The 72,089-nt window shown below is 39.2% G+C and overlaps 1 protein-coding gene across 1 annotated transcript; it reads left to right on the top strand.

Moving 5' to 3' along the window:
* Window positions 1–12,030: 12,030 nt before the first annotated feature.
* On the top strand, window positions 12,031–46,539 carry LOC308678644 (vomeronasal type-2 receptor 26-like; the record flags this gene model as incomplete). Its single annotated transcript, XM_081345872.1, has 9 exons — window positions 12,031–12,112; window positions 13,261–13,447; window positions 14,416–14,701; window positions 15,244–15,789; window positions 17,972–18,098; window positions 37,138–37,340; window positions 44,694–44,921; window positions 45,427–45,553; window positions 45,641–46,539. The coding sequence occupies 9 exons, from the start codon at window positions 12,031–12,033 to the stop codon at window positions 46,537–46,539; spliced, it is 2,685 nt and encodes an 894-aa protein (XP_081201998.1).
* Window positions 46,540–72,089: the final 25,550 nt, after the last annotated feature.

The following is a 72,089-nucleotide window of genomic DNA, read 5'->3' as shown; positions in this document are numbered from 1 at the left end:
AATTATGAACAATTCCAAATATCAGTCAATTTTTGCACAAAAATTTCAGGCTTCTGCTAAAATGCTGAAGACAAAGAGAATTTTCACCTTTCTATATGATAACGACCCAAAACATACCTCAAAATCAGCAAAAGAATGGATTTACCAGAAGAAGAATAAAGTTTTGAAATGGGCAGACACCCCCAGATCAGAATCTAATTAAAAATCTGTGGGCCCTGAAGAGAGCAATGCACAGGAAATGCCCTGGCAAAATGAGAGATTTGGACTGCTTTGGCATGAAAAAATAGGCATAGATTGCAAAGATAAGATATGCCACGCTCAACAAAATATTAGTTTAATAGTGTGCACATTTATACAACCACATTATTATTTATTTCTCCCCCCAAAGTTTTTAGTTTCAGTTCAAGTGAAAAACAATAAACTAAATTGTACAGTTTATATATTATATTAAAGATGGAAAATATTCTGAAGTGATTTATCTTGGTCTGATATTTTTATATCTTTAGAACAGGGGTGTCAAACTCAATTTCACTGAGGGCTGCATCAGCATTGCAGTTGCTCTCAGCGGGCTGGGTGGGTATGGCCAGGGTGGGCGTGGCCTACTGGGTGGGCGTGGCTAGAGTGCGTATGGCCTACTGGGTGGGCGTGGCCAGCTCTACATCGTTCGCATCAAGGGTGCCTATGGGGGCCTGGGCAGGAGTGGGACAGATCTGAGGGTCTCTGGCAGGAGGAGGGTCTCTGGGCCAGGGCCAAGGCAGTGGGAGCCATTCCCTCACTGTTTCCAGGATGGCTTTGCGGGCTTCATGAAACCACTTCACGGGCCAGATCTGGCCCCCGGGCCTTGTGTTTGACATGTCTGCTTTAGAACCTGGCATTTTAACAGGGTATATAGCAGTGTGGTGGTTCATGAGGTTGGGATGATGGTTGACAATCAGCACATCCATGTTAGAGACTAAGGTAAAGTTAGGTAAAGTTTCCCCCGCACATGCGTGCTAGTCGTTTCTGACTCTAGGGGCCGGTGCTCATCTCCGTTTCAAAACCAAAGAGCCAGCGCTTGTCTGAGGACGTCTCCGTGGTCATGTGGCCAGCATGACTAGACACCAAAGGTGCATGGAATGCTGTTACCTTCCCTCTGTAGTGGTCCCTATTTTTCTACTTGCATTTTTATGTGCTTTCGAACTGCTAGGTTGGCAGAAGCTGGGACGAGTAACAGGCGCTCACTCTGTTACACGGCACTCGGGATTTGACCCGCCAAACTGCCGACCTTCTGATCGATTGAGCCACTGCATAGTTAGAGACTACAAAACATAATTTATTTGCCTTTTTATATTGCAATTCTATGCTAATTTTATTTCAGTGATCTGATAGTTTACCTTTAGTTCTGTTTTGGAATGACTGTCATGTTATTTGTTTGGTATTGGCCTACAACTAAAAAAATGACATATATACTGTGTGTGTGTGTGTGTGTGTATATATATATATATATATATATATATATATATATATATATATATATATATATATATATATATATATATATATATATATATATATATATAACATATGAATTATTTTTGCCTCCCTCTGTCTTGTTCTCTCTTTGTCCCTCTCTCCCTTTTGATGTATTTCAGGTCCATTCCTTTCTGAAAAGTGTCAGATTCAATAACAGTGTTGGTGAAAAGATCTCCTTTGATAAAAATGGACAATTCATTGGTGGATATGATATTATCAACTGGATCACATTCCCAAACCAGTCTTTTCTTAGGGTCAAAGTAGGAATGGTAGATCCCACAGCTCCAGCAGACAAGTTCTTCAAGATTTCTGTAGATTCCATCACGTGGCCAGTAGGCTTTAATCAGGTTAGCTGTTTGAATCTGGATTGATCTGTCTTCATTTATATACTATAAAAATGCTATTATTAATGAAAGCCTCAGAGCATCATCTCTGAATAAAGTTTGTACTAAGTGGAAATGTCCTGGAGAAAGAAAATATTATCTGTAGGAATGTTTACTTTTCTAATAGTTGGTATAGAATATTATACCCTTTATTTTGGCCCCCTCTTAATTATGAACAAAGGTTTTCATGGTTTAGAAGTAAAAGCTGCCAGTTTTCATTGGTTTGTTTACTTCAAATTCAGAAGCGGAGAAAATCATCTTTAACTAACCAGCACAGAGAATTGTCTTCAGAGAATGGAGATGATGGTTATGAAAGGCCACAGATGCCAATAAAGATAAATATTTAATGAATTATTATTTCAGACCCATTCCATCTCAAAATGGTGTCATTATATCACTTCTGCATCAGTCTATTTTTTTTCTGATGATTCCACCGTGTATCTCTACAAGCACTTCCTTTCCTCTCTGTATCATATAATCATCATCACCATCACCATCATCATCATCATCATCATCATCATCATCATCAGCCTTGGTGGAGCAGTGGGCTAATGCCTCCTTAAGTAACACCAGCTGCCTGCAATTAGTGTAGGTTCGCATCCCACCAGGCTCAAGGTTGACTCAGCCTTCCATCCTTCCGAGGTAGGTAAAATGAGGACCCAGATTGTTGGGGGCAATTAAGCTGACTTTGTAATAATGCCGCTTGGGGGTGTGTGAAAGCCCTAATAAGCAGGCATATACATAGAATGAAGGCTACTGCTAAGCTTGTAAGCCGCCCTGAATCTTCGGAGAAGGGCGGGATATAAATGGAATTAAAAATAATAATAAAAAAATCATCATCATCATCATCTTAAGGTGGCAGCATGTTGCTTGGCTGCAGCTGCTTCAGCTCTCAAAAGCCAGTGTTTTAATAGTGGTCCCATTGTGTTTTAAGATGGCCATCATTTTGCCAGGGCCAAAAAAGTCCACAATTACAGGCCTCAGCGATTATTGTACAGTTGCACTGACACCCATCATTATGAAATGCTTTGAGAAGCTGATAAAGGACATTATTGTATCTAGCCTCCCGCCATCATTTGACCCACTTCAGTTCACTCTACAGAGGATGCTATTTCTTCTGTTCTCCATCTGAGCTTCAAGCATTTAGATGAAAGAAACACTCGTGCATTTGTTGTTTGTCGACTTAGTTCAGCATTTAACACAATCATTCCCCAGCATCTAGTAGACAAACTGGGCCTTTTAGGCTTAAACACTCCTTTGAGCAACTGGATTCTTGATTTTCTTATTAACACGCTGCAATGTGTGTGAACTGGAACAAATATTTCTAACACCATTTTCTTGAGCACAGGTTCTCCTCAGAGCTGTGTCCTAAGTCTGCTCCTGTTCACCTTGCTGACCCATGACTGTTGTGCTAGCTTTGCCACGAACTATATTGTGACGTTCGCAGATGATACAACAGTAGTGGTCTTATTCATGATGACAATGAGGGTACTTACCGCAATGAAGTTGAGGGTTTGATGAACTGGTGTAAGGAAAACAGCCTAGTTTTAAATACTGGAAAAACCAGAGATCATTGTCAATTTCAGAAAAGGCAGGAACAGCCACACTCCTTAATAACAACAACAATAATAATAATAACAACAATAATAATAATTTGAAAGGGAGTTGCAGTTCCATTGAGGACCATATGTTGAGTACAGGCAGTCAGCCAGCTATGAATCCATCTGGTGGTGATGCTGTCTAACCCTAACTTCTTCATTCATTGATAGGCACTGCCTCTGTCTTTGTGTAATGATCCTTGTGAGACAGGATACAGCAAGGCCAAGAAAGAAGGGGAGTCCTTTTGCTGCTATGATTGCCATCTGTGTCCAGAGGGGAAAATTTCAAAAGAGAAGGGTAGGAAATTTCCAAATTTAATGGGACTAAGCCCCATTATACCCAAGGTATATGAGTGTACAACACTATCTATAATCAATTGTACCTATTCCACTGTGTTCTTTTTCAGACAAGGATGATTGTTCTCCATGTCCCAAAGATCAATATCCCAATTCTGAGAAAAATATGTGCCTTCCAAAGCGGATCACCTTTTTGTCTTATGAAGAACCCTTGGGGATCAGTCTGACTGCTCTTTCTCTTTGCTTTACTTTAATGACAATTTTGGTAATAATAATCTTCATAAAACATAAAGACACACCTATTGTCAAAGCCAACAACCGGAATCTGACATACACTCTCTTAGTTTCCCTTCTCCATTCCTTCCTTTGTGTCTTTCTATTCATTGGGAGACCTGAAAAGATTGTGTGTCTGCTTCGACAACCAGCTTTTGGCCTCATCTTTTCTCTGGCAGTTTCTTGTGTATTGGCCAAAACCTTTGTTGTGGTTCTAGCATTCATGGCCACCAAACCTGGTTCCAAATTGAGGAAATGGGTGGGTGGAAGAATGGTCAGTTTCATTCTTCTATCCTGCTTCCTTGTTCAAATTTGTTTTTGTGCTGCATGGCTGATAACCTCTCCACCATACCCAGATACTGATATGCAGTCAATGTCTGAAGAAGTCATCATGGAGTGCAATGAGGAATCGGTTATGCTCTACTGTGTTTTGGGTTTTATGGGTTTTCTTGCTCTGGTTAGCTTCTCTGCTGCTTTTCTAGCTAGGAAGTTGCCTGACAGTTTCAATGAAGCTAAATTCATCACCTTCAGCATGTTGGTCTTCTGCAGTGTTTGGCTGTGCTTTATTACAACCTATCTAAGCACAAGGGGAAAATATATGCTGGCCGTGGAGATCTTCTCCATGATCTCCTCCAGTGCTGGATTATTGGTATGCATTTTTTCCCCCAAGTGCTTTATCATTGTGATGAGACCTGAACTGAACAATAAACATCAGCTCATGAAAAGAAAGTTTTAAGAAATCTGTTTCCCTCATATTTTTTATATCTACATGTTGAAGAACATGGAAATTTAACCCCTAAAGCAATGTGCAGATAGATTGGTATTCCGTGTTGCCTCTCCCCTGAGATTTTGATATCTCACAACAAATTGTATAAATAAACCAACAATAGCAGAACTTTACTTATTGACATATATCAGTATACTGTATAGTGGGGCTAAGGATTACAAGAATTCTTACTTCACTTTACAGAACAATGGGAATTGTTCCTCCTTATTTGATTTGTTACAATTTTGTTATGAATAAAAGTCTACCACTAAATATATAGATTTCATGTGAATTATTAAATTGTCTTTATTGGTCATCTTACATGCAGAATAGAATGTGTAAAAAGAAATTGAGATTAAATACAAATGAGCCTTTGGTTAAACAGGGAGGTCCTATGAATTGTCTCTGAAGCAATCAAAACTTACAGATCCTCTGGTACACATCATATGTAGTGGTCCAGTCCCCCAATCATCTTTGTTGCTCTTCTCTGTACCCTTTCTAGAGTCTCAACATCTTTTTTACATTGTGGTGACCAAACCTGGATGCAGTATTCCAGGTGTGGCCTTACCAAGGCATTGTAAAGTGGTATTAGTACAAATATTATTATAATGCCAAAATGGACAACAAGACCAATTCAGCTACAATAGTCCTAGCAGCTGACTATGCATAATTATCAAATGGAGCAATCCTGGTTAAGGCCAGGTTTTTCTATTGTGGATCAGTGAATCACTCTGCACCACTCTCTGCAAAGTATATAAACCTTCTTGAAGGTGCTCTCTGTGCTGTTTTCATAGATCCAAAAATGACGTATAGAATAGAATAGAATAGAATAGAATAGAATAGAATAGAATAGAATAGAATAGAATAGAATAGAATAGAATAGAATAGAATAGAACTGGAAGGGACCCTGGGGGTCTTGTAGTCCAGCCCACTGCTCAAGCAGGAGAATCTACGCCATCTCAAACAGGTGATTGTCTAGTCTTTTCTTAAAAATCTCCAGAGATGGAGCACCCAGATTTCTTAGGGTAAGTGTTCCACTGGTTGATTGTCCTCACTGTCAGGAAGTTTCTCTTTAATTCTCCTTGATCAGTTTCCAACCAGTGTTTCTTGTCCTTCCCTCTGGTGCTCTCATGAACAACCTGACCCCCTTCTGCCTTGCGGTAGCCCCTCAATACTGGGATCAAAATATTGTGGCAAATGGTTGTTTCCTTTATTACCACTAGCTCCTGCAATTATAGGTAGTTCCTGAGTTACAATGCGTTGCTAAGTGACAGGTGAAAGATAACAGGGGCATCGCCATGGTCACAACCTGGACTCAGAGTTCTGATGGTCAGAGAGCCCCTCCCATTCATATGACTGAACAGATCATATTTTGTGTGCTTGGCAATTGACCTGCACTTATAGCTGTTTGCAGCACCTAGCAGTCAGGTGACCTTATTATTTTATTTTATTATTTTAGTCTAGTCCAGTCTATTCTAGTCTGACGCCAATATTATTCAGTTTTTAAATTAAAAATATGGTTCGAGTACCAAACTATCCCTCTGTTCTGTGGCTAGTAAACCCATTTCCACTCAGCTGTGTCATGTAGTTGTCTGTTTCACAATGCAGTTTTCATGAATTAGCATCATACGACAAAATAGGCCAATCTGAAACAGTCAACCACATGACAACCAAGAAGTGCAATAAACCTATTCATTTCTGGAAGAATGCATAATCTTACTGGAATGGAATGGAGTAGAGAGTGAGGAATGTGTAGTGTAGTGTAGTGTAGTGTAGTGTAGTGTAGTGTAGTGTAGTGGAGTGGAGTGGAGTGGAGTGGAGTGGAGCGGAGCGGAGCAGAGAGGAGAGGAGAGGAACAGGCATCCAGTTGTTTCTTCTCAAAGTCAAAAATGGAGGAGTCTGAGAAAAAATATACCAGGCAGGAGAGGCTTGAGACCCTTCCCACATCTGTGTTTGAAACACACCTGTGTGGCCAGAGTTACAATATTTAGAATGCAGTCCATGTTGTCGGGTATGTACAGTGGTGGGATTCAGTCAGTTCGCACCACTTCAGCAGAACCAGTAGCTAATTTTTTGTTGCACAGGCCCAGAATGGATTTCTGGAAGAGACATCTATACAGACAACCGGTTGTTCACCTATTTGAATCCCACCACTGGGAATGTAGATTTTAGGGTTCTTTGTCTTTCTAATCTCATCAGCTTCTAGCTTCCTGGCTCCAACCTTTCTGAATAGGATTATTAAATCTGCATTTCTACAGAGCTGGCCTCTGCCTGGGGGAGAGGGGCTGGGGCTGGTTTCTGTCTTTTAAGATTTTCTTTCTCTATTATTGTACTCCTTTGGGAAATATAATATTCTGCTTTTTAATATTCCCCAAAGTATTTCCTTCTCTAGGAGGGTCAGTGGATGCTGATTTCCAACAGTATGCTGATATTAAAATTGTAAATGGCATTGTTCAAAAGTTTAACCACATATCTTCTGTCTGGGAAATTAACTGCCTGTCAATCCCAGAACCAAGAGTGACACATGGTGATTCTTCCATGCTGATTTCTTATTGTTTTACAATTATAAACTCTTGCCAATCTGAGCACAAGGCTATCAGTATGTACAATATACTCTGTGAATTATTAGGGAGGGGCTATCTTCATTTTCTTTCTCTCAGACATAATATCCATACTAAATTTCCTTTTACTTATCTGAAATGCATCCCTTTCATCCTGGGAATCCACTTCCTTATTACATTCCATCACTCTGCCATAAATCCAGTCTATAGATAAATGGAAGGAGGTGATCTACTCCCTCCACAAGATATGCTGAAGCAATTTTTTCCCCTTAGATGTTTTATTTGGAATAATTGCATTTAGTCAGACAAAGTTCTTTGATTGATGAAAGTACAATTATGTTCATATTTTTTGGCATTTGATGAGGATCTTCCCATACAATCCATGTGTGGAAGAAGGACTAATAGTTATTGTTATGTTCTGGGCTCATGAGTAATACCACGTGGGTTGCTGGAGCAACTAACGGCTCTCCAGCAACCCAGACTACAAGTCTCCAGTGCTACTATATTGGCTATCCCTAGGCGGCAATGGTTGCTTCAAACCTATTGGCTGCCACCTAGGGGTTAGACTATATATTGAGGCTAGTTGCAGCCATTTCCCCAGTTCTGACTCTGCACGAAATAAACCATGAGTTTTCCTGTACTCAGTTGCCTCGTCTTCCTTCCTGCACCACAACAGTTATATTGTGACATGCTTATTCAAAAAAAGATTCAGACTACTGTACTCCCTTTTCATCTGGCATATAGTTCCCATATCTTAATAGAGCATTTGAAAGTCACCTGCATTTCTACACAGAGATATTCACAACAACGCATGCATAGTTTTCGAGCAAATGCATGGAGAAGAACGAGAACAGTCTTATATGCTTCCAGGACAAGGCTCTAGGAGTCAATGTGTTTTTAACATCTCAGGCATTTAACAGAATAGGACCAAGGCAGCCAAGGGATGAAACAATATGTCACAAAATGAGAGTTCAAAATAACATATTGCCTTGGTTCTCTTTTATTAAGGGATGAAAGAATTACAAATTTAAAATGGATATTTAAGCCATCAAATCCAACCTGCATTTACTGCACTATTTCAAGTGAAGCTCCAGCAGATGTTGATTCAGCCTCTTTTTGAACCCATCCAATTGATCATCAGTTCCCACTTCCTAACCTCTTTTACTCAGACTTTATTTCTTACAGTAAATAAAAGGTTTACATACCTCTGTTAAGAAACTCAAATCCTTTGGCCACCTAATGAGAAGGAAGGACTCACTGGAGAAGAGCTTCATGCTGGGAAAGATTGAGGGCAAGAGAAGGAGGGGACGACAGAGAATGAGGTGGCTTGATGGAGTCACTGAAGCAGTAGGCGTGAGCTTAAATGGACTCCAGAAGATGGTAGAGGACAGGAAGCCCTGGAGGAATGTTGTCCATGGGGTCGCGATGGGTCGGACATAACTTCGCAACTAACAACAACAACCCCTGTAAAAATGCCAGGTTTTGAGATGCAAAAATGTCAGATCAAGATAAATCACTTCAGAATTTTTAATCTATCTTTAATCTTAATCCACTTTTAATCTAATCTTAATCCATCTTTAATCTAACACCTAAGGTGTGCACCTCACCTAAGGAGGGTATCCCAAAGTGTACACTTCAAATTAAATTGAATTGAAATTAAATCTTAGGTGTACACCCTAAGTTGTACAATTCAATTGAAAAAGAAACTGAAATCTTTTGTGGGGGGAAAATAACAATAAACATGTACAATAATTTGGTTGCCTAAATGTGCACATCCTATTATAGGTAGGGATGCGGCTGTATTCAGAATTAACCACTCACATTTAAACTGATGGTAAATAAGAACTGCCCATGTAACAATTCAAAAGCATGCAAATATGAGTAGATAAATAGATACCACTTCAGTGAGAAGATAAGTGTTCTATATGTCATGCCAGCTAGATCACCATGGAAGTGTCTTCAGACAATGCTGACTCCCTTGGTTAAGAGCCTTGGTGGAGCAGTAGGCTAATGCCTCCTTAAGTAACATCAGCTGCCTGCAATTAGTGTAGGTTCGCATCCCACCAGGCTCAAGGTTGACTCAGCCTTCCATCCTTCCGAGGTAGGTAAAATGAGGACCCAGATTGTTGGGGACAATTAAGCTGACTTTGTAATAATGCCACTTGGGGTGTGTGTGAAAGCCCTAACAAGCAGGCGTATACATAGAATGAAGGCTACTGCTAAGCTTGTAAGCCGCCCTGAGTCTTCGGAGAAGGGCGGGATATAAATGTAATAAAAATAAAAAATAAAAATAAAAAAAATAAAAAAGAAGAAGAGATGAGCACTGCCCCTAGGGTCAGTCTCAATTGGACAGAGGAAACCTTTACCTGTACCTTCATAGTAACAGAATCCTACAAGACTAAATATGTTTAACTCTCTCTCGTATTCTCTTTCTTTGATGTGGGCTTCTATGAAATGACTCCTCCAAGGGAAATGATCCTGAGCAGATCTAGGTTGACATAACTTGATATCCCTTATGATCATTTTTCTCTATCTTTCGAATATAAGATTATATATTCAAATATATAAGACAAGAGCAGGATAAAAAATAATGTAGCAGAAAAATATGTCTTACTGTGTATGTGGTGTGCATACATACTGTACATATATACATATACCTATACCTATTCCTTTTCATTTACATTTTCTTTTATTTTGTTATTATCTTGCTTCTAGTTTGTTGGATTGTAACTGCAATAGTTCAAATCAAACTTTAGCAAGGCAATAGTAAGTATAAGGCCATTTAGAAGTAAGAATAGTATTAAACTTTTGTAGCCTTATGCATCCTTGTATTTCTTGTATATTTATCAGAAGTCATCTAGTTTAAAGTAGCTTTCTCAATTAAACTAAGTGTAATTTTTTTTGCTTTTTATTTTGCAATTCTATGCTAATTTTATTTCATTAATCTGAAATAATCTACTCCTATTTTGGAATAACTGTTATTTGTTTAGTATTGGCCTACAACTGAAAAAAGTGTTTATAATTTCTTTAAAAAGTCCTACATTTATGTTTTTGACTATATAAATTATTTCTCCTACTCTCTATCCTTTTCTCTCGTCATCCCTCTCTGTGTATTGCTGTATATCAGGTTCATTCATTTCTGAGAAATGTCAGATTCAACAACAGTGTGGGTGAAAAGAGAATTCATTGGTGGATATGATATTATCAATTGTAACACAGTCCCAAACCAGTCCTTTCTTAGGGTAAAAGTTGAAGTGGTAGATCCCAAAGCTCCAGCAGACAAGTTCTTCAATATTTTTTTTTAATTTTTAATTTTAATTTTTATTTCTGTAGATTCCATCATGTGGGCAGTAGGCTTTAATCAGGTTAGCTTTTCGAATCGAGAATGATCTGTCTTCATTTATATACTATAAAAATATGATTATTAATGAAAGTCGCAGAGCATCATCTCTGAATAAAGTCTGTACTAAGTAGAAATGTCCTGGGGAAAGAAATCATTATCTGTAAGAATGTTTACTTTTCTAATAATTGGTATAGAATATTGTACCCTTCACTTTGGCCCTCTATTAATTATGGACAATGGTTCTCATGGTTTTGAATTCAGAAGCTACAAAAACCATCTTTAACTAACCAGCATAGAAATTGTCTTTGGAGAATAGGGATTATGTTTATGAAAGGCCATGGATAATTGCATCTCAAAAAGATGCCATCACACTATTTCTACTTATTAATCTAATTTCATGCTATTGATTCCACAGTAACAATATCACTCCAAGCACTTCCTTTCCCCTCTGTATCCTAAAATATTCTTCTTCATTAATTAATAGGCATTATCTGTATCTCTATGTAATGATCCTTGTGAGAGAGGATACAGCAAGGCAAAGAAAGAAGGAGAGTCATTTTGCTACTATGATTACCATCTGTGTCCAGAGTGGAAAATTTCAAAGGAGAAGGGTAGGGAATTTCCAAATATAATGGGACTAAGCCATTAGAATATAACATTATCTGTAATCAACTATATCAATTCCACTGTGTTCTTTTTCAGACATGGATAACTGCTCTCCATGTGCAGAAGATCACTATCCAAATCCTGACCTTTTTGTCATATGAAGAATCCTTGGGGATCAATCTAACTGTTCTTTCTCTTTGTTTTGCTTTAATGACAATTTTTTTGGTAATAATAACCTTCATGAAACAAAAATTATTACAGCTGTAACCCCAGTTGGGCCTGTTCCCCAATTGCCCATCATGCTCTCTCCCATTTACTTTCAGAAGCTCTCTGGACCTCATGTTGTGGAAGGAAGCCAGGTTTTTTTTTTGCCTCCAGGCCATATGGCAATGATCCAAATTTTGTCCTGTCCATTTGTGAGTGGGACAAAATGGCAGCCACCAGACTGTGGAGACCTTGTTAAGGCAGGTGAACAAAGTAGTTTATCTCTGGACTGTGCAGCAGTCTGAATATGGCCGCCATTTTGTACCCACCTATAAATAGGCAGGGGACAAAATGGTGGCCACCAGACAAGGTGCTTCATTCATTTGCCTTAAAGTGCTGCAGAAATTTCTGAATGCTGCAGAGTGCAGAGTTTGTTCAGGCAGCAAAATGAATGAGTTTATCCCTGGACCATGTAGCAATGGCCTGAATGCGACAAAATGTGCTACCATGCCATGCAGCCACAAAAAAGGAAGTGCAGTCCTCTGAAAGTTCTCAGAGTTCTTCAAAAGGTGAGGAGAAAAAGTGTTTGGTAGGAATTAGGCCTAAGGCCTCAGAGAAACTGATGGGAGCGGGAGAAGGCCTGAATGGACTCAAGGGGTGGGAAGTAGAGCATGGGTTATTTCAGGGGTGGAGAGGCCTTCAGAGGGCCAGGGCAGGTGGACCTGAACCTGTAGTAGGTTTCTAACAGCCTCCACCACCCAGGAGGCAACCTACACTTCACTTAATGATCCACACATTCATTTTATGTTTCATTGGAGTGAGCAGAGATGGGGGAGGGTGTTAAGTGACATGTGTCATCTAATAACAGCCATGACATGTGACTATAATGGATAAGGCCCATTGCAGTTGTATCTTGATGACTACCTGTAATTATAATGGAATGGAGTATAATAGAGAGTGGAATAGTTTAGTTTAGTGTAATGGGAGAACAAAACAGAAAAGAACGAATCTATATCAATGCCTATACTTTGCTATAAGGTTTTAATGATTTTATTTCTGTCTTGTGGCTCCTGGGTTCCTCTTCTGGAGGCCCTAAATGTTTTGAAGGTGTTCACATATGTGACTGTCTCATGATCATTATCGAATTAACCAGTATGTCTCTTGCAAATCCTATGAGACTCCATGGAAAAAGGAGGAACTGACTGACCTTGAAGGATGCTGTTATGTACTGGGCTTGTGGTGTTACACAACATGCATTGCTGGAGTGGCTAACAGCTCCCCAGTAACCTAGACTAGCCGTCTCCGGTCCTGTAATTGGCTAGCCCCAGGCGGCAAGAGTGGGTTCAAACCTATTGGCTGCCGCCTAAGGGCTAGACTATATATTGTGGATGGTTGCAGCCCAAGCTTCAGTACAGTTCTAGCAAGAATAAAGAATGAGTTATCTTGTACTCAGCCTCGTGTCTTCCTTCCTGCACCTAAGAGCTCACGACTTAACAGATGCTATTTATTGTCCCCAGTCCAACCCATGGCTGGGAGCTCCAAAACTCTCTGAGTGAATTTGATAGTATGATTCCTTCTCTAGTTCTGCCTGAAAAACATCTTAAGAAGAGAAGTCATTTTGATTTACTTCAAAGATCTTCTTGCAGACAGAGGCATTGGTTCACAGAAAGAAGACATTCATGCAAGATCTTGGTATTTATGGAGTTACTGTTAATAGGATTGTCTGAAGTGGTGTGCAAGGATCTTAGTCCTCACTGTGACTTCGATGAGCCTCTTCCTATTCAGCACACATATCATCAGCTTGGAGACATTAATGTTGCTGGTATTATTTCTGCATTCTTTACATTTTCTAATCCCATCGATTTCAGTCAACATCCTTTTCAGGGATTTCTAAATGACGTTGTGTAAGTACATCATCAATTTACTGTCATGCTCTGGACATTGTAGTTAAAGCACAGTATGCTTGAAATGTTCTCCTCTACTGACAAAACCTCCAGAAAGAAACACCTTTATAAGACACACAGACACACAGACACATTCATAGATTTTCACGGGTACAGGTATGTACAGGTATGGCATATTCGGGTCTTTTCCTGTGTAAGATTGAGGTTGTCTTGGCGACGTTTCTATGAGGTCCCACTCGTCATCTTCAGGCTGGTGTCTTCAGCTTCGTGCTTTGCACAAGCACGAAGCTGAAAACACCAGCCTGAAGATGACGAGTGGGACCTGGTCGAAATGTCGCCAAGACACCCTCAATCTTACACGGGAAAACACCTGAATACACCAAGACCTATATCTATATCTATATCTACAGTATATCTATATCTATATCTATATCTATATCTATATCTATATCTATATCTATATCTATATCTATATCTATATCTATATCTATGTCTGTCTGTCTGTCTGTCTGTCTGTCTATCTATCTATCTATCTATCTATCTATCTATCTATCTATCTATCTATCTATCTATCTATCTATCTATAATGTATACCATAATTTATGAAGATGCAACTACCAATAAGAAAGGGGGGATATTTCCCATGATAATTTTTTAAATTTGATATTTCTGCAATTCAGCAATTTATAAACTATTAAACATTGGGGTTGGATATTGGACATTTTTCATGTTTTCAGAAATAGTGCTTCCAATTTCAGCATAGGTTTGCTTTAAAAAATAATCTACATATATACCTGTAGAGGTATATATGTACTAGTATTATGCTTTGCATCTTCCTGGATCTGAATTAAACAGTAAAGATATAACACTAAAACTCATTCCGTAAAGTGTATTGTACTGAAGGGTTGGAAGTACCATAAGATGAAGCAGACATTTCTACATGCATTTTTGTCTTTATTTTTTTACAGAGTAATTTTTCAGAATTACCAACATATCCTGGCCTTAGTTTTTACTCTAAAAGAGATCAATGAAAATCTCCAGATTCTACCCAATGTCACACTGGGCTTCCAAATCTTTAATAACAATTTTAGTCCAAGCTTGACATACTTCGCCTCAATGCTTCTGCCTTTCACTCAGGGTAAATTCATCCCTAACTACAAATGTGGAGTCCCAAAAACGCTGGCTGCAGTCATTGGGGCACCTGACATCTCCCTTCACATGGCAACTATATTGTGCATCTACAAATTTCCTCAGGTAAAGATGAGTTGAAGATATAACTTATCATTTTGTCTGTATTTTCTCTTTCTAAAAAGGAGAGAACATTCATATCTCTTGCTATATATATATATTTTGCTTGCTAGGATCAGTATAGCAACATCAATAATTGTAACTCTGAACAGATAGTGGTGATGTTTGCCACAGAAAAACACACCCCAATTTCAGACTCTGAATTAAGTTTCAAATTTCAATTATTCATAATGAGACTATTTCCAGAGAAAGGCATTTATGGATACCCTAAGAAGAATATCTTGGTTGATATTCCTAAATAAATGTTTTACTCTATAAGAACAAGGGCACCCAAAGACTCAAATGTTTTCAGAGACTCACACAGACCTTTGGAATTCCATATGTTTGTCTTCCTCTAGTTGACCTATGGCCCTGCTCCTGTCATGGATAAAGAGACTCAAGCAGCTTTCTTCCAACAAATGTTTCCAGATGAATCCCACCAACATAAGGGCCTCCTGCAGTTATTGCTGTATTTTAGATGGATATGGATTGGAATTCTTGTAGTAAAGGATGAGAAAGGAGAGAAATTTCTCGAGGAGATGCTCCCAACATTTTTTGAGCATGGTATCTGCATTGAATTCATAGCAGAGTTCCCAAATGTAGCTATTTACAGTGATTTTACTGATACCATTGATGAAGGATTACATATATACCACGTTCTCATGAACAGCACAGCCAATGTGATAATTTTATATAGTGAAATCCAGTCCTTAGCAACTCTGAGATCTTTCCTCCAGTTTTCAGAAGTGGAGGATATACCAAGGAAGAATAAGATCTGGCTTATAACTGTTCAGACAGATTACACCTCTATTGTCGTTCATAAATCTTTGGATATCCATTTCCTACATGGTGCTTTATCCTTTGCAGCTCACACAAAGGATGTCCAGGACTTCCAGGAATTTCTTCAAAACTTAAATCCAAACAACAACCAACATGATCATTTTCGGAAAGATTTTTGGGAACAGGCATTTGATTGCTTCTTTGCAAACTCAAAAATGGAGAAGTCTGAGAAAAAATGTACTGGACTGGAGAGGCTTGAGACCCTTCCCACATCGGTATTTGAAACACACATGAGTGGCCAGAGTTACAATATTTACAATGCAGTCTATGCTGTGGCACATGCTTTACAATCTCTTTATATAGTCAAATCCAGGGGAAAAACAATAGCAAAAGAAGGAAGGAAACAGTTTCACAATCAAGTGTGGTGGCAGGTAAGTCTGTAAGTAGAATAATGTGTAAACCACCATATCTGTAGATGCAACATCTCTACATAAGCTCTAATCAATAATATTCTCTTGGGCTATAGACATTTGGTGAAAAATGAGGTGTAGGAAAGGATTAACCAACTGAAATATTTATACACTTGTATTGAAAAAAATTTAATGGAATTCTATAAAATTACAGCCACATCTCTTAGAGCTGTAAAGTTTCTTGGATGAGAAGTGAAACATCTTCAAAGAAAAACAAGAAAGTCCAGTTGCATCTTGAAAAAAACACCTTTCCGACAACCATGACCTGGATGATTGAGAATCTCCAAAGACATTTAGAGACACAGATATTTCCCCATTCACAACCTGTTAGCTGGGTCGGGAGAGGAGCCTGATTTCCTTCGTTTTTTGCTAGATGGCCAGGAATTAGCTTATCACACTTTGTAGCCCAGTTCTTTATGTGAGCCATGATTGAATAAAGACCTGAGCATCAAGCAATGGGGTGAACTCCTGTCCTCGCCAAACCTCCCTAACAGTTTGAAGGCATGCAATTTTAAGTAGATATATACTTCAGTACTCCATGATGTCATGCTGGCCATATGACCATAGACATTGTCTTTGGATAGTGCTGGCCCAATGACCCTTGAAATGGAGATGGGCATCACCCCTGGTAACAACTAGCAGAGTAAAATCCTCAGAGACTCTTATCTTTTCCTTTAAGTATAGGATAATGTATACAAATATGTGAATCAATAAGAAGATAAAAATATAATGTAACTAAAAAGTATACTTGAGTGTGTGTATTTGCAGGTGGGTGGGTATACGTACATACGTACATACATATTGTGTATACTTTTTCCAATTACAATTTCTTTTATATTGTTATTTTCTTGCTCCTAGTTTGTTGTATTGTAGCTGCAATATTTCAGTCATACTTTAGCATGGTTATAGCAAGTATAAGACTCTTTATAAGTAAGAATAGTATTAAACTTTTATAGCCTTATACATCTTAGTATTTCTTATATATTTATCAAAAGTAATCTGGATTAAGTAGCTTTAGAAATGAAACTACCTAGTTTTATTTTTTCCCCACTGGGTTTATTTATTTATTGAAATTCTATGTTAATTTCATTTCAGTAATCTGATATTGTACATCTACCTCTATTCTGGAATGATTGTTATGTTATTTGTTTAACACTGGCCTAAAATTAAAATTTTTAAAAATGTTTATATTTGCTTTTGTTTAAAGAAACATCAGAGATATGTTTTGAACTCTGTCCTTTTCTCCTCTGACTGTCTCTGTATTTCAGATTCATTCTTTTCTGAGAAGTGTCAGATTCAACAACAGTGTTGGTGAAAAGATCTCCTTTGATAAAAATGGAAAATTTATTGGTGGATTTGACATTATCAATTGGATCACATTCCCAAACCAGTCCTTTCTTAGGGTCAAAGTTGGAGTGATAGATCCCACAGCTCCAGCAAACAAGTTCTTCAATATTTCTGTAGATTCTATCACATGGCCAGTAGGCTTAAATCAGGTTAGCTGTTTGAATCTAAATTGATCTGCCTTTATTTATATAGCATAAAAATGCCTTTATTGATGAAAGTCTCAGAGCATCATCTCCAACTAGTCTTAAGTACAAATGTCCTGAGGAAGGAAACATTATCTGTAGTTGGTATTGAATATTGTACCATTTACTTTGGCCCTCTGTTAATTATGGACAATGTTTTTCAAGGCAGTGTACTAGATTCATCAGTCTGGAGATTTCAAAATTCATAGGTTGAGAAAACCATCTTTAAGTAATCAGTACAGAAATTGTCTTTGATGATGGATATAGAAAGCCATCAATACCAATAACTGTAGATATTTAAAGAATGATTATTTTGGACCAAATGCTCTAAAGTGATGTCATCACCTCACTTCTGCTTATCAATCTTTTTTTTCCTGTTGTTTCTACACTCACAGTATCACTCCAAGCACTTTCTTTCCATTCTATATCTTAAAATATTATTCTTCATTCATTGATAGGCATTACCTTTATCTTTGTGTAATGATCCTTGTGAGACAGGACACAGCAAGACCAAGAAAGAAGGGGAGTTCTTTTGCTGCTATGATTGCCGTCTATGTCCAGAGGGGAAAATTTCAAAGGAGAAGGGTAGGACATTTCCAAATATAATGGGAGTAAGCCATAAGGATAGAACACTGTCTATAATGCACTATATCAATTCCATGTGTTCTTTTTCAGACATGGATGACTGCTCTCCATGTCCAGATGATCATTATCCAAACCTCCAGCGAAATATGTGCATTCCAAAGCGGATCTCATTTTTGTCCTATGAAGAACCTTTGGGGATCAGTCTGACTATTCTTTCTCTTTGTTTTTCATTAAAGACAACTTTGGTAATCACAATCTTTGTAAAACATAAAGACACCCCAATTGTCAAAGCCAACAACCGAAATCTCACTTATACACTCCTAGTTTGCCTCTTCCTGTCTTTCCTTTGTGTCTTTCTATTTATTGGGAGACCTGATAAGATTGTATGTCTCCTTCGACAACCATATTTTGGCCTAATCTTTTCTGTGGCAGTTTCTTGCATATTGGCCAAAACCTTTGTTGTGATTCTAGCATTCTTGGCCACCAAACCTGGTTCCAAATTGAGGAAATGGGTTGGGGGAAGAATGGTCACTTTCATTTTACTATCCTGTTCCCTTGTTCAAATATGTTTTTACACCGTGTGGCTGACAACATCCCCACCGTACCCCTATTTTGATATGCAGTCAATATCTGAAGAACTGATCCTGGAGTGTAATGAAGACTCAGTCATCTTCTACTGTGTTTTAGGTTTTATGGGTTTTCTTGCTCTGGTCAGCTTTTCTGCTGCTTTTCTAGCTAGGAAGTTGCCTGACAGTTTCAATGAAGCCAAATTCATCACCTTCAGCATGTTGGTCTTCTGCAGTGTTTGGCTGTGCTTTATTCCAACCTATTTAAGCACAAGGGGGAAATATGTGGTGGCAGTGGAGATCTTCTCCATGATCTCCTCCAGTGCTGGATTATTGGTGTGCATCTTCCTTCCCAAGTGTTTTATCATTGTGATGAGACCTGAACTGAACAATAAATATCAGGTTATGAAGAAAAAGTTTTAACCACTCTTTCCATTTGCCTTATATCCTTTATATGTAGATTTTGTAGATCTGTTCCACTTGTACATTTAAGATAGAGAACAATGTGCAGTTAGATTTGATTTGCTATGTTTCAGTACTTTTCCTGTACCTGATATTTGGATAGCTTTTTTCTTCTGGAAGTTAATTTTAAATAGGGATCATAAAAATATATGTATAAATAAATAAATGTTCAAATTGATTTATTGACATATTTCAGTATGTGATGTTGAGCTCTGACTAAATATATAGGATAAATATGAATAATAAATTTGTCTGTACTGGTCACCTTAATTCATATGGACCCTATAATAGGGTTAAATATAAATAAGGCTTTTGTTTAAATATGGAAAGTGTTGTGTACTGGGTTCTTTTCTTGAAGGAAGAGACGAGGCGAGTGAGTTCATGAGAGTCAGGCTGACTCGAATTGCTCTGGCTGGCCATTCCAGGTCGGCACAAGCCAAAGTCCATTGTTGGATTAGAGTTAGCACAGCAGCTGTATTGGTCAGGTTGAATTTCCCCATCGTGGGACCCATGTTGCACTCCCGGGCTTTGCCCATGTAGGACCACCTCCCCATTGCTCTGACTGCTAGGGTCCTCAGAGCATGTGAATTGTCCCGCTTGGCTGCTGGTTTCTGGCTCTAGGAGTGGACCTGTGGTGAGGTCCTCACTTTGTGGCCATTCTGGGAACTGCTTCTGCAGCTGATCAATATGGTGGCGAACAACTCGCCCACCATCCAGAGTCACTTCGTATGAGAGAGGGCCCGAGATTTTAATGATTTGGCCTGGCACCCACAAGTTCCCATGGCCATAGTTCCAGGCCCACACCCCATCACCCACTTGCAACCCCCTCGGAGGCCTTGGGTGAGAGGCATCTGCTGCCACCCATTCTGGGTGCAGCCTGTCCAGTTTAGTGATGAGCCTTCTTCCCCAGCGAAGCTCTGCTGGGCTCTTGTCTGTTGCTGTGCAAGGTGTAGTATGCTGGCAAAGCAAAAAATCAGCCAGCCTGTGGTGCCAATCCCCAGATAATATGCACTTGAACGACTCCTTTGTAGGGCGCATCATCCATTTGGCCTGCACATTACTCGAAGGGTGAAAAGGAGCCAATGTAGCATGCCTAATGAGGTTAGTCCTCAAGAAGGCCTCCTTGTCAATTTGTACATAATTGCGCTCAGCAGAGGACAATGTCCTAGAGTAATAGGCAATTGGGACTTTAGTCCCAACACTTTCCAAGTGACTTAAAACAGCTCCTACCCCATAAGGGGATGCATCACACGCAAGGCATACAGGCAATGACTTTAAAGTAAGTGAGCACTGAATTGGAAGACAGTAGTGACTTTACTGGTGCTGGAGAAGACTCCTGCGAGTCCCTTGGACTGCAAGGCAATCAAACTGGTTAGTCCTAGAGGAGATCAACCCTGACTGCTCTTTAGAAGGCCAGATCATGAAGTTGAAACTTAAATACTTTGAGGGATGACAGAGAATGAGGTGGCTGGATGGAGTCACTGAAGCAGTAGGCGTGAGCTTAAATGGACTCCAGAAGATAGTAGAGGACAGGAAGGCCTGGAGGAACATTGTCCATGGGGTTGCGATGGGTTGCAGCTAACAACAACAACAAGTGACTTTACTGCCTTAAAACTGCTTTCATGGACCTTGGTCCATTTCCATGGGGTGTCTTTATCCAAGATCCAGTGTAATGGCTCTGCCACTGTGGCCTTGTTAGGAAGGAACACATGGTAAAAATTTAGGAGGCCCAGGAATGCCTGAAGCTCTCCTGGGAGTAGGTGCCAGCTGAATGGTTTTCAGCTTGGACTCGGCAGGGTGGATGCCATCGGCATCGATACGGAAACCCAGGAACTCAGTTGAGGGGACCCCTATGCTACACTTATTCCTTTTAAGTTTGAGGCCTGCTTCACAGAACTGTTGAAGGATGGCCTTGAGCCTCCTTCCAAGCACCTCAGTGGGCTCACTGATGATGAGCACATCGTCGAAGTAGGGGCAGACCCCCGAAATGCCCTTGAGTGTACGCTCCATAACACGAAAAATGCCAGATGCTACACTAACCCCAAATTGGAGGCGCTTTAGTTTAAAAGCCCCCCTGTGTGTTACAATAGTCTGTGCAGCAGCTGTGGCTTCATCCACAGGTAGCTGTTGATAGGCCTGTGCCAAATCTAATTTTGCGAAAATGGTACCTCCTTGCAGTGATGCCAGGATGTGGCTCATGACTGGCACTGGGTACGTGTGCTGCTTGAGTGCCCGATTAATCGTGCACTTGTAATCAGGGCAAATCCTGACCTCCCTGTTGGTTTTTAGTGGTGTGACAATTGGGGTTTCCCATTCACCCCCATCTATGGGCTGTATAAGGTAAAAGTAAAGGTTCCCCCGCACATGTGTGCTAGTCGTTTCCGACTCTAGGGGCCGGTGCTCATCTTCGTTTCAAAGCCGAAGAGCCAGTGTTTGTCCGAGGACGTCTCCGTGGTCATGTGGCCGGCATGACTAGACGCCAAAGGTGCACAGAACGCTGTTACCTTCCAACCGTAGTGGTCCCTATTTTTCTACTTGCATTTTTACGTGCTTTTGAACTGCTAGGTTGGCAGGAGCTGGGACGAGTAACAGGCGCTCACTCTATTACGCGGCACTCTGGATTCGACCCGCCAAACTGCTGACCTTCTGATCGACAGGCTCAGTGTGCTAACCCACTGAGCCACTACGTCCCTATGGGCTGTAGTACCCCCTGTTCAACTAGCTTGTCCAACTCAGCATCTATCTTGTGTTTAAGAGCAAATGGCACACTGCAGCACTTAATACTGATAGGCATTACAGCAGGATCAAGTTTAAAGGCTATCTTGTACATTCCCAGGCTTGTGTCAAAAACATCTGCAAACTCCTTGCATACTGACGCTAAGTCCATGGTTTGTGTCCAGTTGATGCCAGTGACCTAGATGCCTAGTGCATCAAACCAATCAAGTCCTGTTAGGCTGGTTCACTGACCCTCCACTATAATAACATCCAGAGGCCCTAAAAACCCCTTAAATTTAACAGCCAGTGTGGCTTTGCCCTTGACGGCGACTTGAGAATTTTGAAAATTGGTCAGGATGATGTCAGATGGCTTAAGCTTGGCCCACCTCTTGCTGTGGTTGCAGATGAACCGGAATGTATCAAATGAAATGATGGACATTTGCAGCTCGACCTGAATTCAAAATTTCAGCGTAATGGGGCGGTGAGCTCCCATGCGGCAAACGCTCCTGTGGGTGGAGCAAAACCCTATGCTAAATTGTCATGGGGCCCTGCTACCTCTCCTAATTGGAATGTCTGATTGGCGGTCCACTTGGCAGTCCCTCTGGTGACCTCTGCAGACTGAAGCGATGTGGCTGGTCTTCCCGCAGGCCCTGTGGCTGCCCATTTGTTGGTGGTGGCCACCACAACCCGGACATCGAGAGAAAGGACTTGCCTTGTAAGTAGTCCCTTGTTTTTGGTCGCTGCGCCATTGTTGATCATTGTGCCATTGAAGCTTGTCCACTTCATGGCTGCTGTCAGAGTCTTCTGCGTATTCGGCGTCCTCGTGATGAACAGCCTCCTCATGCTGCATGCTTTTGGTGGGCCGCATGGCTTTCACGGCCCCGCCAGCAGCTTTGTCTGCCATGATCTCCTTCAACACGTCTGGGAGTGATAAAGTCTCTTTGGCAAAGAGCTTCTGTTGTAGCTCTCTGTTACTAAGGCCACAGACGAGTCAGTCTCAAAGCTTCTCCTCTAAATCAGTGAACTGGCACAGGCATGAAGCTTGCCTCAAAGCTGCAATGAACTCAGAAGCTGTTTCACCCAGCTGTTGAACCTTTTGTTGAATGCATGCCTCCTAGTATGACTGAAAGCTTGGGCTAGAAATGGTCACCCAGCTGTTTCTTCAACTTCATGAACGTTACGGACTCCAGCTGTGTCAGTGTGACCAAATTCTCTGCAATGTCGAATGTTGCGGGGCTGCAAATGCACAGGAGTGTTGCAGCCTTCGTCTTCGGCAACTTGGTTAGTGCGGAGATAGTTCTTGACCCTGGAAATGCATGAAGACCATCTGTCTGGGTGAGTTACATTGAATTCTTCCAGCTTTCCGACCTTTGCCATCTCAGGAAGTCTTCATGGCTGGGGCTCGTCATCTTTTTGTCCTGCTCCTCTGTAGGCCCAGGGACTGGTCTGCAGGGCTCGTGGTCACTAGCGTGGCTGTGCTAGGCCAACCGAGGGGGGGAATCACTTTCCCTGCCAGGCGCTTGCTGGCCTCACCCCCTAGTGACTCTCAGCTCTTCGGAAAGAGCAGGATCCCACCTTTGTCGCCAGTGTTATGTACTGGGTTCTTTTCTTGAAGAAAGAGACGAGGTGAGTGAGTTCAGGCAGGAACATGCTTTTATTGAAGGTCAAGAACTGAACTATGAAACAGGGCTGCAAATGCAGCTATTTATACCCTGGCCTCTAGGTGGGAGCCAATAGGTTTAAATCAACCTATTGCCACCCTAGAGGCAACCAATGGCAGCCCTGGAGACAGGCTGTCTGAGCAGCTGGGCTGTTAGCCAGCTTCTTGCTTAAGCAATCTTCCAGCATTCAAAACCCACATGGTACACTCATTTAAACAAGGCCCAATACATTACAGAAAGCCTATGAATTGTTTCTGAAGCAATCAGATAGAGGGAATTCTCCTAAGCATAACATGTTTAGTAGTCACCTAAAAAATATTATAGGATTTCCTTTTTGAGCAGGGGATTTGAATAGAAAACTTCCAAGGTCACCTCTGTTGTTTTGTTTTTCTATTAAAACATGGGGTAAATTTAAAAGATCTCCCAGCTGGCAATGTGTTTTCTCCAATGAAATCTCTGACACAAAAATAAATCTAGTAAATTCAAATAAATTCCACCAGAGGTGCAACTGCTCCAACTTTCTGCCAAGTACGTTATACCTCCTGAAGTCGCTCAGTGCTGTTTTCATAAACATGAAGGGTATTGGATTGAAAGATTGTGGCAAAAAAACTACCCACTTCCTTCATTGACCACTGACACCTGCAACTAAAAGCAAGTTACAATTTCTTAGTGACAGTTCAAAGTTACAATGGACATCTCCAGGATTACTTAACTCCTGTGGTGACAGGATCACATTTTGAATGCTCAGCAATGAGCCCACATTTATGAGTGCTTGCTACATCTCAAAGTCATGAAAACATCATTTATGACCTTCTTTGCTGGACTAATCATCTTGATTCTGCACTCAATTAAAATTGTAAGGTGAGTAGCAAGGAGTAAAACAGTTGTAAGTTGCGTTGTACTTATAATATTATATGAAGAGAGCAAGGGTTTGAGCCCTTTCCAAAGCTGATTTTTCCCCTCTGTTCTGTATCTACTAAACCAATCTTCACTCTACTGTATGCTTACCACATTGTCATTCCTCTGCTTTCCAATGAAGTCTTCAAAAATTAGCATCCTACTGCATCATATGCAAACTTGAAGAGTAGAATTCAACAACATAACAACTAAGTATTGCAATAAGCATCCAAATTTCTGTAAGAATACATGAACATAATTACAATGGAACGGAGACTATAGAATGGAGAATAGCGTAGTTTAGTGTAGTGGAAGAATAGAATAGAATAGAATAGAATAGAATACAATAGAATAGAATAGAATAGAATAGAATAGAATAGAATAGAATAGAATAGAATAGAATAGAATAGAATAGAATAGAATAGAATAGAATAGAATAGATCTATGCTTTTAGCCATACATATATTTACATCTCTGTTTTGATTTATGGATCTAATGATTTTATTTTAGTCTTGCAGCTCATGCATTCCTGCCTCTGCGGGGCCTCAAATGTTCTGAAGATGTTTACATATGTGACTGTCTTATTATCATTAAGAAATTAGCCAGTTTGTCTCTTCCAAATCCTATGGGACTTCATGAAAATAGGAAGAACTGACACTGAAAGATGGTATTTATTCTCCCAATGATATTCCAACCCATGATAGTATGTTGCACACACTATTTATGTCTGAAGAACATCTCAAGAAGGCAGGTCAGCCTGATCCACTTCAAATAACTTGTGGCAGAGAGAGGCATTTGCACCCAGAAAGAAGACACTCAAGGAAGATGTTAGTATTCGTGGAGTTACTGTTGATAGTATTGCCTGAAGTGATGTGTAAGGATCCTGGCCTTCAATGTGACTTTCATCAGCCTCTTCCTATTCAGCATACCTATCATCAGTTTGGAGACATTAATATTGCTGGCATTATTTCTGCCTTCTTTGCATCTTCTAATCCCATTAAATTTATTCAAGATCCTTCTCAGGGATTTCATGATGGACTTATGTAAGTACATCATTAATTTATTGTCAAACTCTGAACCTTGCTGGTATATTACCTGAAGCTTGAAATGTTTCCTCTAATGGCAAAAATTCCAGAAATAAACATCTAAAATAGGTAATGTTGAAATGGCAATCAAATCTCCATTTATAACACATCACATCTAAATATCTATTAATATACAGGAATGTGGCTTAATTTATGAAGCTGTTACTATCATTAAGAAAGGGGAAGCACATATTTCCCATGATCAGTTTTCTCATTTGATATTTATGGTGCTACAATTTAGCAATTTCCTTCTGCATATAAGTTATTCTTAAAAGCTGTTATTTGATAGTGGGTCATTCTACATATGTGTGTTGTACTGAATGATTACAAGTGCCATAATATGAAGCAGACCTTTCTTAATGATTTTTTAATTGTTTTACAGAATAGTTTTTCAGAATTACCAGCATATTCTGGCTTTAGCCTTTACTATAAAAGAGATCAATGAAAATTCCCAGATCCTACCCAACATCACGCTGGGCTTCCACATTTTTAACAGCAACTTTAGTCCAGGCTGGACTTACTTTGCCTCAATGTTACTGCCTTTCACTCAGGGAAAATTCATCCCTAACTACAAGTGTGGGGCCCAAAAAACCTTGACTGCTGTCCTTGGGGCATCTGACATCTGTCTTCACATGGCAACTGTGCTGTGCATCTACAAAGTTCCTATGGTAAGATGGGCTGCAAATATACATTATTATTCTGCTGTACCTCCCTAGATGTCTGTGTTTTTCTCTCTGTAAAAAGGAGAGACTTTTCACATAACTAGATATTATTTTTTGCTTGATAAGAGCAGAATAGCACCATGAGTAATTGTAACCAAATATTTGGCGAGGATACTTGTTCCAGCAAAACATCCCACAATTCCAGACATTGAACCAAGGTTCCAATTTCAAATATTCACTATAAGACTACTTCCAAAAATATATATTTGCTGATATCTGAAGAGTGACAACTTGGCTGATATTTCCTAATAAACACAACTAGTTGCATAATGTTTCTTATTTCTTCTAAGAATAAGAATACCCAAAGACTCAAATGAATGTAAATGTTTTCAGAGGCTCACATAGACTTTTGGAATTGCATATGTTTATCATTCTTTAGTTGACCTATGGCTCTGCCCCTGTCATGGACAAAGAGACTCAAGTAGTTTTCTTCCAACAAATGTTTCCGAATGAATACCACCAGCGCAAGGGTCTCCTGCAGTTATTGCTGTATTTTAGATGGATCTGGATTGGAATTCTTGTAGTAAAGGATGAGAAAGGAGAGAAATTTCTTCAGGAGGTGCTCTTAACATTTTCCGAGCATGGCATCTGTATTGAATTCATAGAAGAGTTCCCAAATGTAGCTATTTACAGTGATTTTACTGATACCATTGATGAAGGATTACATATATACCATGTTCTCATGAACAGCACAACCAATGTGATAATCTTATATGGTGAAATTCAGTCCTTATCAGTTCTGAGAACTTTCCTCCAGTTTTCAGAAGTGGAGGATACACCAAAGAAGAATAAGATCTGGCTTATAACAGCTCAGACAGATTTCACTTCAGTTGCCGTTCATAAATCTTGGGATATCCATTTTCTACATGGTGCTTTATCCTTTGCAGTTCACACAAAAGATGTCCAAAACTTCCAGGAATTTCTTCAAAATCTAAATCCAAGCAACGATCAGAATGATCATTTTCGGAAAGATTTTTGGGAACAGGCATTCAGTTGTTTCTTCTCAAACTCAAAAATGGAGGAGTCTGAGAAAAAATGTACCGGTCAGGAGAAGCTTGAAACTCTCCCCACATCTGTGTTTGAAACATGCATGAGTGGCCAGAGTTACAATATTTACAATGCAGTCTATGCTGTGGCACATGCTTTGCAATCTCTCTCTCTATCCAAATCTAGAGAAACAACAATGGTGAAAGAAAGAAGGAAACATTTTCACAATCAAGTGTGGTGGAAGGTAAGTTTGTAAGCAGAGTAGTGCAGAAACCACCATATTTGTAGCTGCAACATGTGTCCATAAATTCTAGCAAACAATATTATCCAGGGATATTGACCTCTGAAAACCCAGACATTAGATGTAAGAATGGATTAACTAATTATAAAATATTCATATGCTGATATTAAAATTGTAAATAGCATTCTGCAATATTTCTTAGAATACGCTTCTCTCCATGGAATTAACTGTCTCTCAAGCCCAAAACCAAGAACGGCATATGGTAATTCTTCTAAGCTGATTTCTTCTTGTTTTACATCTATAGATAAAATCTTGCCAATCTGAGCAGTCTGCTATCTGTATCTACAATTTACTCTGTGAATTATTAGGAAGGGTTATCTTCCTCCTCTTTCTCTCCGACATAATATCCAACCTGAATTGTCTTTTACTTTTCTGAAATGCAATCCCTCCCTGCTGGGACTCCACTTTCTTATTACATTCCATCACTGTTTCATAAATTGTCTATTAAAAAAATGGAAGGAGGTATTTTACTCCCTTTACATGATATGCTGAAGCTTTTTTTGTTATATATGCTTTATTTGAAATGTTTGCATTTAGTCAAAGTTCATGGATTATTGAAAGTACAATCATGTCCTTATCTTCCCATACAATTCATGTGTGGAAGAGGAAGGATATTGCATTCTAAGGATATTGCAACTCTTACTCAAACATGATTCAGCATGCTGAAATGTTCCCTTTCTATGAGGCATAGTGTTCTGACCTCTTCACAGACTATTTAAGACCCACCAGTATGTCTGAATCCAGTTGTTCACAACAAAACATGCATAGTTTTAGAGCAAATGGATGCAGAAGAATGAAAGCAGCCTTATATGGTTTTCAGAATACAATTCTAAGAGAAACCAGAGGAGTGAAGGTGTTTTTAATATTTCAGGTGGTTAATAAAAGAGGGCCAAGGTGGGATGTTATTTTGAGCCTAATTTTTGTGAGACATATGTTCCCCCATAGGATAAAACAATCATAGATTTTAAATGATGATAGTTAAGCCAACAAATTCATCATTAATGTAGGATTTTAAATTCCAGCAACTCCTGCCGATGTTGAATCTGCTTCTACTCTAATGCGTCCAATAAAAGAAATGCCATTGCCCTTTCATCCTCAATTGCCACTGCTTAACTTCTGTACTGAGATTTTATTTCTTAGGTAGAATATAGTTTCCTAAAATTATTTCCTAAATTATTTTTAGATTTTACTTTATAAAAGTAAGCCTATCTTCCATTATATTGTAAATTTTACAGACAACCCTTACTTAATGATGGTAATTGAGATCTGAATTTCCGTTGTTAAGTGATGCAGTTATAAAGTGCATTTGACCATGTGGTTTAGCAACAACAGTTCTGGCAGACCCCAGTTAACATCGTTAAGTGAGGACTGCATAGTTTTTTTAAGCATGGACTTCATGTGATCACAACTTCCAATTTCCTTCTAGCTTCCCCATTGACTTTGCTTGTGGAAAGCCAGCAAGATACTGTAGATTGCAAATTGCAATCAAGTAACTGTGGGATGTCATGACAGTCAGAAATACAGGCTAGTTGCTGACTTCCAGGATTGTGATCATATGAGCACATTCATAAAGAAACATTCATATGTATGCTTTGAATATATAAATTATTTCTCTCTCCCTCTGTCCTGTTCTCTCTTTTTTCATCTCTGAATGTCTCTTTGTTTCAGGTTCATTTTTTCCTGAGAAGTGTCAGATTCAATAATAGTGTTGGTGAAAAGATCTCCTTTGATAAAAATGGAGAATTCATTGGTGGATATGATATTATCAACTGGATCATATTTCCAAATCAGTCCTTTCTTAGACTCAAAGTGGGAGTGATAGATCCTACAACTTCAGCAGACAAGTTCTTCAATATCTCTGTTGATTCCATCACGTGGCCAGTAGGCTTTAATCAGGTTAGCTTTTAGAATCTAGATTAGACTGCAATTTCTGACTACCCTAGGAACAAACATCCTGGGGAAAGAAAACAATATCTGTAAGAATGTTTACTTTTCTACTAGTTTGTACAGACTATTGTACTTTTTATTTTGGCCCGCTGTTAATTCTGGGTAACAGTTTTCATGGTTTTCAAGTAAAACTTGCAATCCAGTGTACTAGATTTCATCAGTTTAGTGACTTGAGTGGTTGAGGAAGCTCTTTAACTAGCCAGCACCAAAATTACCTTTGGAGAGTGGTGATGATGGTTACACAAGGTCATAGATGTCAAATAATTGTAGATATTTAATTATTATTTCAGACAAAATGCATCTCAAAATTATGTCATCATACTGCTTCTGCTTATCAATCTATTTTTATTCTGTTGATTCTACATTACCAGTATCTCTCCAAGCACTTCTTTCCCCATCTGTATCTTAAAACATTCATCTTCATTCATTGATAGGCATTACCTTTATCTTTGTGTAATGATCCTTGTGAGACAGGATACAGCAAGGCCAAGAAAGAAGGGGAGCCCTTTTGCTGCTATGATTGCCGCCTGTGTCCAGAAGGGAAAATATCAAAGGAGAAGGGTAGGACATTTTCAAATATAATGGGTCTAGGTCATGATGGCACAACATTCTAATTCCCTATATCAATTCCCCTGCATTCTTTTTCAGATATACATGAATGCTCTCCATGTCCAGAAGTTCAATATCCAAATTCTGAAAAAAATATGTGCCTTCCAAAGCGGATCACCTTTTTGTCCTATGAAGAACCCTTGGGGATCAGTCTGACTGCTCTTTCTCTTTGCTTTTCTTTAATGACAACTTTGGTAATAACAATTTTTGTGAAACACAAAGACACTCCCATTGTCAAAGCCAACAATCAGAATCTCACCTACAGTCTCTTAGTTTCCCTCCTCCTCTCCTTCCTTTGTGTCTTTCTATTCATTGGGAAACCTGAAAAGATTGTGTGTCTGCTTCGACAACCAGCTTTTGGGCTCATCTTTTCTGTGGCAGTTTCTTGTATATTGGCCAAAACCTTTGTTGTGGTTCTAGCATTCATGGCCACCAAACCTGGTTCCAAATTGAGGAAATGGGTGGGAGGAAGAATGGTCAGTTTCATTCTTCTATCCTGCACCCTTGTACAAGTGTGTTTTTGTGCTGTGTGGCTGATAATGTCCCCACCATATCCAGATTTTGATGCACATTCCGTGTCTGAAGAAGTCATCATGGAGTGCAATGAAGACTCAGTCATGTTCTGCTGTGTTTTGGGTTTTATGGGTTTTCTTGCTCTGGTTAGTTTCTCTGCTGCTTTTCTAGCTAGGAAGTTACCTGACAGTTTCAATGAAGCCAAGTTCATCACCTTCAGCATGTTGGTCTTCTGCAGTGTTTGGCTGTGCTTTATTCCAACCTATCTAAGCACAAAGGGGAAATATGTGCTGGCAGTGGAGATCTTCTCCATGATCTCCTCTAGTGCTGGCTTATTGATGTGTATCTTTTTCCCCAAGTGTTTTATCATAGTGATCAGACCCGAACTGAACAATAAACAACAGCTCATGAAAAGAAAGTTTTAGGAAAGATAGTCTTTGTATGTCCATGTTGGAGATCTTCCTCACTTGCCCTTTGAAGCCAGAGAGCAATGTACAGTTAGATTGGGCTCATGTGTTGTAAAGCCTACCTTGTCCCTGAGATTTGGGTAATTCAAAACTTTTTTTTTTACTTCTGGAAGACAATTAAACATGGGAAGCATAAAACCATGTAAAAGAAACAAATAAATGATAATACAATATTATTTTTGTGATATTTCAGTATGTGATAGACATCTCTGACTCAATATATAGATTAAATTTGAATTATAATTTTTTCTTTACTGGTCATCCAAATTTATATACACACTTGAGCATGTAAAAGAAGTGGTGATTAAGTACAAATGAGACTTTCATTTAAACAAGGAATGCCAATTATTTGTTTCTAAAGCAGTCAGATAGCCAACTCGCTGTGGGACAAAAATGATATAATATCAAAGAAATGGTGGAAGATAAGTATTAAAGAAAGAGGGACAAAATGAAATGTGACAAAATATTTTAAAATAAATTATTTTAAATAATTAAATTAAATTATTGAATTGTCCTTCAGCGAGTTGGCAATGGCGAGGTGGGTGCAATGAATTGATCATGGCGAGTTGGAAGCAGTGAGTTGGTAAATTGGTTGTGGTAAGCTGGCCATGTGTTTTCTCCTCAGTATCAAAACCAATGAAATCTCTGGCACAAAAATAATTCTAGTAAATTCAAATAAATTCCATCAGAAATCCAGTACATGCTTGTATCCAATTTGCATAATGATCTCTTTCTATGAAATTCAACTGAGTATGGTAACTGTGTAAACAGTACATTCTATTGTTATGAGTCTGTTTTAGTAGATAGAGTGTTGCAGCACTTGTATGACAGGTATATGGTAATTCTAAATGCCGACTGATGAGTTAATTGAATAAGCCACCCACCATTTTGGTCTTCTGAAATGGGTTGGATATAAGGCTGCCCCAATGGGAGGGTGGTATCTTGGAGATGGTTACTGTAATGTATTGGCCTTAAATTAAATTAAATTAAATTCACTTGCTTAATGTCTAACTGCTTGCTTAATGTCTGACCTACTTTCTGTGTGTTTTGTAATGGTTGCTGAAAGCCAGACTTGCTCCTCTCCAGGCTGATAATTAGATTTGGGGATGGGAAACTGCTACTTTAACCCTAATGGTGGCCGCCAAATTTATGGTCTGCATTTAATGTTTTAATGTTTTGTATATTTGATTGAATGTGTAAACTACCTAGATTTCTATGTTGTGAGATGAACAGCATAGAAGTTAAATAATTAATTCTTTGTTGGGGCTACAGTAGCAGAGATAAGATATAGTCTATGGAATATATCAAGTGTTTTATTGATAGAAATGAGATGCAAATATATAGAGGCTACAATGTCTATATTTTTTTTCCAGTGCTTCCTTTTGTAAGTGTGATGCTAGGGAAAGCTGTGAAGAGTCCAGAGTTCCAGAGCCATTTGATGAACCAGAAACTTTCAGTGTAGTCAGGCTTTTGCTAAGTGAAGGGAATCATATTGATTATATAGAGAAGTCCATTACTGACTTGTGGTTCCAAGGTGGATTTATATCATTAATCTGTTTAGAAAGCATGCAAGAATTAGATAATGTGATTCTAGCTGAGCATGCTGATAGGAGATAATATTTCTAGCTCAGGATTGATCTTTGGGGACCCTGGTGCTCTCTGAGCTTGGTTGCTTTCTTGCAGACTTTTCATTATAAAACTACGCAATGTCTTCAGTACTAGCAGGGAGTAGGGTTCGCTGTCATTATATATATATATTGGTGGCTTGCCTTGTCAGTATTGGTGGGAGCATTCTTACTGGTGTTCTGATTGGACTGCTATTTGAGTGTTTGTCTTGTAACTTAATAACAACCAAGCTCAGAGGGCAATAATGACCCTGTAGTTCAGGGGTGCTAAACTGCCAGCCCATGGGCCGGTTGCATCATGAGGAGGCTGCGCCCATCCCAGCTCCGGCAATGCAAAAAAAGGTGTGATATTTCGCGACACATCATGTGACATGGGGAATATGTCACCCTCTATTGGTATGACATATTGGCATCAAACACTTCATGAAGCACAGTTGCAAAGGGTGCTACTACTGGAACCACAAGTTGCAAAAAAAAAGAAGAAAAGTAAAAAAGGACAAAATAGGTAGTGTGCAGATGTTCCCAGAGGGGAATTAATCCTCCCACAAATGCTGAAATAAAATTGGTTGGCTAGCGTTTTCTCTTCTTATTCACTAATATTATATTCTCCAAGCAATGGACAAATTATGTTATAATGCCCAAAAAGGAGAACAAAACCAACCCAGCTCCAAACCAGCTAACAACTGTCCTGGCTAGCTCCTAGTCTTAGTCTTCTAGGTCATGGTTGTTCCAAAGGTGCTTTTTCAAGAGGCAACAGGACTTTCTTTGTTTTTCCTTGAAGATGTTTTGTTTCTCTTCCAAGACGTTTCTTCAGTTTGAGTGGAGCAAAATGGGAGGATTTTTATTCCTTGCCGTCATCTGGTTGTTAGCACTCTTTCTGAGAGTTGTTGAGGCCACTTGAAGGTTTATCTGTGCCCTCAGGGTCATCTGAATAGTGCAAATGGTGTGGAACCTTTTTGGAACTGCTGAAAGGACTATGTTGTAAACAGGAGGTAGCTGATGTTGAATGACAAGGCCACTCTTTTGAAGACAGCAAAGTCCATATTATGGACAGAGAGAATTGCTGGTTTGCAAAAGGGGTCAAAGAGCCCATCTACATTAAAACTGAACAGCTCTCTCTCAGCAGAGGAAGAGGGATATGACACTACCTATCTCCTGTTTGTAACATAGTCCTTTCAGCAATAACAAAAAAAAAGGTTCCTCATGTATTCGCACTATTCAGTTGACCAGAGGGCACAGATAAACCTCCAAGTGGCCTGAACGATTCTCAGAAATCCTACAGCATCATATGTCAATCTTAAATAGTAGAATTCAACCAAAGGACAACCAAGTATTGCAATAAACATCCCAATTTCTGGAAGAATATATGAAAATATATATAATAAATATATCTGTGGGAGATCCTTCTCTGTGGGTGCCCCGGATTTATGGAATCGGTCGCCGGTCGAGCTCCGGATGGCGCCCGACCTTCGCTCCTTCCGACGCAATCTGAAGACGCATTTATTCGAACAAGCCGGCTTGGCCTGATGGGGGATGGGTTGGGTTTTTACTGTTGTTTTTACTGTTTTAGCTTGGGCATTGTATTTAATTCTTTTTTAACTTTTGTATTTTTGTATTTTTATATGTTTGCCCTGTTCACCGCCCTGAGTCCTTCGGGAGAAGGGCGGTATATAAATAAAAATTTAAAAAAATGGTAATGTAATGGATCGTAGAGTATAGAATGTTATTTAGTGCAATGGAAGAATGGAATTGAATGGAATAAAACAAGAATAGAATAGAATAGAATAGAATAGAATAGAATAGAATAGAATAGAATAGAATAGAATAGAATAGAATAGAATAGAATAGAATAGAATAGAATAGAATAGAATAGAATAGAATAGAATAGAATAGAATAGAATAGAATAGAATAGAATAATGCCTTTACACATACATATATTTACATCTCTATTTTGATTTATGGATCTAATGATTTTATTTTTCTCTATTCTTCATGCATCCCTGCCTCTGGAGGTCCTCACATGTTTTGAAGATGTTCACATATGTGGCTGTCTTATTATCATTAAGAAATTAATCAGTTTGTCTCTTCCAAATCCTATGGGACTCCATGAAAACAGGAGGAAGGGGCACTGAATTATGGTATTTATTGTCCCCATGATATTCCAATCTATGGCTGGGAGCCCCAAAGGTCTTTGAGTTGATTTGATATTATGTTGCACTCACTATTTGTGTCTGAAGAACATCTCAAGAAGGCAGGTCAGTCTGATCCATTTCAAATAACTTGTGGCAGAGGGATGCATTTGCACCCAGAAAGAAGACACTCAAGGAAGATGTTAGTATTCATGGAGTTACTGTTGATAGTATTGCCAGAAGTGGCATGCAAGGATCCTGGCCTTCAATGTGACTTTCATCAGCCTCTTCCTATTCGGCACACCTATCATCAGTTTGGTGACATTAATATTGCAGGAATTATTTCTGCCTTCTTTGGATCTTCTAATCCCATTAAATTTATTCAAGATCCTTCTCAGGGATTTCATGATGGACTTATGTAAGTACACCATTAATTTATTGTCAAGCTCTGAGCCTTGCTGGTATATTACCTGATGCTTGGAATGTTTCCTCTAATGTCAAAAAATCCAGAAACAAACATCTGAAATAGGATGCCTAGGTTTATTTTATGTGAAGTTATATTTTACTTTAGTCTCCAGGTAATGTTGAAATGGAGATCAAATCTCCATTTATAACACATCGCATCTAAATATCTATTAACATACAGGAATGTGGCTTAATTTATGAAGCTGTTACTATCCTTAAGAAACGGGAAGCACATACTACCCATGATCAGTTTTCTCATTTGATATTTATGGTGCTAAAATGTAGCAATTTCCTTCTGCAACAAAAGCTGTTGTTTGATAGTGGGCCATTCTCACATATAAGAACAAAGAAATAAGAATTATTTCACAAATTCCACAAAATGTGTGGTACTGAATGATTACAAGTGCCGTAATGTGAAGCAGACCTTTCTTAATGATTTTTTAATTGTTTTACAGAATAATTTTTCAGAATTACCAGCATATTCTGGCTATAGCCTTTGCTATAAAAGAGATCAATGAAAATTCCCAGATCCTACCCAACATCACGCTGGGCTTCCACATTTTTAACAGCAACTTTAGTCCAGGCTGGACTTACTTTGCCTCAATGTTACTGCCTTTCACTCAGGGAAAATTCATCCCTAACTACAAGTGTGGGGTCCCAAATGCCTTGGCTGCAGTCATTGGGGCACCTGACATCTCTCTTCACATGGCAACTGTGCTCTGCATCTACAAAATTCCTCAGGTAAGATGTGCTGAAGACACACTATCATTCTGCCAGATGCCCACAGGTATCTTTATGGTTCTCTCTGTGAAAAGGAGAAACTTTTCTGATTCCTACATATTATTTTTTTGTTTGATAGGATCAGTAGAGCTGCCTGAGTAATGAGTCGGTTTGAATAGACAGTGGGGATATGTGACATAGGAAAACATTTCTCAATTCTAGAAATTGATCTAAGGTTCGTATTTGATATATCCACAATGAGACTATTTCTAGGAAAAGATATTTACTGATACCTGAAGAGTGACATCTTGGTGATATTCCTAAGAATCCTTTCAGATTCCTAGCTATTATTTTTGCTTGATAGGATTAGCATAACAGCATGGGTAATCATAACTCTGAACAGATGGTGGGGCTATTTGACACAGCAAAATATATCCAAATTCCAGACACTGAACAAAGTTTCAAATATTCACAATAAAACTACTTCGACAAAAATGTATTTACTGATACCTCAAAGGTGACATCTTGGTTGATATTTCCTAGTAAATGCAACCAGTTGCATAATGTTTCACAATATAACATCAAAGGTACCCAAAAATACAAATGATTTTTTAGGCTCACATAGACCTTTTCAACTGCATATGTTTATCTTTCTGTAGTTGACCTATGGCTCTGCTCCAGTCATGAATAAAGAGACTCAAACAGTTTTCTTCCAACAAATGTTTCCGAATGAATCCCACCAACGTAGGGGCCTCCTGCAGCTATTGCTATATTTTAGATGGATCTGGATTGGAATTCTTGTAGTAAAGGGTGAGAAAGGAGAGAAATTCCTTCAGGAGGTGCTCCCTACATTTTCTGAGCATGGCATCTGTACTGAATTCATAGGAGAGTTCCCAAAAGAATCTTTTTACAGTGATTTTACTGATACCATAAATGAAGGACTACATATATATCATGTTCTCATGAAAAAAACAGCCAATGTGATACTTTTATATGGTGAAACTCAGTCCTTAGCAACTCTGAGAAGCTTCCTCCAGTTTTCAGAAGTGGAGGATATACCAAAGAAGAATAAGATTTGGCTTATAACAGCTCAGACAGATTACACTTCAGTTGCCTTTCATAAATTTTGGGATATCCATTTTCTACATGGTGCTTTATCCTTTGCAGTTCATACTAAGGAGGTCCAAAACTTCCGGGAATTTCTTCAAAACTTGAATTCAAACATCAACAACCAACACGATCATTTTCGGAAAGATTTTTGGGAACAGGCATTTGATTGTTTCTTTGCAAACTTAAAAATGGAGACCTCTGGGAAGAAATGTACTGGACAGGAGAGGCTTGAGACCCTTCCCACATCTGTGTTTGAAACAGTAATGAGTGGCCAGAGTTACAATATTTACAATGCAGTCTATGCTGTGGCACATGCTTTGCAATCTCTGTATCCATCCAAATCCAGGGAAAGAACATTTGTTAAAGAAGGGAGGAAACAGTTTCATAATCAAGTGTTGTGGCAGGTAAGTGTGTAAGCAGAATACTATGGAAACCACCATATCTGCAATTGCAAGATCTGTCCATAGACTAAAGGTAAAGGTAAAGGTTCCCCCACACATGCGTGCTAGTCGTTTCCGACTCTAGGGGCCGGTGCTCATCTCCGTTTCAAAGCCAAAGAGCCAGCGCTTCTCCGAGGATGTCTCCGTGGTCATGTGGCCGGCATGACTAGACGCCAAAGGCACATGGAACGCTGTTACCTTCCCACCGTAGTGGTCCCTATTTTTCTACTTGCATTTTTAGGTGCTTTCGAACTGCTAGGTTGGCAGAAGCTGGGACGAGTAACAGGCGCTCACTCTGTTACGTGGCACTCGGGATTCGACCCGCCAAACTGCCGACCTTCCGATCGACAGGCTCAGCGTCCTAACCCACTGAGCCACCGCGTCCCTTGTCCATAGACTAGTGAACAATAATTTCTTGAGGGATTGACATTAAGTTTAAATGTGAGATACAGTAATGGATTAACCAACTGAAATATTTATATGCTGATGTTAAAATTGTAAATTGCATCCTACAAAATTGTAACCACATCCATGAAATCAACTGCCTGCAAAATTTAGAATGGGATATGGTGATTCTTCCAAGCTGGTTTCTTTTTTGTTTCATACCTATAGACAAAATCTTGCCAGATTGAGCACTTTAATATATGTATCCACAGTATAATCTGTGAACTATTCAGGAAGGAGTGTTTTCATCCTTTTTCTCTCACACATAATATTCAAACTGAGTTGTCTTTTACTTGTCTGAAATATATCCCCTTCCTCCTGAGAATTCACCTCCTTACTACATTTCCATCTCTCTCTCATAAATTCAGTCTATTAATAAATAGAATGAGGTGATCTATTCCATTCACATGATGTGCAGTAGTTGCTTTTTCTTCTAGATCCGGGGTGTCAAACTCACCACGTCACATGACATGTCACGATGTATCACAACTTTTTTCCAATTGCTGGAGCTGAGGTTGATGCGGCTTCCACGTGACACAACCAGTCCACAGGCCAGGAGTTTTACACCCCTGTTCTAGATGCTTTCTTTGGAATAGTTTGTTAATTGTTAAGTGAGGACTGCACAGATTTTGAAGCATCTCATGTGATTACAACTTCCAACTTCCTTCCAGCTTCCCCATTGACTTTGCTTGTGGAAAGCCAGCAAGGAAGGTTACAAATCCCAATCATGTAATTTTGGGATGCTGCAACAGTCGGAAATCCAGTTACCAAGTTCCAATATTGTGAACACATGACCACAGGGGTGTTGTGACAGCTGGAATTTCAAGGAAGTCATCAGTACCATATATTTTGCACCAAGCAATTTCAAATGATTGCTGAACAAGCAGACATTGTATGAGGACCACCTGTACTTAGATATTTCTGTGTTGTCTCACATTTAGAGACCCCCCCAAGACATTTTCAGCCCCAAAAGGTAGAAACCATCACCATGTAGGTAAGGACTAATTTTATTGCAAGAGCTGTAGTAACTGAATCTTGAAAGCCTCAATGTGCTTAGCTCTCTACCATATTCTTTTTGTTTGATACACTAAGGTTTCTCTGAAATGTTTTCTCAAATCATATTTCTTAATCAAGGTTCAAGTACTTCTTATCTGAATGTTACCTTGATAGTGGCTCTCCCTTCTGTCCTTCAAGACCATTCATATGATCATTAGAAATGTAGATATTTCCCCATTCACAACATATTAGTTGTGGGAGAAGGACCCTGACTACCTCTGCCTCTTGCTAGCTGTCCAGGAATGGGGATATTATGTTATGGGAGTTTCCCGATACTCCCGTGTAACACCTCTTCTCCGTGAGCTGCATTGGCTTCCGGTTGCCCTTCGGGTGAGATTCAAGGTGCTGGTGATGACCTATAAAGCCCTAAATGGCTTGGGTCCGGATTATCTAAGGGAACACCTGCTGCCGGTATCAACTTCCCATCGTCCTGTGCGCTCCCACAATGAGGGCCTTCTCAGGGTACTGCCGGTTAAGGAATGCTGGCGGGTTATTCCCAGGGGAAGGGCGTTCTCTGTGGGCGCGCCGGCCCTATGGAACCAACTTCCCATGGAACTCGCTCATTTCCCAGGACTTGAAAACCTGGTTCTTCGAGCTGTTTGGCCCAGACTGAGGGGTTTTAATTAATTTAATTTAATTGGGTTTTAGTTTAACTTCAGTGACTGTAATTTAATCATAGTTTTAACTGATTTCAATTGTATGCTATGTATTTTAATTTTCCCTGTAAACCGCCCTGAGTCCTACAGGAATAGGGTGGTATATAAATTTAAATAATAAATAAATAAATAAATAAATAAATAAATAAATAAATAAATAAATAAATAAATAAATAAATATCAGGCACCCTAGCCCAGTTCTGTATGTGAGCTAAGATTGAATACATATCATTCCTCCAAGTGAAGTGATCCTGAATCCCATCTAGGTTACCATAATTTTGTATGCTTTTTTTTTCAAATTTTATTGATTTTCTAATATTACTTTCACATATTTGAAAAGCAACGTGGTGGCTGAGTAGTAGTAATTCAATTACATGCAGATATCATTAGTACAGATTTCAAATTGTTACCATAAACATTTCCTTTCTTTTTCCCTTCATATATACTGTTCTATTTGTAAATTTAAAAACAAGTTTTATCCTATCAATCGCATGGAAAATAACTTTCTTACATATATCAATAGTTTTTAGTTTACATATACTCTAGTTGTTTTAACATATAATCTTTTAGACAATCAATGACCTAGTAGATTTTTCAGTTTTAATTTCCACTAACATTTAGATTTAACGTTTGATATTTATCATTCCCAAGATTTTTAATATACTCCCAATTCATCAATCACCATTCCTCACAAAATCTAATATTCAAAATACACATCTTGATTATTTAACTTCTCACCCTCTATGTCAACAAATTAAGAATACAATGATATTCTTTTCTGCTAGTTTTCAATTTTTTGTTAAGTAGTAATCAAAATTTCTTTTTATTTCAGTATTTAATAATTCCTCTCTCTTCCTCTTTGTACCTGCTATCTCTTGCTTAAACTAATAATTTTCATTTTTGACATTCCATATAGACCTCTTTATTACTTTCATCAATACGTTATTAGCTTATCTACATCCTATTCACCTTTACATGACCTTTATGCACAAATCAAATTTATCTATTAGTATTTATACTGCTAAGTTTTAATGACCAAAAACATTTTTTTATCTCAGTTCATAACAATCAACATGTACATCTTATCTATTTAAGTACCGTACATTCTGTTTTAGATTTCAATAAGATGATCAAAACTCCATTCTTCTTCAGTCTTATCTAGCTTTTTTCCTTTGCCAAATCGTCTTCCATGTCCTTGTTTTTGGGTCATCAAACCAATCTTCTTGTAATGTCATATATATTAATTGATGTTGGCAAAACCATGCGGTCACCATTTTTTTGAGAGGACTTGTAGATCTAGTGGGTCATCTCTTTATTCTTCCATATTGATGTGGTTGTTCTGAATTGTTTATCTTCTCATCCAACTGTTCTTTTTCTAGATCCTCCAATTCCTTCTGATTTGTATAGGAAACCTTTTCCTTTTTCCAAGTTGTCGGTATCTTTTCTGGATTTTCAAATGTCAATATTTGTTGAATAATTGATTCTTCTGTTGTGATATTTAAATGTTTCATTTTTTTCTATTGTATTTTGTATAGACGATTCTTGAGTTGTGGTCAAAGTTTGTGCTTTCATATCTGGGCTGTCTTCTTGTTCCTTCCCATAGCCTCTTAGTTTTTCATTGGCTGTGATAAGAGTTTGAATTATTGTTTTCAACATAGAGAGAATGTGGTTGATCTTCATCCATAAGGAAATTTTGTTCCTGGTCTTCTTCCATCTTAGACTAAAAGCTTTACACTTAGAAAATCCAAAAGAAAGAAAAAGTTTTTTTTCCTGGGTAAGGAACACAGAGCCTTTCACAGCTGTTGTTTCAAAATATTCAAGGTTATGTATCTTATCTATTTCCCTGGGCAGTCAGCCAGGCCCCTAGAAAATAACAGATTAAAATATCAAATTTGAGCACACGGTGTTGCCTCTACCTTTTAAAGTTTCCCTTTGAGCACCAGAGTTATTTTAATCTTTTCCATTTTTCTTCTTTTTTATAAGGAAAAACCCAGATTTTCAACAAAAGTAGATAATGAAAAATAAAAAAATAAAAAGTCTTTCAGTCCACAAGCTTTGAGAAATAAAATTTCAATTGGGATTCAGTTACTTTTTCAATGTTTTAAATACTCCTGGGTGGTTCGTCGCCGCTCTTTCAGGAGGGAGGGCTAAAATCCCCCTTCTCTCACCACAGGGGGGAAAATGTTTAGCAGCTTAAGAAGGTACAGAAAATAATTAGGGTGTAAAAGAGGTATATCTCAGCCAGACTCTTCCGCACTGCTTTAAAAGTTGCCTGGTAGAAAATGTGACTTCAGCTGTTCGCAGTCTAGGGACTAGTCATAATGGCCAGTCCTTTCATCCACTGGTTTGGAGGGATTGCCAGGTCTAACAGGAGAGTTGTGGCTCTCCTGTGATCCAATGAATATCCCTCCTTGCTGTTCTCCTCTTTGGGGTGACTTTCGGCCCTTTTCAGGGCCCCCCAGCAATGCAAAACTGGAGGGGGAGACAGAGCAAATCTCCCAGCCATCTATGACGGCTGCACAACAAACCAGAAATCAACTTAGTATGTGTTATGGCCATTTGTCTCTCCGTTTTGAACATAAGGTAATATAGCAAATGCATAACACAATATCTAGATAAAACATATTGTAACTGGAAAGGGTTTTATATCTGTCTGTATGTACATACAGACATATAGACCTTTGCAGTTAGATTTTGTTTTAACTTGTTAGTTTCTTGCCTCCAGTCTGTTTGATTTTAACTATACTGTAATTGAAATCAAATTTTAGCACAGCTACAAATATAAGGCTCGTAAGAAGAGTATTCAATTATTGTTGTTGTTGTTAGCTGAGAAGTCATGTTCAACCCATTGCAACCCTATGGACAATGTTCCTCCAGGCCTTCCTGTCCTCTACCATCTTCTGGAGTCCATTTAAGCTCACGCCTACTGCTTCAGTGACTCCATCCAGCCACCTCATTCTCTGTCGTCCCCTTCTTCTATTGCCCTCAATCTTTCCCAGCATTAGGCTCTTCTCCAGTGAGTCCTTCCTTCTCATTAGGTGGTCAAAGTATTTGAGTATTATTCTTTGGCGCTCAGCCTTTTTTATGGTCCAACTTTCACTGCCATACATTGCAACTGGGAAGACCATAGCCTTGAGTATATGCACTTTTGTTGACAGGGTGATGTCTGCTTTTTAGTATGCTGTCTAGATTTGCCATGGCTTTCCTCCCGAGGAGCAAACGTCTTTTAATTTCTTGGCTACAGTCCCCATCTGCAGTGATCTTGGAGCCCAGGAAAATAAAATCTGTCACTACCTCCATTTCTTCCCCAACTATTTGCCAGAAATTGAGAGAGCCGGATAGTCTTCCCAGTTGCAATGTATGGCAGTGAAAGTTGGACCATAAGAAAGGCTGAGCGCCAAAGAATTGAGGCCTTTGAACTATGGTGCTGGAGAAGACTCCTGCGAGTCCCTTGGACCGCAAGGCGATCAAACCGGTCAGTCCTAGAGGAGATCAATCCTGACTGCTCTTTAGAAGGCCAGATCCTGAAGCTAAAACTCAAATACTTTGGCCACCTAATGAGAAGGAAGGACTCACTGGAGAAGAGCCTAATGCTGGGAAAGATCGAGGGCAATAGAAGAAGGGGACGACAGAGAATGAGGTGGCTGGATGGAGTCACTGAAGCAGTAGGCGTGAGCTTAAATGGACTCCAGAAGATGGTAGAAGACAGGAAGGCCTGGAGGAATGTTGTCCATAGGGTCGCGATGGGTCGGACACGACTTCGCAGCTAACAACAACAACAACAATATATTCTACGTATTGTTGTTGTTTAATCATTAAGTCATGTCTGAGTCTTTGCGGCCTCCTGGACCACAACACCCAAGGCCCCCCTATCCTCCACTGTCTCACAGAATTTGCCCAAATTAATGTTCATTGTGCTGAAGACACTATCTAACCATCTCATCCTCTGCTGTCATTTTGACTTCTCCTTTTGCTTTCCTTCTTTTCCAACATCAGGATCTTTTCCAACGAGTCCTGTCTTCTCATTAGGTGGCCAAAGTATTTGAGCTTCAGCTTCAATATCTGTCCTCCAAAGCAGTCAGAGATTATTTCATTTAGGATTGACCAATTCACTCTCCTTGTACTCCAAGGGGCTCTCAAAAGTCTTCTCCAGCACCACAAATCTTAAGCATCAATTCTTTGGTGCTCAGCCTTCCTTATGGTCCAACTCTCACAGTTGTACATTTACTGGGAAAACCATAGCTTTGACTATACAGACTTTTGACAGCAAGATGATGTCTTTGCTTTTTAATATGCTGTGTAGGTTTGCCATAGCTTTCCTCCCATGGAGTAAGCCTCTCTTAATTTCATGGCTGAAGCCACTATCTGCAGTGATTTTGTAGCCCAAGAAAATAAATCTGTCATTACTTCCATTTCTTCTCCTTCTGTTTGCCAGGAGTGATGGGACCAGATGCCATGATCTTAGTTTTTTCATGTTGAGTTTCAAGCTAACGTTTGCACTCTCCCGTTTTACCTTCATCAAGAGGTTCTTTATTTCCTCTTCACTTTCTGCCATTAAAATAATATTGTCTGTTTATCTGAGGTTGTTAATATTTTTCCTGGATATCTTAATTCCAGCTTGTGATTTTTCCAGCCTGGAGTTTTTCATGATTTACTTTATTGTGTGAAATGAGCACAATTATATGGTAGTTTAAACTTCTTAATATTTATTATATATTTATTACAAATCCTCTGGCTTGAGTAGTTTTAACAATTAAACTACAAAGGTTTTGATTTGTTTTGTTTTGCAATTCTATGCTAATTTTGTTTCAGTAAGCTGATATGTTATTTCTGACTTTGTGTTAGAATGATTGTTATGTCATTTGTTTTATACTGGCCTACAACTAAATTTTAAAAAATGTTTATATTTTCTTTGTTTAAAGAAACATTCATATGAATGTTTTGAATATATGAATTATGTCTCCCTCCCTCAGTCCTGTTGTCTCTCTTTTCCTTTCTGAGTATCAGTATATTTCAGGTTCATTCTTTTTTGAGAAGTGTCAGATTCAACAACAGTGTTGGTGAAAAGATCTCCTTTGACAAAAATGGAGAGTTCATTGGTGGATTTGATATTATCAACTGGATCACATTCCCAAACCAATCCTTTGTGAGGGTCAAAGTAGGAATAATAGATCCCACAGCTCCAGCAGACAAGTTGTTGAATATTTCTGTGCATTCCATCATATGGCCAGTAGGCTTTAATCAGGTTAGCTTTTTGAATCTAGATTCATCTGTCTTCATTTTAATATCCTTATTGATGAAAGTCTCAAAGCATCATTTCTGACTAAACTACAGTAGGTACAAATGTCATGCAGAAAGAAAAATATCAGTAAGAATTTTTTTTTACTTTTCTAGCAATTGCTATTGAACATTGTACCCTTTATTTTGCCTCCATGTTAATTATGGACAATGGTTTTCATGGTTTTGGCGTAAAAACTGCAAGCTAGTATACTAGATTTCATCAGTTAGCTGGCTTCAAAATTCAGAAGTTGAGAAAACAAACTTTAACTATTCAGCACATAAATTGTCATTGGACAGTGGGGATAGAAGGCCACAAAAACCAATAATTGTAGATATTTAATTCATTATTCTTTCAGACCAATTACATCAAAAATTATGTTATCACACTATTGATTGCACACTAACAGTATCACTCCAAGCACTTCCTTTCCTCTCTGTATCTTAAAATATTCTTCTTCATTCATTGATAGACATTACCTCTATCTTTGTGTAATGATCCCTGTGAGACAGGATACAGCAAGGCCAAGAAAGAAGAGGAGTGGTTTTGCTGTTATGATTGCCACCTATGTCCAGAAGGGAAAATATCAAAGAAGAAGGGTAGGAAATTTTCAAATATAATGGGACTAAGCCAAGATGGCAAAACACTATAATTCCCTATATCAATTCACATGCATTCTTTTCCAGATGTAGATGACTGCTCTCCATGTCCAGAGGACCAATATCCAAATCCTGACAAAAATATGTGCCTTCCAAAGCGGATCACCTTTTTGTCCTATGAAGAACCCTTGGGGATCAGTCTGACTGTTCTTTCTCTTTGCTTTTCATTGATGACAACTTTGGTAATCTCAATCTTTGTGAAACACAAAGTTACTCCGATTGTCAAAGCCAACAATCGGAATCTCACTTATACACTCCTAGTTTCTCTTCTCCTTTCTTTCCTTTGTGTCTTTCTATTTATTGGGAGACCTGAAAAGATTGTTTGTCTCCTTCGACAACCAGCTTTTGCTCTGATCTTTTCTGTGGCAGTTTCTTGTGTATTGGCCAAAACCTTTGTTGTGGTTCTAGCATTCATGGCCACCAAACCTGGTTCCAAATTGAGGAAATGGGTGGGGGGAAGAATGGTTAGTTTCATTCTACTCTCCTGCTCCCTTTTTCAAATATGTGTTTGTGCTGTGTGGATGATAGCCTCACCACCATATCCAGATTTTGATGTGCATTCAGTACCTGAAGAACTGATCCTGGAGTGTAATGAAGACTCGGTCATGTTCTACTGTGTTTTGGGTTTTATGGGTTTTCTTGCTCTGGTTAGTTTCTCTGCTGCTTTTCTAGCTAGGAAGTTGCCTGACAGTTTCAATGAAGCCAAATTCATCACCTTCAGCATGTTGGTCTTCTGCAGTGTTTGGCTGTGCTTTATTCCAACCTATCTAAGCACAAGGGGAAAATATACGTTGGCTGTGGAGATCTTCTCCATGATCTCCTCCAGTGCTGGCTTATTACTGTGTATCTTTCTTCCCAAGTGTTTTATCATTGTGATGAGACCTGAATTGAACAATAAACATCAGCTCATGAATAGAAAGTTTTAACAAATCTCTCTGTTTCCCTGACATCATATATGATGTATATTGGGGAAGTTATTCACTTGTACACTGGAGCCACAAAGCAATGTGCAGTTAGATTGGCCTTCTACGATGCCCTGTCCCCTAGGACATGGGATAGTTTGAAACTCTTTTTTCTTCTGGAAGTCAATTATAATTGGGGGCCATAAAAAGTATAAATAAATAAATAATAGGACAAATCGGTTTGTTGAGATATTTCAGTTATGCGATAGACCGTTCTGACTAAATATATAGATTAAATGTGAATTATATATTTAATTTTATTGGTCATCTTAATTCATATCCAGACTAGAATATGTAACAAGAAGTGGGCATTAAACTAAATGAGCCTTTCATTTAAACAGGGAAGATCTATGAATTGGGTTTTTTAAAAAATATTTTATTGTTTTTTTACAATAACAATCTCCAGTGCCTGGTGTACAGTGTGTTGTCTTGGTTTATCTATTTGAAAAAAAAAGAAAATAATTAAAAAGCAGTCAATAATAATTGATTTTTATAATTCCATAATTAGTATATTAATTAATGATATATTTCTTTGATCTTCCCTTCACCCATTTGTATTCTCCTTCTTCAACCTTAAACAGATATAATAATAATAGTAATAATAATAGTAATAATAATAATAATTAATAATAATAATAATAATAATAATAATAATAATAATAATAATAATAATAATAATAATAATAATAATAATAATAATAATAATAATAATAATAATAATAATAATAATAATAATAATAATAATAATTTTATTTATATACCGCCCTTCTCCCAAAGGACTCATGGCGGTGAACAGGGCAAATATATAAAAATACAAAAATACAAAAGTTAAAAAAGAATTAAATACAATGCCCAAACTAAAATAGTAAATACATATATTAAAAAACAACAATAAAATCCCAAACCCATCCCCCATCAGGCCAGGCTGGCTTGTTCGAATAAGTGCGTCTTCAGATCGCGTCAGAAGGAGCGAAGGTCGGGCGCCATCTGGAGCTCGACCGGCAACCGATTCCATAAATCCGGGGCGCCCACAGAGAAGGACCTCCCCCTGGGGGCCACCAGATGACATTCTCTGACCGGTGGCACCCTGAGGAGGCCCTCTCTGTGGGAACGCACAGGGCGGAGGGAAGTTGATGCCGGCAGCAGGTGATCCCTGAGGTACTCCGGACCCATGCCATGTAGGGCCTTGAACACCATTACCAGTACCTTGAATCTCACTCAGAAGACAACTGGGAGCCAATGCAGCTCACGGAGCAGAGATGTAACATGGGAGTATCGGGAGACTCCCAACACAACTCTCGCAGCTGCATTCTGTACAAGTTGGAGCCTCCGAGTGGTCTTCAAGGGCAGCCCCATGTAGAGAGCGTTGCAGTAGTCTAAACGAGAGGTCACGAGTGCATGAGTGACTGTACGCAGGGCATCCTGGTCTAGATAGGGCCGCAACTGGCGCACCAGGCGAACCTGGGCGAAGGCCCCCCTAGTCACGGCCACTATGTGATCTTCCAAAGTAAGCCGTGAATCTAGGAGGACTCCCAAGTTGTGAGCCCTATCTATGGGGGGTAATAGCTCACCCCCCATAGAAAGAGATGGGATATTCTGAATATCCCGGTATGCCGGTATGCACAGCCACTCAGTCTTGTCGGGGTTGAGTTGAAGTCTGTTCCTCCCCATCCAGACCCGAACCACTTCCAGGCAACGGGACATCACATCGAGGGCATCACTGGGGTGGTTTGGGGTCGAAATAAAAAGTTGGGTATCATCAGCGTCCTGATGATACCCAACTCCAAAACCACGAATGATCTCACCCAGCGGTTTCATGTAGATGTTGAACAGGAGAGGCGAGAGGACCGACCCCTGAGGAACTCCACAAGCGAGAGGCCTCGAGGTCGACCTCTGCCCTCCTGCCAACACTGACTGCGAACGTCCCAGGAGATAGGAGGAGAACCACTGAAAAACTGTGCCTCCCACTCCCAATCCCCTGAGACGCCGGATTTTTCAGATAATTACTTATCATCAGCTTATATTATTCTTATAGAAATCATCTCATTAGTTCACCAGACATCCTTTTTTCACAGTTCATGTTTAAGCTTAATTTCCCCTTTATATTCAATCCATTCTTATCATGATTTTCTCAATGTTAGTCATCTAAATATGCATTTTTTCCATTTAAGTACACAATCCCAATATTTTCGTATTTCATTCATTATAAAAGTACTATGTTCCTTATCTATCTTATAGCATCTGCATATAACATCCTTTCTGATGAGCTTATATTTCACTTATATTTATAAAAATTATATCTTCCCAATATTTTTACATTTCATATATTGTAAAACATACTCTACTTCTTAAATCTCTTATCCCTCTTGTTGTAGAGCCCCTTTATGTTCAAAGTTTTCTATTCTTTTAACCATATTCAAACAAGTGTTTACTCATGTAATACTCTATCTGGTAGGATGAGTCGAATCTCTTGAATCTTTCTCTAGTCTTCTTCTTTTGCCAAGTAGCTTTCCAAGTTGATATACTGTATTTTGCTTACCCTGCAGTTTCTGTATTTTTGTAAGTTTTGTTGGGAATAAAGAAGATAGAATAAGTAAAATATATACTTTCTGTCTCCCAAACTCTGATGATTTGTAGAGATGGAGGTCAAGGTTATGAAGGGGCTGTGTGCAGCAAGCTGCCATGCCTCAATGTCTTCTTTACCTCATGTCTATGAGCTCACCCCAATTAGCACCACCAAGGACTGCCAGGAACCATCAAGATATGTGAGACTCTACCCTGGCTGGGATGTTCTTAAAGATGGACAAGGGAATACACCAATAACAATGCTGTTGCTCTGTGCTCTTTGCTGCTTGCTAAAACTGTATAAAAGTAATAAACTCTGCGTAGGCAGACAGATGTTTTGGACACCCTTCGATGACTGGTTTCTGAATCCCACACCTGGCACCTGAACAGGGAGCTCCCTCTGGGGTAGCAACTTCCAACATACTTACCTTGGTCTGGAATAGATCCCAAGGTGCACCTTCATCCTACGGGACCCCTCAAAGGTAAGTATGGGTTGCAATCTATCTCACCATCAGCAACAGCATGTGCAGGAACTTCGATTCCTGCTACAAAAGTCAGGGAAATAAGGAGGTGGTTGGAGAGATAGGGAAACATTGTTCCTGGTATCCAGAGTGTGGGACACTCCGTTTATAGGACTGGGTAAAGATAGGACATACTTTACATCTTGAACCCCAGTTCAGAAATTACATCTATGATTTCAATTCCGTCACACAGTGGAAAAAATTGTCTCTGATGCTTTGGCAGGACAACAATTGGCCACAAAACCTCCACCTGATTACGATCAAATAAAATTCCCCCCCCCCAAAATCATCTTCAATTGAACCTTCAGCTCCTCATGAAGAGGTTAATTCTTCTGCTTCTTCATGGCCATTGTATACTCCCATGAGGCAAATTTTAAAGGAACAATTAGCAAAAGGGGATGGAATGTAGAAGAAATTGATGATGGGTCTGGTCCCTTTGCTCCAGTTGATGCTCAGATTGTTTTACCAGCTGCCACTTTACAGGTTTCTTCTGAATGCGCTTACCGAGCATTTGGAAAAGTGCCTGTTTCTGGCAAGCCTCATCAACCCTTCTCTAACATCAGGAAGAAGGCTACTGAGCCGTATCCTGATTTTGTTAACAGATTACAGGATATAGGAACAGCCTCTTATCAAACCAATTTATTGGCAGCCGCTTTATTGCAAGGCAGCAAGCCTCAAGGAAAGTGTTATAACTGTGGTAAACCCGGTCATTATAAAAGGGAATGTCAAAATCCAGGATGGGGGGTATGTCTGCAGCATCCCACAGCCCTTTCCATCACAGGTTGAAACCAAAAGCAAGTTTTTTTTCTGTCGTTTTCTTTTAATCTGGCTCTTTGGACTATTCGATTCCTTTTGTCAGAGGTGAGGACACCTCCCACTTCACACCTGCAAAAGACCCCAGGTTCAATATTCCTTTTAGTCTTGTTCCACTGTCTTTTAAACTTGGTGGGATAAATTGTAAGTAACCATAAATGTTCCCCTCCTTTTAATTAAAAGGGGAGGCCTGTTTTGGCCTCAAACTCCAAATTGATGTGTGTTTTGTTTTGTTATATATATATTTGGATATTTGGAACATTAAGCTTGGACTTGGAATGGTGAGAAAAATGGGAGATGGTTAAAGGGCCCTATAAAACCATGTTTGGTTGGAATCATCTCCTGATTTTTCTTGCATCTTGCAGGACAAGCCATATGTCTAAATCAGGGGTCAGCAACCTGAAACAGTGAAAGAGCCACTTGGAACCGGTTCTCTCACAAAAGGAAAAACTGGAAGCCACAAAAAATGTGTGCGCATGCGCGCACGTGGGCAGAACAGGGTTTGACTGAAGAGTGGAGCCAAGGCGAGATATGCACCTACCCTGCATATTTGAATTGATTGTTTCAACTTTTTTAGTCCCTTTTTTTTTTTTGGACTGCACATGGCAGAGGACTGGGAGCCACAGGAGATGGCTGAAAGAGCTGCGTGTGGCTCCGGAGCCGCGGGTTGCAGACCTGTGGTCTAAATGAATGTTGTTTTACTAGTATTTGCGTATATATGTCTGTCTATGTACTTCTGTGTTATTCCAAGACTTGGAAGAGGGTTAAAACCCCCTCTATTAACAATAAACAAAAAGGCCTTATTTAAAAACAAACAAACAAAAAGAGATTTGGAACAAGGAACTCATTGGCTTGTGAACAGCTCCTGAAATTATAATAATAGTGATTGGTTTGCCTGGAGAAAGTATGAAATGAAATTTTTGTATGTGAAATTGTTTATGCCGGCAGTTGGAATGGATGTGAATGAGTTAATTTGCTGATGTGTAAATGTGTGTGTGTGTGTTAGCCCTCAAAACTCTGCATTGTTTTGTTTAGATTTGTAAGTTTTAACATACTTGATGGAAGTTAAAACATCATCACCTCACATTCCTGGAATATAAAAGCAACAGAAATGCAGTACTAAAAGCCCAGCAATAGAGCAGCATATAATATTGGGAAAATAAGGAGCGTTAAAAAATACAGCTAATAAGTTCAATAGAATTAGCAGAACACTGGCATTGTACCGCACCAAAATACTTGGAGAAATGAGGAAGTCGCTCACTAAAAGAATTTGTAAATTAATTAAGATTTTTTACTTAATATAGATGCCCAGGATGAATTTGGAGGCTACAGCCAAACTGGACCTTTATCAAGGGATCCCATGCTTTGTATGTCTGAATGCTTGGAGTTGGTCTCCAGGTGAAGTTTGTTGAGACTTAATACATACATTAATGGTAAAGTAGCCCTGAATACCAGGGATTTGAGCTGTTCCTAGAAATGGATTGGCAGCCAGTTCTAATGGCAGACCACTGATTTAACATGCTTGCCTTGACCAACTATGAGTTAGATGGCTACCTTTCTAATTTGACCCAATTTGAAGTTTCAGGGCCATTTTCATTGTAATGCAAGGCTATCTTTATCCATGTTGTAGATATCAGCATACACTGGTAAAAGGGTGCATATTTGGGTCATCAGGAACAATTGGACATAATAATAATAATAATAATAATAATAATAATAATAATAATAATAATAATAATAATAATAATAATAATAATAATAATAATAATAATAATAATAGCTTCTACTTCATTATTTCAGGAAAATATTAAACAGAGATCTGTTGAGGAAAGGTTTTGATATACTGTGGGTACATAGCACTGTCTATACCATCACAAACAAGTGACAGTCCAGACTCTTTTTAAAATCCTCGAGTGATGGAGTGCCCACAATTTCTGCAGGCAAGGTGTTCCACTGGTTAACTGTCCTCACTGTCAGGAAGTTTCTCCTTAAATCCAGGTGGCTTCTCTCTTTGATCAGTTTCCAACCATTGTTGGAAACTGATCAAAGGTCCTGCCCTCTGGAGCTTTGTAAAATAATGTGACCCCTTCTTCTTTGTGGCAGCCATTCAAATACTGGAATACTAATATCATGTCTCCCCTATTCCTTCTTTTCTTTAGTCTAGCCAGACCGTAGTCCTGCAGCCATTTTTTGTATGTTTTAGTCTCCAGGCCTTTGATCATCTTGGTTGCTCTTCTCTGATTTTTTTCCAAACTCTCAACATCGTTTTTGTAATATGGTGACCAAAATTGGCTGCAGTATTCCATGTGTGGTCTTACTAGGGTTTTATAAAGCGGTATTAATACTTTGCGTGATCTTAGAATAGAATAGATCCACAGTAGCTATAATCAATGACTAAATCTGTGCCTATATTTACATCTCTGTTTTGGTTTACAGATCCCAAGATTTTATTTTTTGTATTGTGGCTCATTCCTTTTAGCCTCAGGATGCTGTCAGATGTTTTGAAGTTGTTTACATACATGACAGTGTCACTACTATAGGGAAATTAGCTTTTTTTTCCTTCCAAATCCCATGGGTCTCCATGGAAAAAGGAGGAAATGACCCTGAAGGATGTTATTTATTGTTCCCATGATATTCCTTCCCATGGATGGAAGACCCAAAGCTTTCTGAGCTGATTTGATAGTATGTTACACTCTCTATTTTTCTTTGAAAAACATCTCAAGAATACAGGTCAAACTGATCTACTTCAAAGATCTTGTTGCAGACAGAGGCATTGGCTCACAAAAAGAAGAAACTCATGGTAGATGTTAGTATTCATGGAGTTACTGTCAATAGTAATGCCTCAAGTGGTGTGCAAGGATCCTAGCCTTCAGTGTGGCTTTCATGAGCCTCTTCCTATTCACCACAGATATCATCAGCATGGAGATGTTAACACTGCGGGCATAATTTCTGTATTTTTTACATTTTCTAAACCCATTGATTTCAGTCAAAATCCTTCTCAAGGATTTCATGATGGACTTATGTAAGCGCAAAATCATTTCATTGTCAGGTTCTGGACATTGGTGTTAAATGGCATGAGGCTTGAAGTGTTTTTCTTTAATGACAAAAGATTTGGAAAGAAGCACCTTAAACAGGATGCTAGATTTATTTTATGTGAAAATATATTCTGCTTCGGTTTCCATGCAAAGTTGAAAAAGGGTAAAACCTCCATTTATATAAAAAAATCCATCTAAATATATATAAATACAGAGGAACGTATGTCTTAATTTATGGAAGAATGCAATAGCACTTAAACTTATATACTGCTCTACAGTGCTTTACAGCACTCTCTGAGCAGTTTATAACATCAGCATATTTCCCCCCCCCCAAAAAAAAATAGGTCCTCATTTTATTGACCTTGGAAGGATGGAAGGATGAGTTAACCTTGAGCTGGTCAGGATAAATTTCTTGGCAGTTGGCAGAGTTAGCTTACAAAACTGCATTTCAATCACTGTGCCAGCAAGGTTCAGATAAAACTAACACTAAGAATTGTTTGAGGGGAGGGGGCATATATTTCCTTTGATATCTTTTCTCATTTGATACTTAGCAATTTCATCCATATTTAAAAACTGAGGTTGGATACTAGGCCTTTCTCTAAAGAAATCATGCTTCCAATTTCAAGCCAGTATTTGATTTGTATTAAAAAATAAACTCCAATTCCTGTGAGGGTTTATATGATCTATATCAGGGGTCTTCAAACTTGGCCTTTTTATGACTTGTGGACTTCAACTCCCAGAATTCCTCAGCCAGCATGCCTGGCTAAGGAATTCTGGAAATTGAAGTCCACATGTCATAAAAGGGCCAAGTTTGAAGACCCCTGATCTATATAGTATTTTGCTTTGCACTTTTAAGGAACTTAGATGAATAATAAAAATAATGTACTGAAACATTCCACAAATCTGTTGTACTGAAAAATAACAAGGAGGAAACAACTCTTAATGCATATTTAATGGTGATTTTTTTTTGGTTTTACAGGATATTTTTTCAGAATTACCAGCATATCCTGCCATTAGTATTTACTGTACAACAGATTAATGAAAACTCCCAACTTCTACCCATACTATATTAAAGCACATTCCACAAAATGTGTTGCACTGAAAGATTACAAATGCTGTAATAAGAAGCAGACCTTTATTATTGCTTTTTTAACTTTGTTTTTTTCTGCAGAATATTTTTTCAGAATTATCAGCATATCCTAGCCTTAGTGTTTACTGTAAAAAAGATTAATGAAAACTCCCAACTTCTACCCAATTTCACACTGGGCTTCCACATTTTTAACAGCCATTTTAGTCCAGGCTGGACTTACTTTGCCTCAATGTTACTGCCTTTCACTCAGGGAAAATTCATCCCTAACTACAAGTGTGGGGTCCCAAATACCTTGGCTGCAGTCATTGGGACACCTGACATCTCTCTTCACATGGCTACTGTATTGGACATCTACAAAGTTCCTCAGGTAAGATGTGCTGAAGATATACATTATCATTTTGCCATACTTCCACAGACATTTGTATGCTTTTTTCTGTAAAAAGGGGAGGGCTTTCAGATTCCTAGCTATTATTTTCTGCTTGACTCATCATAGCAGCATGAATAATTGTCACACTGAACAGACAGTGGAGATATTTGACACAGCAAAACATTCTCCAATTCTAGACACTGAACTATATTTTAAATCTGAAATATTCACAATGAGACTACTTCCAGGAAAAGGTATTTAATTTAATTTAATTTAATTTAATAACATTTATATACCGCCCTTCTCCCTGAGGACTCAGGGCGGTTCACAGGGCAGAATAAAATAGCAAATACAAACATTAAAAAAAGATTAAACAATTGCCCTAGTTAAAAACAATGGAAATACAGTGCTAAAAACCCCAAGAAAAATTAAAAGACCAAAGATAAAACAACCCCAACAATCCCCATCAGGCTAGGCCAGCTTGTACAAACAGAAATGTCTTAAGATCGCGACGAAAGGAGCGAAGATCGGGCGCCATCCGGAGCTCTACCGGTAGCTGATTCCACAGCTCCGGAGCGCCCACAGAGAAGGATCTCCCCCTGGGGGCCACCAAACGACATTCTCTGATCGGTGGCACCCTGAGGAGGCCCTCTCTGTGGGAACGCACAGGGCGCAGGGAGCTTGATGCCGGCAGCAGATGTTCCCTGAGGTACTCCGGCCCCATGCCATGGAGTGCTTTAAACACCGTTACCAGTACCTTGAATCTCACCCGGAAGACAACTGGCAACCAATGCAGCTCACGGAGCAGAGGTGTAACGTGGGAGTATCGGGAGACTCCCAACACCACTCTCGCGGCTGCATTCTGTACCAGTTGGAGCTTCCGGGTGGTCCTCAAGGGCAGCCCCATGTAGAGAGCGTTGCAGTAGTCCAGACGAGAGGACACGAGCGCATGAGTGACCGTGCATAGATCATCCCGGCTAAGATAGGGCCGCAACTGACGCACCAGGTGAACCTGTGCGAAGGCCCCCCTAGTCACAGCTCCTATATGGTCTTCCAAGGTGAGCCGTGAATCTAGGAGGACCCCCAGGTTGCGAGCCCTATCTACGGGGGGTAATAGTTCACCCCCCATAGCCAGAGGTGGAATGTCCGAATAAACCCGGGATGAAGGTATGCAAAGCCACTCAGTCTTGTCGGGGTTGAGTTGGAGTCTGTTCCTCCCCATCCAGACCCGAACCGCCTCCAGGCAACGGGACATCACGTTGAGGGCATCACTGGGGTGGTTTGGGGTCGAAAAGAAAAGTTGGGTATCATCAGCATACTGATGATACCCAACTCCAAAGCCACGAATGATCTCACCCAGCGGCTTCATGTAGATGTTGAACAGGAGAGGCGAGAGGACCGACCCCTGAGGAACTCCACAAATGAGAGACCTCGCGGTCAACCTCTGCCCCCCTGCCAACACCGACTGCGAACGTCCCAAGAGATAGGAGGAGAACCACTGTAAAACTGTGCCTCCCACTCCCAATCCCCTGAGACGCCGCAGCAAGATACCATGGTCGATGGTATCGAAAGCCGCCGAGAGGTCTAATAGGACTAGGACAGAGGAATGCCCCCTGTCCCGAGCCCTCCAGAGATCATTCACCAGCGCGACCAATGCCGTCTCCGTGCTGTGCCCGGGCCTGAAACCCGATTGGTACGGGTCTAGATAATCCGCTTCATCCAGGACCAGAGGGAGCTGATGCGCCACCACACTCTCAACAACCTTCGCAAGAAAGTGAAGGTTGGAGACAGGACGAAAGTTGTTCAATACAGCCGGGTCCAGGGCAGGCTTCTTGAGGAGAGGCCTCACCACCGCCACCATTTACTGATGACTTAATAGTGATATCTTGGTTGATATTTCCAAATAAATACAACTCATATTTCATTATATAACTCAGGGACAAATGAATATTCATGTTTTCAGAGGCTCACATAGACCTTTGGAATTGCATGTTTATCTTTCTGCAGTTGACCTATGGCTCTGCTCCAGTCTTGGATGGAAAGACTCAGTCAATTTTCTTCCAACAAATGTTTCCAGATGAATCCCGGCAACATAAGGGCCTTCTGTATTTACTGCTGTATTTTAGATGGATCTGGATTGGAATTCTTGTAGTAAAAGATGAGAAAGGAGAGAAATTTCTCCAGGAGGTTCTCCCCATATTTTCTGAGCATGGCATCTGCACTGAGTTCATAGAAGAGCTCCCAAATGTAGCTTTTTACAGTGATTTTACTGATACCATAGATGAAGGGCTACATATCTACCAGGTTCTCATGAACAGCACTGCTAATGTGGTAATTTTATATGGTGAAACTCAGTCCATATCAGTTCTCAGGACTTTCCTCCAGTATTCAGAAGTGGAGGATATACCAAAGAAGAAAAAGATATGGCTTATAAATGCTCAGACTGATTATACTTCCATGTCTGTTAATAAATTTTGTGATATCCATTTCCTACATGGTGCTTTATCCTTTGCAGTTCACTCAAAGGAGATCCAAGACTTCCAGGAATTTCTTCAGAACTTAAGTCCAAACAACAACCAACAGGATCATTTTTCGAAAGATTTTTGGGAACAGGCATTTGATTGTTTCTTTGCAAACTCAAAAATGGAGCACTCTGGGAAGAAATGTACTGGACAGGAGAGACTTGAGACTCTTCCCATGTCTGTGTTTGAAACACGCATGAGTGGACAGAGTTACAATATTTACAATGCAGTACATGTTGTGGCACATGCGCTGCAATCTCTGTATTTATCCAAATCCAGGGGGGGGAAAGGAAGGAAACAGTTTCACAATGAAATGTGGTGGGAGGTAAGTCTGTAATTAGAATAGTCAGAAACCACCATATCTGTAATTGCAATATCTGTTGGCAAACTGTAGCAAATATTCTCCAGGGATATTGATATTAAGTCTAAAAGGTGTGCAATTCATTTGAAAATGTAAATGAAATCTTTTATGGGGAAAAATAACAATAAACATATACAATAAATTGGTTGCATAAGCCTACCCACTATCCTGTAACTAGGGATATGGCTGCATTGATAATTAGCCAATCACATTCAAACTGATGGACACTAGGTAGTCAGTACACACCTGCATCAATTTAAATATCTCTAATCTAGTTTGTATAAAGTACAGCTGTTCTAGTAGGATTTTTGTGACATTTACTTAGTTGCCTTTTAAGCAAAAGCTATGATCTGCAAAGAGCATAAAAACATCAAAGGGATCTCATTGTAGGAAGGTATCAGTCAAAAGAAGGGTACAAGTGCAAGTACTAATTATGTATTATATATGACAACAATGTCCTATGTTCTTCATATGTCTGGGCTGTGGGTTAGGGTGGGAAGATGGAATATTTTTCTTACAGAGAAAAAAAAAACATCCAAGCCTGGCCCAATTTAGCAAAAACCTACATTAGGTCTGACAAAAGCATGTGGGAAAATGTATTATGGTCTGATAAGAATAAAGTTGAAATTTTGACCATAAAATTCCAAACAGAATTTTGAACACAAGCACAAAAATAACAATGTGCACCACCAAAGCTACAGAAAACCCATAGCAAAGCATGTTGGTGGAAGCATTATGCTTTGGGACTGCTTTTCTCCAGCTGGAACTGGGGCTTTTGTCAAGGTGGAGGGAATTATGAACAATTCCAAATATCAGTCAATTGTGGCACAAAAATTTCAGGCTTCTGCTAAAATGCTGAAGATGAAGAGAATTTTCATCTTTCAATATGAGAACGACCCAAAACATACCTCAAAATCAGCAAAAGAATGGATTTACCAGAAGAAGAATAAAGTTTTGAAATAGGCAAGACAGCCCCCAGATCAGAATCTAATTAAAAATCTGTGGGCTGACCTGTAGAGGGCAACGCACAGGAAATGCCCTGGCAAAATGAGAGATTTGGACTGCTTTGGCATGAAAGAGTGGGCATAGATTGCCAAAATAAGATACGCCATGCTCAACAAAATAATAGTTTGATAGTGTACACATTTATACAACCACATTATTTTTTTATTTCTCCCCCCCCAAAAAGTTTTTAGTTTCAGTTCAAGTGAAAAACAATAAACTAAATTGTACAGTTTATATATTATATTAAAGATGGAAAATATTCTGAAGTGATTTATCTTTCTCTGATATTTTTATATCTTTAGAACCTGGCATTTTAACAGGGTACATAGCAGTGTGGTGGTTCATGAGGTTGGAATGCTGGTTGACAATCAGCACATCCATGTTAGAGACTACAAAACATAATTTATTTGCCTTTTTATATTGCAATTCTATGCTAAATTTATTTCAGTGATCTGATAGTTTACCTTTACTTCTGTTTTGTAATGACTGTCATGTTATTTGTTTGGTATTGGTCTACAACTAAAAAAATGACTTTGTATATTCTTTCTTTAAAGTGGCTTTTATACACACACACACACACACACACACACACACACAAACACACATATTGATCATATAAATTATTTTTGCCTCCCTTTGTCTTGTTCTCTCTTTGTCCCTCTCTCCCTTTTGATGTATTTCAGGTCCATTCCTTTCTGAAAAGTGTCAGATTCAATAACAGTGTTGGTGAAAAGATCTCCTTTGATAAAAATGGACAATTCATTGGTGGATATGATATTATCAACTGGATCACATTCCCAAACCAGTCTTTTCTTAGGGTCAAAGTAGGAATGGTAGATCCCACAGCTCCAGCAGACAAGTTCTTCAAGATTTCTGTAGATTCCATCACGTGGCCAGTAGGCTTTAATCAGGTTAGCTGTTTGAATCTAGATTGATCTGTCTTCATTTATATACTATAAAAATGCTATTATTAATGAAAGTCTCAGAGCATCATCTCTGAATAAAGTTTGTACTAAGTAGAAATGTCCTGGAGAAAGAAAATATTATCTGTAAGAATGTTTACTTTTCTAATAGTTGGTATAGAATATTATACCCTTTATTTTGGCCCCCTCTTAATAACGAACAAAGGTTTTCATGGTTTAGAAGTAAAAGCTGCCAGCTTTCATTGGTTTGTTTACTTCAAATTCAGAAGCGGAGAAAATCATCTTTAACTAACCAGCAGAGAAATTGTCTTCAGAGAATGGGGATGATGGTTATGAAAGGCCAAAGATGCCAATACAGATAAATATTTAATGAATTATTATTTCAGACCCATTCCATCTCAAAATGGTGTCATCATATCACTTCTGCATATTAGTCTATTTTTTTTTCTGATGATTCCACAGTAATTTCTCTCCAAGCACTTCCTTTCCTCTCTGTATCTTAAAATTATTATTATTATTATTATTATTATTATTATTATTATTATTATTATTATTATTATTATTATTATTATTATTATTATTATTATTATTAATAATAATAATAATAATAATAATAATAATAATAATAATAATAATAATAATAATAATAATAATAATAATAATAATAATAATCTTAAGATGGCAGTACCTTGCTTGGCTGCAGCTGCTTCAACTCTCAAAAGTCAGTGTTTTAACAGTGGTCCCATTGTTTTTTAAGATGGCCAGCATTTTGCCAGGGCCAAAAATGTCCACCATTACAGGCCTCAGCAATTACCATCTGGTTACATTGACATCCATCATTATGAAATGATTTCAGAAGCTGATAAAGGACATTATTGTATCTAGCCATCATTTGACCCACTTCAGTTTGCTTACCGACCAAATCACTCTACAGAGGATGCTATTTCTTCTGTTCTCCATTATTTATTTTATTTTTATTTATTTTAATTCCATTTATATCCCGCCCTTCTCCGAAGACTCAGGGCGGCTTACAAACTTAGCAGTAGCCTTCATTCTATGTATATGCCTGCTTATTAGGGCTTTCACACACACCCCAAGCGGCATTATTACAAAGTCAGCTTAATTGCCCCCAACAATCTGGGTCCTCATTTTACCTACCTCTGAAGGATGGAAGGCTGGGTCAACCTTGAGCCTGGTGGGATGCGAACCTGCACTAATTGCAGGCAGCTGGTGTTACTTAAGGAGGCATTAGCCCACTGCTCCACCAAGGCTCATCTGAGCTTGAAGCACTTAGATGAAAGAAACACTCATGTGCATTTGTTGTTTGTCGACTTAGTTCAGCATTTAACACAATCATTCCCCAGCATCTAGTAAAGGGGCACATAACTAAGTCAGAATATCAGCAAATAGCCCGTGCCTGCAAAGATGAAGTGAGGAAAGCTAAGGCTCAAAATGAACTAAGGCTTGCGACCAAAGTCAAAAATAACAAAAAATGCTTCTTTCAACATATAAAAACCAAGAAAAAAGTTAAGGAAATGATTGGTCCATTAGTAGGGGAAAGTGGCAAGAAGGTGACAAGCAACAGGGAGAAAGCAGAACTATTTAACTCATTTTTGCATCTGTCTTTACACAAAGGGAAAAAACAGTCCAACCTACCAAAACCAGTGCCATAAAAAACAGAATAGAAATGCAAGTTAAGATAGGCAAGAAAATGGTAAGTGAGCACTTATACAGCCTTGAGGAGTTCAAATCACCAGGACCAGATGGATTACATCCCAAAGTTCTCAAGGAACTGGCAGACGTGATCTCAGAACCACTGAACTATATTTTTCGTAGATCCTGGAGCACTGGGGAACTACCAGAGGACTGGAAGAGAGCTGATGTAGCTCCCATATTCAAAAAAGGGAAAAAAAATAGATCCAGGAAACTACAGACCTATCAGCCTGATCTCAATACCTAGGAAGATTCTGGAAAAGATAATCAAACAACAAATCAGCGAACATCTTGATGCAAACAAAGTCATCACTAAAAGCCAACATGGGTTTGTCAAAAACAGATCGTGCCAGACAAATCTTATTACATTCTTTGACCAAATGACAAAATTAGTGGACCAGAGGAATGCTGTAGATATAATTTACTTTGACTTCAGTAAGGCATTTGATAAAGTAGATCACAACCTACTACTTGATAAGATAGAAAAATGTGGGTTAGATAGCATTACCACCAGATGGATTCGTAGCTGACTGACAGGCCGTACTCAGCGTGTAGTCCTCAATGGAACCGCATCTACATGGAAGGAAGTGTGTAGTGGGGTGCCCCAGGGCTCTGTTCTGGGCCCAGTGCTCTTCAACATCTTCATCAACGATTTGGATGAGGGGATAGATGGGGAACTCATCAAATTTGCAGATGACACCAAGCTGGCAGGAATAGCCAATACTCCAGAAGATAGGCTTAAGATACAGGAGGATCTGGACAGACTCGAACACTGGGTGCTATCTAACTAAATGAAATTCAATGGTGAAAAAAGTAAGGTTCTACATTTAGGCAGGATAAAAGCCAACACAGTGCTAGTCTGCATTAACAGAGGGATAGAATCAAGATCACGTGAAGTACTAATACCACTTTACAATGCTTTGGTAAGGCCACACCTGGAATACTGCATCCAGTTTTGGTCACCACGATGTAAAAAAGATGTCGAGACTCTAGAAAGGGTACAGAGAAGGGCAACAAAGATGATTGGGGGACTGGAGGCTAAGACATATAGGGAACGGTTGCTGGAATTGGGTATGTGTAGTTTAACGAAGAGAAGGGTGAGGGGTGACAAGATAGCAGTGTTCCAATATCTCAGGGGCTGCCACAAAGAAGAGGGAGTCAAGCTATTCTCCAAAGCACCTGAAAGCAGGACAAGAAGCAATGGATGGAAACTAATCAAGGAGAGAAGCAACCTAAGGAGAAACTTCCTGACAGTTAGAACAATTAACCAGTGGAACAACCTGCCTCCAGAGGTGGTGAATGCTCCAACACTGGAGGTTTTTAAGAAGAGACTGGACAGCCACTTGCCAGAAATGGTATAAGGTTTCCTGCCTGAGCAGGGGGTTGGACTAGATGACCTCCAAGGTTCCTTCCAACTTATTATTATTATTATTATTATTATTATTATTATTATTATTATTATTATTATTATTATTATTATTATTATTATTATTATTATTATTATTATTATTATTATTATTAGACAAACTGGGGCTTTTAGGCTTAAACACTCCTTTGTTCAACTGGATTCTTGATTTTCGTACTACAATGTGTGCGAACTGGAACAAATATTTCTAACACCATTTTCTTGAGCACAGGTTCTCCTCAGAGCTGCGTCCAAAGTCCACTGCTGTTCACCCTGCTGACCCATGACTGTTGTGCTAGCTTTGCCACCAACCATATTGTGACGTTCGCAGATGATACAACAGTAGTGGGTCTTATTCATGATGACAATGAGGGTGCTTACCACAATGAGGTTGAGGGTTTGATGAACTGGTGTAAGGAAAACAGCCTAGTTTTAAATACTGGGAAAACCAGAGATCATTGTCAATTTCAGGAAAGGCAGGAACAGCCACACTCCTCTGTGCATTAATGACTCACCTGTGGAGATGGTTACTAGCATGAAATTCCTGGGTGTGCAGTGAACAAGTAAGCTGGCTTGGTCACTCAACAGCAAGACACTGGTGAACTGAGCACAGTAGCACCTACATTTTCTGCATCGCATGAGAAAAGCACAACTTCCTTCCCCTGTCCTTCGCACTTTCTATGGAGGAACGATCAAGAGCATCCTGTCATACAGCATCACAGTCTGGTTTAGTAGCATCACTGCTCCAGACAGCAAGGCGATGCAGAAAGTGGTGAGGATGGCTGAAAAGATCATTGGCAGTTTCCTCCCTTCCATCCAGGACATGGCATGACTCAGCGTTGCCTGAGCAGGGTCCGTAACATTGTCTGGGACATTACTCATCCTCTTCATGACCTATTTTTCTTGTAACCTTCTGGGAGGAGGCTTCGTGGTATCCATAGCAGAACATCCAGATTCAGCCATAGTTTCATTCCATACAGCATTATTAACCTTATGAACTCTCAAGCTTCCTCATTCCATTATGCATTCAAGATGGACAGAGATTAATATTTATATGTTACTTATATATTAGGGTGTAGGTCTACACATATGTTATATATAGTATGTTTAAAGGTGTGTTATGTATATGTACATTTTGAGAACAAGCAACTAAACTTCATTTTTAATGTGTGCCATTGTGCCCACAGTAAAAAAATGAAAACAAAGGTTATCTATCTTAGTAACAACAACAATAATAATAACAACAACAACAACAACAATAATTTGAAAGGGATATTGGAGGTCATCTAGTCCAACCCACTGCTCAGGCAGGAAACCCTATACCATTTCAGACAAATGGCTGTCCAGTCTCTTCTTAAAAACTTCCAGTGTTGGAACATTCACAACTTCTGGAGGCAGGTTTTTCCACTGATTAATTTTTCTAACTGTCAGAAAATTTCTTCTTAGTTCTAGGTTGCTTTTCTCCTTGACAGTTTCCATCTGTTGCTTCTTGTCCTGCCTTCGGGTGCTTTGGAGAATAGCTTGATTCCGCCCTCTCCATTGTGGCAACCCCTGAGATATTGGAACATTGTTATCATATCACCCCAGTCCTTCTCTTCATTAAACTAGACATACCCAATTCCAGCAACTGTTACCCATGTTTTTTAGCCTCCAGTCCCCTAATCATTTTTGTTGCTCTTCTCTGTACACTTTCTAGAGTCTCAACATATTTTTTAAATCATGGTGACCAAAACTGGAAACAGTATTCCAAGTGTGGCCTTACAAGGCTTTGTAAAGTGGTATTAACACTTCATGTGATCTTGATTCTATCTCTTTGATAATGCAGCCTAGCACTCTGCTGGCTTTTTTGTCAGCTGCAGCACACTGATGGCTCATGTTTAAGTGATTTTCCATTAGGACTCCGAGATGCCTCTCATAGTTCCTACTACTGAGCAAGGTGCCACCTATGCTGTATCTGTGTATTTGGTTTTTCTTGCCTAAATGTAGAACCTTAATATTTTCACCATTAACTTTCATTTTCTTAGATAGACTGCAATGCTCAAGTCTATCAAGATCCTTCTGTATCTTAAGCCTATCTTCTGGAGAGATGGCTACTCCTGTCAGCTTGGTGTCATCTGCAAATTTGATGAGTTCCTCATCTATCCCCTCATCCAAATCATTGATGGAGATGTTGAAGAGCACTGGGCACCCCACTAAACACTTCCCTCCATGTAGTTGCAGTTCCATTGAGGACCATATGTTGAGTACGGCCTGTCAGCCAGCTATGAATCCATCTGGTGGTGATGCTGTCTAACCCGAACTTCTTCATTCCTTGATAGGCACTGCCTCTGTCTTTGTGTAATGATCCTTGTGAGACAGGATACAGCAAGGCCAAGAAAGAAGGGGAGTCCTTTTGCTGCTATGATTGCCATCTGTGTCCAGAGGGGAAAATTTCAAAAGAGAAGGGTAGGAAATTTCCAAATTTAATGGGACTAAGCCCCATTATACCCAAGGTATATGAGTGTACAACACTATCTATAATCAATTGTACCTATTCCACTGTGTTCTTTTTCAGACAAGGATGATTGTTCTCCATGTCCCAAAGATCAATATCCCAATTCTGAGAAAAATATGTGCCTTCCAAAGTGGATCACCTTTCTGTCTTATGAAGAACCCTTGGGGATCAGTCTGACTGCTCTTTCTCTTTGCTTTACTTTAATGACAATTTTGGTAATAATAATCTTCATGAAACATAAAGACACACCTATTGTCAAAGCCAACAACCGGAATCTGACATACACTCTCTTAGTTTCCCTTCTCCATTCCTTCCTTTGTGTCTTTCTATTCATTGGGAGACCTGAAAAGATTGTGTGTCTGCTTCGACAACCAGCTTTTGGCCTCATCTTTTCTCTGGCAGTTTCTTGTGTATTGGCCAAAACCTTTGTTGTGGTTCTAGCATTCATGGCCACCAAACCTGGTTCCAAATTGAGGAAATGGGTGGGTGGAAGAATGGTCAGTTTCATTCTTCTATCCTGCTTCCTTGTTCAAATTTGTTTTTGTGCTGCATGGCTGATAACCTCTCCACCATACCCAGATACTGATATGCAGACAATGTCTGAAGAAGTCATCATGGAGTGCAATGAGGAATCAGTTATGCTCTACTGTGTTTTGGGTTTTATGGGTTTTCTTGCTCTAGTTAGCTTCTCTGCTGCTTTTCTAGCTAGGAAGTTGCCTGACAGTTTCAATGAAGCTAAATTCATCACCTTCAGCATGTTGGTCTTCTGCAGTGTTTGGCTGTGCTTTATTCCAACCTATCTAAGCACAAGGGGAAAATATATGCTGGCCGTGGAGATCTTCTCCATGATCTCCTCCAGTGCTGGATTATTGGTATGCATTTTTCCCCCCAAGTGCTTTATCATTGTGATGAGACCTGAACTGAACAATAAACATCAGCTCATGAAAAGAAAGTTTTAAGAAATCTGTTTCCCTCATATTTTTTATATCTACATGTTGAAGAACATGGAAATTTAACCCCTAAAGCAATGTGCAGATAGATTGGTATTCCGTGTTGTCTCTCCCCTGAGATTTTAATATCTCACAACAAATTGTATAAATAAACCAACAATAGCAGAACTTTACTTATTGACATATATCAGTATATAGTGGGGCTAAGGATTGCAAGAATTCTTACTTCACTTTACAGAACAATGGGAATTGTTCCTCCTTATTTGATTTGTTACAATTTTGTTACGAATAAAAGTCTACCACTAAATATGTAGATTTCATGTGAATTATTAAATTGTCTTTATTGGTCATCTTACATGCAGAATAGAATGTGTAAAAAGAAATTGAGATTAAATACAAATGAGCCTTTGGTTAAACAGGGAGGTCCTATGAATTGTCTCTGAAGCAATCAAAACTTACAGATCCTCTGGTACACATCATATTTATTTATTTTATTTTATTTTATTTTATTTTATTTTATTAGATTTATATACCGCCCCTCTCCAAGGACTAGGGGTGGTGTACAGGGCAAAAAACACTAACAACACACAAGATATAAAAATTAAAATAAGATTAAATCAATAGCCCTAAGTAATAAATACATTCTAAAATTTACATTTTTTAAAATATAACTCTAAAATCCAATCCCTCAGTCCAGGCTGGCCTGTTCAAACAACCAAGTCTTCAGGTCGTGGCGAAACGAGTGAAGGTCGGGAGCCATCTGAAGCTCAACTGGAAGCTGATTCCACAGGGCAGGTGCGCCCACAGAGAATGCTCTCCCCCTGGGAGCCACCAGTCGACATTCCCTGACAGACGGCACCCTGAGGAGGCCCTCTCTGTGGGAGCGCACAGGGCGATGGGAAGTTAACGCCGGCAAGATGTCCTCCCGTAAATAACCCGGACCCATGCCATTTAGAGCTTTATAGGTCATCACCAGCACCTTGAATCTCAAGGTGGTAATCTATGAAAAGTGGGGTAAATTCAAAAGATCTTCCAGTTGGCAATATGTCTTCTCCTTATTAGCAAAGGCGATTAAAATCTCTAAGAAAAACAACAACACAATTCTGGCAAATCCAAATAAATACCACCAGAAGTCCAATACATACTAGTATCCCATTTACACAATGGTCTTTTTCTAGGAAATTGAGTAATCTCTATATCAAGTATGTTCACTGTATAGAATAGCATGTTCCATGATGATCGATTTGTTGAGTACAGAGAGTGTTGCACCAGTTGACTGAAAGGCACAACATGATTCTAAATACCAGGTTATGAAATCATGCTGGTTTCTCTGATTGCCCACTGGCTCACATTTGCAAAGTGTTTAGAATGTCTCTTTTTTGCGGATGTAGCAGAAGAGGTAGGGTGCAGTGTTTTATAGAAAATATCAAGTGTTTCACTGATAGAAATGAGATTTAAATAGACAGAGACTATAGTGTTTGCCACTAACCTGTATTGCTTTGAAAAGAATTCCTTTTAAAAGTGTGCTGCTAGGGAAGACCGTAATGAGTCTTTTCTAGGGGCATAGAGGCATTGGGTATGTCTAGTCTAATGAAAAGAAAGGAGTAGGGGAGATATGATAGCAGTGTTCCAATATTTGAGGAGCTCCTACAAAGATGAGGGGGTCAAACCATTTTCCAAAGTGCCAAAAGGCAGGACAAGAAACAATGCAATGCAAACTCAGAAAGGAGAGAAGTAACCACGAACTAAGGAGAAATTACCTAATGGTGAGATCAATCAACCAATGGAATAGATTGCCTTCAGAAATTGTGGGTGCTCTATCACTAAAGGTTTCCAAAAAGAGACTGGACAGTCATTTATCTGAAATGATATAGGGTCTCCTGCAAAAGTTAAGGAGTGGACTGGAAGATCTTCAAGGTCCTTTCCAAGTCTGTTATTTATAATAATAATAATAATAATAATAATAATAATAATAATAATAATAATAATAATAATAATAATAATAATAATAATAATAATAATAATAATAATAATAATAATAATAATAATAATAATTTGAAAGGGACACTGGAGGTCATCTATTCCAACCCCCTGCTCAGGCAGGAAACCCTATACCATTTCAGACAAATGCCTGGCCAGTCTCTTCTTAAAAACTTCCAGTGTTGGAACATTCACAGCTTCTGGAGCAGGTTTTTCCACTGATTAATTGTTCTAACTGTAAGGAAATTTTTCCTTAGTTCTAGGTTGCTTCTCTCCTTGATTAGTTTCCATCTGTTCCTTTGACTCTCTTTTCTTGGATCACATGTGGTGGTAAAGGTATCTTCCCCTATACAGATGTTAGCTACATGCACCACCAATAGTAGTTAATATAACCCATTACGGAATCTATAATGGTATAGACTCTCCTGGTGGATTTATCAAAAACATTCCAACATCATGCTGTAATTCCGGATTAGCTGATGGTGTATAAATCGAATTAATAAATAGAATTCACACTGTGTCTGCCTTTTCCTTTAGCTTGTCTGAAAATATGGTCGATCAAAGGTATATGAGCTATGGTTCTGCTTATGCTCAGGAAGCTGCCAACTATTTTGGCTGGGAGCACAGTGTACATTGCAGTTGTGTGCAAATTTAATACATTTATGTTTGTAGCTTCAAAGGGATTTGGTTGCTTTAGGTGAGCTAGATTTTGGTCACAACAAATGTTTGCACTCTGCAGCTACAGTGCAATTCTGAGAAAAAATTGATTTAGCTTATAGGGTTGCCAACAGGTATAGTGAAGTCACCAATGCACTTCATGAAGCTTCTATCATTTTCTCCGGATTTGAAGAGATATGGAGCCCTAAATGACAATAGCAGTTGGGACACATATTCGAAAACAAACTATATAGAGAGACATGTGTATTGTTACAGTATATTTGCTTCAAATTTCTTTTAAGCATTTCAGAAGCCACTTCTTTATAACATTTTTTATCCTTTTATCCAGCTTGCCTTCAGAAGTTGTGGGTGCTCCATCACTGGAGGCTTTTAGGAAGAGACTGGACAGCCAGTTGCCTGGAATGGTATAGGGTCTTCTGCTTAAGCAAGGGGTTGGACGAGAAGACCTCCGAGGTCCATTTCAACTCTGTTATTTTGTAATATACTGAAAGTCAGCTGGCACAATAGAGCCAGATGGAAGTATCAAAATGTGGGGTGGGGATAATCAATACTTCCCCTGTGGTTGTTAAGGGTAGAAAGGCTGCCAAGCACCTAACTTTCCATAGTGTGTCCCCTCCCCCCCCCAGTGCTGCAATTGCCATAACATCAAGCATAGGTTGTAAGTCCCTTCAGTCAGCATGTTCATCAATTTTAGCATTAGACTTTACAGCCCTCTCTAAGCAGAGTTTACAGTCCTCTCTAAGCAGAGTCAGCATATTGATCCCAACAATCCGGATCCTCAGTTTACCGACCTTGGAAGGATGGAAGGCTGAGTCAACCTTGAACTGGTGAGACTCAAACTACCAAACTGCTGGCAGCCAGCAGTCAGCAGAAGTAGCCTGAAGTAATAATAATAATAATAATAATAATAATAATAATAATAATAATAATAATAATAATAATAATAATAATAATAATAATAATGATGATGATGATGATGATGATGATGAAGATGATGATGATGATGATGATGATGATGATGATGATGTGATGTTGGAAGGGAACTTGGAGGTCATCTAGTCCAAACCCCTGCTAAGGCAGGAAACCTTATACCATTTCAGACAAATGGCTGTCCAGTCTCTTCTTAAAAACTTCCAGTGCTGGAGCATTCACCACCTCTGGAGGCAGGTTGTTCCACTGGTTAATTGTTCTAACTGTCAGGAACTTTCTCCTTAGTTCTAGGTTGCTTCTCTCCTTGACTAGTTTCCATCCATTGCTTCTTGTCCTGCTTTCAGGTGCTTTGGAGAATAGCTTGGCTCCCTCTTCTTTGTGGCAGCCCCTGAGATATTGGAACACTGCTATCATGTCACCCCTCACCCTTCTCTTCATTAAACTACACATACCCAATTCCAGCAACCGTTCCCTATGTTTTAGCCTCCAGTCCCCCAATCATCTTTGTTGCTCTTCTCTGTACTCTTTCTAGAGTCTCTACATTTTTTTACATCGTGGTGACCAAAACTGGATGCAGTATTCCAGGTGTGGCCTTACCAAGGCATTTTAAAGTGGTATTAGTACTTCACGTGATCTTGATTCTATCCCTCTGTTAATGCAGACTAGCACTGTGTTGGCTTTTTTGGCAGCTGCAGCACACTGCTGGCTCATATTTAAGTGATTGTCCACTAGGACTCTGAGATCCCTCTCACAGTTACTACTATCGAGCAAGGTACCACCTATACTATACCTGTGCATTTGATTTTTCCTGCCTAAATGTAGAACCTTACTTTTTTCACCATTGAATTTCATTTAGTTAGATAGCACCCAGTGTTCGAGTCTGTCCAGATCCTCCTGTATCTTAAGCCTATCTTCTGGAGTATTGGCTATTCCTGCCAGCTTGGTGTCATCTGCAAATTTGATGAGTTCCCCATCTATCCCCTCATCCAAATCGTTGATGAAGATGTTGAAGAGCACTGGGCCCAGAACAGAGCCCTGGGGCACCCCACTACACACTTCCTTCCATGTAGACGCAGTTCCATTGAGGACCAAACACTGAATACAGCCTGTCAGCCAGCTACGAATCCATGTGGTAGTGATGCTATCTAACCTACATTTTTCTATCTTATCAAGTAGTAGGTTGTGATCTACTTTATCATATGCCTTACTCAAGTCCAAGTAAATTATATCTACAGCATTCCTCTGGTCCACTAGTTTTGTCACTTGGTCAAAGAATGCAATAAGGTTTGTCTGGCACGATCTGTTTTTGACAAACCCATGTTGGCTTTTAGTGATAACTTTGTTCGCATCAAGGTGTTCGCTGATTTGTTGTTTGATTATCTTTTCCAGAATCTTCCCAGGTATTGAGGTCAGGCTGATAGGTCTGTAATTTCCTGGATCTATTTCTTTCCCTTTTTTGATGATGGGAACTACATCACCTCTCTTCCAGTCCTTGGGTAGTTCCCCAGTGCTCCAGGATCTTTGAAAAATATAGTTCAGTGGTTCTGAGATCATGTCTGCCAGTTCCTTGAGAACCTTGGGGTGTAATCCATCTGGTCCTGGTGGTTTGAACTCGTCTAGGCTGGACAAGTGCTCACTTACCATTTTCTGGCCTATCTTAACTTGCGTTTCTATTCTGTTTTTTATGGCACTGGTTTTGGTAGGTTGGACTGTTTTTTCCCTTTGTGTAAAGACAGATGCAAAAAATGAGTTAAATAGTTCTGCTTTCTCCCTGTTGCTTGTCACCTTCTTGCCACTTTCCCCCACTAATGGACCAATCATTTTCTTAACTTTTTTCTTGTTTCTTATATGCTGAAAGAAGCTTTTTTTGTTATTTTTGACTTTGGTCGCAATCCTTAGTTCATTTTGAGCCTTAGCTTTCCTCACTTCATCTTTGCAGGCACGGGCTGTTTGCTGATATTCTGCCTTAGTTATGTGCCCCTCTTTCCACTTCCTATACTTGTCCTTTTTATCTTTCAGTTTATCAGAGAGTTCTTTATGCAGCCATGCTGGTTTCTTTTGAAAGCTGTTATTTTTCTTCTTTGTTGGTATTGTGCTAGACTGGGCCTTTATTATCTCACTTTTCAAAATTTCCCAAGCTTCTTGAGTTGTTTTCCCCTTTA

The sequence above is a fragment of the Vipera berus genome (genome assembly GCF_964194415.1).
Source record: "Vipera berus genome assembly, chromosome: Z".
NCBI classification, from domain to species: domain Eukaryota; kingdom Metazoa; phylum Chordata; class Lepidosauria; order Squamata; family Viperidae; genus Vipera; species Vipera berus.
The sequence above is the reverse complement of the archived record's forward strand: the minus strand, read 5'-3'. Positions and strand labels throughout refer to the sequence as shown.